We start from the raw sequence: 72089 nt of genomic DNA on the forward strand, positions 1-72089 counted from the left end.
AACAAGAAAAAATATTTTTCTCAACCATGGTTTAGTTTTAATAGTAAGATGAGGACCAAATAACTTCTCAATTGAACTTCTCTTATAATAAAACCTATTGACTCCACCATCAACGTTTTTTTGTCTCCAAAAACAAGCCTATTAGGCAACTTTGGTTTTTTTTACCTGTTTTCTAGCTACGTTTCTCTGTTTTATATCAAACCAGAGATCAAAAAATAAATATAATAATGTTATGAATCAAAAATAAAAATTTTAAAATAAAAGGGACTGAAAGGTAGTCAAAGTATGATAGAGGGATTGAAATGAACTCTTCAGTCTAAAGTTTTAAGTGACCATGCATGTTTATCATGTTCAACACTTTGCTCTTCTCTTTTAATTTTTATCTTAACAAAATAAATTATAAGAAATTGGTGATTGATTTGGCTAGGGATGGCAATGTGCATCCATGAACTCAGTTTTTTTTTTTATATCTGTATCTTATTTATTATTTATTGGGTATAAAATTCTGATATTTATATCTTACACATCGAGTTTCAGATATTTATATAAATATCTATCATCTGATTATTATTTTTTATTCAACATAAAGTTATATATATATATATATATATATATATATATATTAGGTTTGAGTCAAGTTTTGAGTTAAATTTGATAATACTCATACTTTATTTGTAATTAAAATATATTCACTCATTTGTATTGATATTAAATTGTCATTTCTAGACTTATCCATAAAATGATCTATGTAATTGACTGTAATTAAAAAAAAAGAAAAAAAAAAAGAAGAGGCAATGATCAAACAGGAAAGAAAAGAAAAAAAATGCACTATAGATTACCGTGAAAAAAAACTTGTCTTTAATTTAGTATATTTTGTACTTCTTCATATAATTTGAGCAGATATTTAGTTATTGATATGAAGCTAAGTGTACTGGGATCATTTCCACCAATCAGGCAACCACGGTCTCAAAAAAAAGAAAGAAAGAAAGAAAGAAAAACTCTGATTTTGATTGCCTATGCAGGTAATTCGGGCAAATTGATTGACAACAACCATTGCCAGGTGGAAATAGCACGTGGAATGGTTGATTGGAATTGAAATGCAATTTTGTTCCCAGACCTCCTCATGGACAGATCAAAACACCACTAACAAGCTGTAGTAATTGATGATTGTTTGGTAATCAATTTTCACTTTGTTCATATAATTCATGGATTAAGACTTACCTCCAAAAAGAGGTTAGATTAAGCATTAATCTAGAGGAAAAAAAATGTTTAAGACAGAGGTATCTTCCAATTGGTTTTTGTATTGAAATTAAATGTTTTTTCAATTAGATTTTCAGTGCTTCGTTAACAATTTATCTGTAAGAAAATATTTTTATCAAGATCTCCAAAAACATTCAAATGTTGGGAGCATACCCACTTACTTTATAAGATCTTAGTGTTTGTAAATCATATATGAATTTTAAGTTTTTTTTTTTTTTTTTCCCTCCCGAATTCATCTTGTAAAAAGCTTCAAACATTTAATTTATAAGACCCAGTCGAAAAATTAGCATGAGATTATTGAAAAACAAATCCCGAAAGAACATTGGTTAAAATTAGCATTACTCTCATCTCTAAATTGCAATACCGCTTGATTATACGGAGCATCCACCACACCAGATCCATCCACATGGGCGTGTAAACTGAAAGACAGTGAGTGCCCTTTATTTATTGCATCATCCCAGTTGCAACGATTATCCTTAGGGTTTGAAATTGAATTGTTTAAGCGAGGGTGATTGATGTAGAGAGAGTGATTTACGGAAGTCAAATTGATGCCGCAAGCAAACCAAGATTAAAAAGAACAACTCAAGCTAACACCTTTATTTATTCTAGGTTCAATGTTTCTAACTTACCCAGTTATATATATATATATTGTGCGCGCGCGTAATCTTTTGACTTTTGGGTTTAAGTGTATATAATAATTAAGCTCGGCGAGTCTTGTGTTTTGCTTGTTAGTTTATCTAATACGTATTAATGGACGTTATTGTTATCTTGTTGGTTTTTGTCTTCTGATCATTTGCAGCAGGTTAGCTTTCAGCATGGTGCTGATTGTGCTAAGATTCTTTACCTAATTCAATCAAAAACTTCTAGGAGATTGATATCTATTAAAGGGTGTTTGATTTCTATTTGCCACTTCTATGATCTTCAAGTAACACTCTATTTTCTGGCTTTTAGGTGATGCTTTTTGGTGTCTTTGATGAGAAAATATTATTTCTTACCAAAAATTAAGCTCCCGCCACTTGTTTGCATTGCTTGCATCCTGTAACTTCAAAAATTTCGAGTGCCTTGAGAGGTAATATATTGACTTATCTCCTTTATGGCTTTGATCCTTGTATCTCCATGCTTTACTCTCTGTTTTTCTTCTTTCCCCCCATCTTCCAATTAGAGATGTTAAAGCTGCGGCATGTTATTCCTCATGAGATTTAGATGTGTAGATCAATCCACATGGTCCAATGCTTGGTACTAGTTGTTGCTTTACTGCTGATGGGTTGCCGTTACACTGTCAATAGGGTCATGGGAAATTATGAATTTTTTTTTTATTCCTTCTTCTGAAACATTTCTATGACTGAATCTCTTTGCATCTGGTACGTATGTGTAATGAAGCCACTGACACAAAGGGAGAAAGTTCGTGCAAAGGATATCGCTGCGATTATGGATTTTTCCTTTATTAGATATTTTTGCAAGTGGGGATGATCGATGTTTGAAATGGAATTCAGTTACTGGATTCCTTTGATGCATAATTGTTGCCACAAATTCGAATGTCGTTGAAAAGATGCATTTGTTTGATTGTGTTAAATGATTTCTTTTTACTTAAATAGAGAGAGAGAGAGAGAGAGAGAAGAAGACGAGGGCTTACTTAGTGGACTGCCATTCAGCCACTTCTATTGTTCCACTCGTTGGCTTGACTCAGTTCTCCTTCCCTATATGTGCAAATACTAATATGCTGTCTATGCAATAGGTGCTTGTCGTGTGAACTTAAATTTGTAATGCGTGATTTCCCTCTTTCATGGATTCTGCGTGAGGGTTAAAAATTTGAAACTTTGTTTATGTTTTTAATTGTCATTGAGCAAGGTGTTGTGTGTTATGTGATCGGTGATCCATTGATTTGGATTAGTCTTTTGTATCAAACGGCTTATACTACTGGCAGGGAATGCTCTTCTGCTGGCGTGTTTTGCTAGTGATCATCACGTTATGAACTTCATTTTCTAAATCCTTTTGAAATTCTGAATTGTAGTTAAGGGCTAATGACAAACTAAATGTCTTAATCTCTACTGTTTGGGGGCTGGTATGTGAGTGACACTGCTCGGAATCAATATGTTTCTGGTTTTGTTTCTGCTAGGGAGTTTTTGTTGTAATTTCTAAGCACTGTCATTACAATCAAATTTATTCATATTTGCAATCTATCAAATTCATGTTTAAGCATGAATTGTCATTAAGAGTTTGGGGTCTAGTTCTAGTAAGGCTGCTGTCTTTGAAAGGGCAGGAGGAGGAGGAACTTTCCTAGTTCAGAATTACAATATTACTTCCAGCAAGTTCATGCAATCAAATAATCTTCGAGGGTTTTGGCTCTTAAACTCGTTGAATATTGAGGAACCCGGAATTTCTCCCTATAGTGCCTGAGTTTGGTGTAAAATACCATTATCAGCTATTCATCTTTTCAGTTCTTTCATTTTTTTCTCTTTTTGCATGTTAATTCATCATAACCTACTTTGATGGTGTATCTGTTGCCAAATTCTCTTTGATGTTGTAAGACAATGCATTTACTCTTCCGTGTATCATTACAGAACACATTGTGCACTATATATGCAGGCATGTTCTGTTAGATTTCACATGGTATTCATGGTGTAACTGTGAACTTTCAGATGGAAGAACAAAATACTCAGCATGCCCCCCCTGTTGAAACAAGCGTGGATATTCTTGATGGAGGGGATAGTGGAGCGAGTAAGGTGTGTGGGGAAGCACCTTGTGTATTTTCAGATACTGGAAATAACCTCAAGAATGCCAAAGAACGTTCAACTTCAATGCGTAAGCTCTGGATAGCCGTGGCACTTTGTGTAGTGTTCATGAGTGCTGAGGTAGCTGGTGGCATCAAAGCCAATAGTCTGGCAATCTTGACTGATGCTGCACATTTGCTTTCCGATGTTGCAGCCTTTGCTATCTCCTTGTTTTCATTTTGGGCAGCTGGCTGGGAAGCCACACCCCGTCAATCTTATGGATTTGTTAGGATTGAGGTTCTCGGTGCACTGGTTTCCATACAGCTCATCTGGTTGCTTGCAGGGATCTTGGTTTATGAAGCCATTGTTAGGCTCATCCATGATACAGGGGAGGTAGACGGGTTTCTTATGTTTCTTGTTGCTGCATTCGGCCTTCTAGTGAATATCTTCATGGCACTTGTGTTGGGACATGATCACGGGCATGACCATGATCACAATCATGGGACTGGCCACAGCCATGGAATGACAGTTACTGCTCATCATCGTCAAGATGACGAGCATCCAAAACATGCAGACAATCATCATAAGCACTCGAAAGATGAGCACCGTCATGCTCATGAAGAACATGTTGAGCCGCTGCTGGAAAAAAAGGAAGCCAGGCACGAAAAGAAGCAAAGGAACATAAATGTACAAGGAGCTTATATCCATGTACTTGGGGATTCCATCCAGAGTATCGGGGTCATGATAGGAGGTGCAATCATATGGTATAAGCCTGAGTGGAAGATAGTTGATCTGATCTGCACCCTATTCTTTTCAGTTATAGTCTTGGGGACAACAATCAAAATGCTTCGGAACATACTTGACGTCTTGATGGAGAGCACTCCAAGAGAGATAGATGCAACAAAGATTGAAAAGGGATTGTCTGAGATGGAGGACGTGGTGGCTATCCACGAACTGCATATATGGGCCATTACCGTGGGCAAGATTCTCCTGGCTTGTCATGTGAAAATCAGGCCTGAAGCAAATGCAGACATGGTGCTAGACAATTTGATAAACTATATCAGAAGTGAGTATAGTATCAGTCATGTAACCATCCAGATAGAACGTTAGCAGAGGCAAAGGAATTAGCTAGTTGAATCTGGGGCCTGATGTTTCCGAAAGTGATGATCTTTCATCACATGCACGCATATGCTGTTCATGGGATATCTTTCACTATGTCCTTTACAATTGTTTTTTACGCACAGATAGAAACTGTCATCTTTAATTTTGTCGCGAGTGTTGTTTGGATTCTGGTATTGTGAATTTACAATTGTAGAGTTGATAAATATGCTTTCTTCAATCTTCTCTTTTGCTCCATTCCACATAAATTACTACAAAAAAAATCCATATGCGTAGAGCATTCTTCTATAGGAAGAAGTTCCCGTCAGGCTTGGAAAGGGGATTGCTTTGTGTCCCGCTTTAGACATGCATCAGCTCACCCAGAGTTGGGGTCTACCATTGATAATAAGTGTCACAGGCACCAATTTGAGGCGGAGATGAAGCTTCTGTCCAGGTAACAGCTCGTTTGTTATATTACAGCTGGGAACATGATGCTGGGGTGTGGGGACGCTGGTGTCATCTTGTTGAGTGAAAAGATTCGTGACCTTCCTTCTTACGGTGAAATGTTGGCAGCTCTCTCGGTAACCTGACCTGGTGATGTACTTGATGCTACAACAGATGTTGAAACAGGAATTACTGCAGAGAAATTTCTTGACCTTGTAAGACGAGAACAAGGATGGCAGGTTTAACTTAACCAGAGTCAATGTCGACGGGTTAATGCTAGAAAACATTTTGTTAATTTATTTTATGGTCTCCGGATGGGTTAGAAATAATCAATCAGCTACAAGACAAGTTCAAATTGTTGCAGTTTCTTGAGAATGAAAATGACCCTTGTTGTGTGGCTAAAGTTGCACAATATATTTTATAGGAGTAAACGGAACCACGACTTGGTTCAAAAAGATAAGGTTCTTGGACTTTATCAAGTGAAACCTGGGGTTTTCAAGCAGAGGTTTTTTAAAGATGGTTTTTTTTTTTTTTTTTTTCCTAAAATGTAAGGTTGCTTTGCTTAGGATTCTCAATCTCTGAGAGTCAGAAGCATGGTGCCCCCCCTCCCCTTTATAAATTGTAGGCATTTTTTGTTAGGATTCTCAGAAATAATGTGAGACAGAGTGCCATAATCATCAGGTAATCTACTATATAGTACAATGAAGCTGGGGACGCAGGTTTCCGATTTTCCCATCTCTCTTGAAAATATCTGGAATTAGAACTCGGGTGGAGGCAGCCTCAAATAACATCAATTATATATATATTATCTACAATTATCAATAGCTCAATTCCTTAAACTAAATACTTCTTCATTTGAAAATAGCCAGGGGAGAAAAAACCCTTTAATCTTACCTCATCAGTCTCGAAGCAAAAATTACAGTGGGACCTTGATGAAGGGACTTCGGAGCATTTTGCGTTTCTGTTCGGAACATTATGCTACCGAGTTTGTACTCTTGGGATCAGTCAAGTAACAAGCTCATAGCTAGAGCTTGGGGCTCAGAATTATCAGAGGGACTCTGGAATGGATTTAAAGAGTAAGTTTCTGGGAACTTCACCTCTAAGCAAACATCCATCGTATGTGCTAGATCCCTTTCTAGAAAAAGAGTTGACTTTCAGACACAATTAATGCAGAAAATGCCCACAACTTCCCATCGAAAGAGGATTAATCCAAAAGACATTCAATTATTTAGGACGGAAGCAGCTTCAACGCCCGACATTTTTCTAGCATATCAAGGATGGCAGGAGGAAAGCTGCAAGAACAAGTGGCGTTAGCCAGGACAAAGCAGTGGGGGAGGGCTTTCGTTTAAGCAAATGTATTAGTGAACCGTTATCAGGATTTTTACCAAAACAGTGTGAGTATTGTAAGGAGATAGATGTATTGGTCAAATCATTGAGCATAAAAAAGTTGGAGTGGCTTGTTCAACCTAACGAGTCAAGATTGATCACCTCCACTCAAATCATGGGTTAAAAAAACAATATCATGTTGCCATCACTTTAAACTTTATAAAGATCTAGCTTAAATGTGAAAAGAACTGTTAAAGGGTTAAATTGTAAAAATAATAATTAAAAAATAAAATGAAAAGATGGCAAAAATTCATTGACCTAAGTTAGCACTTAAAATTTATGATCTAAGTATTGAATATGATCATAACGAGTTAACTTAGTTGACAATGTATATCTTTCCTTTTCTCCCTTTATTCCTCCCTGGTTTGGTGTTATTTGGGTTTTAATTGGCATTGAGTTGAATTAAATTTGGAACTAAATTAAAAAAGTTATAAAAAAATTAAAGATAAAAATTTTAAAAATAAAAAATATTAAAGAATAAATTTAAAAAAACATGAGTATAAAAAGGAGGGACTAAGCAAATCCAAATAAATGTTTTAATCTTTGTTTGATTTTTTAAATTCATAACTCATGAAATTCTAGAATCAGATTCAATTAAAAAGATCAATTTCCAACTAATTTAATTTTAAAGGGTAATAAAATAATAAAAAAAATCAATTTAATTTACACAATATATATATATATATCTTTGAAAACTCTATTGCTTCCAATGGCTAATAGTAAAAACAAAAACTTACTGCATTTCCAAATAAAAGCCCTTCACTTCGAGTAGTCGACACATTGATTCCTTTTAATTTACCAGTGCATGATATTCTATCTCAAAAATATTTAAAAATATTTAACTGTGAAAAAATAAATAAAATGATGATATTAATTATCTTCCTCATATTAATTAGTAACGGTGGGTTGATGAAGGATTTGATTCAAACTTAAACTACAAATGGAAGCTTTATTAGTAGATGTGGGAGAATATACAATCAGTTTTTTTAAACCTCAATTCAGTTTTAAGCGTCAATAAATTGAGTCACAAATCTTCTAATTTAATCAAATTTACTCCAAACACAGTATTATTTTGGTTTTAAAGACGTATATTAGGGTTTATTTTGAACATCTTTGCAATGAATCAAAGAACATGTGAAAATCACATGTAAATTATACGAAATTTGTTATCTATCCAAGAATGAGTGGATTGATATATAGGTGACATTTTCTAATAATGATGTTTTATGGACAAATTCATAAAATTAAGAGATTTGAAATTCAATTGTATGATAGGTCATGTGTTAATTTTGACACGTATAGCATGTATTAAAACTAGAAAAAAAAAAAAAAAAAAACTAGGATTCCTTAATATCTAAAGCTTTACCATCCTAAATTGCAGAAAAAAGAAATTAAAATTCTCGAAACTTACAACTAAATGAAAAATAATAATCCAAATAGGACAAGAAAAATAAAAACATCCTAGACAGTATCTTCTAAAACTTATTTGAAGGCCTTCTCGACTTCCAATGAGAAAGTAATTTGAACTTTATAGAAAATATGAACTTTAAAATCTTCTATCAAAATTTCAGCTAAATCTATCTATTCTAACTGCTAGATAAAAATTATGTTCGCTTTACTATATTGCACGATGGACTCCTTGAAACCTAAAAATTTTAACTAACTAACAAAATAATACAATAAAAATAATTATGCCAAAAATAATAAAAAAAATGTTTTATGCCCGTCCCTCTTGCAAATAATTCGTCATCAAGTTAATTGTCAAACATTGAACTCAACCGCTCGAAGAAACAAATATTTCTAATGTAATATTATAATTATAATATTCATAAAGTAATATGTCTTTGACTTCTGAACTTTAAAATTTAATTTATGGTATTCACATGCTAAAAAAAAGTCTATATCTAATATTATATTTTTTATTTCTATGAAGTCCACTTATAGTTATTTCATACATTTTTTTACTTTTAACTTTACCACCCTATCATTTGTGACTCTTGGAACTTTAACATTTGTATTAGGGGTAGAGATAAGTGGAGGCTAGTAGGGCCTAGGCCCTTGCAAAATAAATAATTTTTTTAGGGGTGTATACATAATTTATAAGTATTGTCTCTCTGCAAGAAAAAAAACAAGATAAAGTTATAAAGCCTCACATGTTTTTTAATCAATTAATAAAAGAAATTCTAAATATTGATACAAATTATTTTGTGTTGAAGATACATGTAAACGTGTTGATAAGTTCATTAATCTTCAATCCTTAAAAATAGCCTACCAAGCCCTTACAATATCTCAAATGGCCTCTACTATATTGTAAGATGGGTTGCTACTGTCTTTATACATCAAATAGTCCAAATGAATATTCTAATGTCAATTGAGGAGGCACATAACATGGATAAAAAACTAGAGTGCTTCAACTCTTAAAGTTTTACAGCCCTGAAACTATAGAAGAAAGAAATTAGGATTCTCAAACCTTTTAATATGTAATTATAGAAAATTATGAAAGATTTATTTCATTATTCTTCAATCCTTAAAAATAGCCTATCAAGTTGTTTAATATACGAAAAAACACTCTTATTAGTAAAATATCAATTGCATTAAAAGTCTCAAATGAAATAGAAAAAAGAGTCTAAATACAATAAAAAAAAATAAAATTCCGAACACAAACTTCTAGGCCTTATTTGATGACAAATAAATTTTAACCCTATTGAAAACATGGCCTTTAGACATGTCCGTCAAAATTTAAGCTTGGTTTAACAGTTATATATTAAATTTATCCTCATTTTACTAGATTGCTCACTAGATTCTTATATAACTTCTCAAAACCTAGAAAATCTTAATAATTAAGAAAATAATACAATAAAGATAATTATGTAAAAAATAATGAAGTACCCCATGTCAAATTTTGATTTTTTTTTTTTTAGAATTTTAGTTATAATATCACAAGAAGAACGTTTTTAATTCAACATATACAAAAAAGTTTCTTCAAGTAATACAAAAGAAAATAAATGCAAATTAAGTGTGAAATGGTTAAAAAAACATAAATGTAGCAATGTAAGACTAGCAAGCTCCTCTATGATAACAAAACGATCATAATCGTATGGTTGGATTCCCATGCGGATTGTGTTATGTAAATGAACAGAACTATAAATGGAAATAGGATAATACTATATTTACCTTTCTAGTAAAAAAAATGGAAGGATAAAAAATAATGGTTAAAAAAGGGAGTGAATGTGTTATTTGTGTAGGGGGAGATAATCATAAATTCACTCCCTCTATTTCATCGAGATTTTTATATGGGTTTTTATACTTTATATTTTACATTTAGTGTTTTTATACATCTATCACATAAATTCACTACTTCCATTTCACGTTTTGTCAACGGTCTTGTGTTGAAAATATTTTGTGTTTTGAGCCTAAAAAGTTCATAAAATCATTTTTTCAATTAATCTGAAATTTATTTTAATTTTAAGATTTTAGAGAGCTAAACATTTTATAATTTTAACAAGATTTGTACAAAGTTTACCCTATATACAAACTATACCGAAAAAAATTTTCACATAAAAAGATCTACAAAAAACCCAAATTAACAAATTCTAACTAAACTCAATAAATTCTCATATTTCATAACCATAAGTAGCCCCATGAGTAGAAAAAATATATATTTTAAATGAATAAAAAATAATTTATCTTATCTAATAATCAAGTAATCCCAAAAATATAAAAACACAAATCATCTATCTATTTACATCTACGTCGTCTATTAGATGATTCATGCTCATCAAAAGCACAATTAGATCTAGCTCCTCTACTTGCCTGAGTGGCCTCGTTATCTATTATGTCATCATCAAGAGTTAACCACTCTCTAAAGGTATCCAGTCCAGTACGACAAACATTTAACCACTAGGATGCAACAGTATAAACTTTTCCTTCTTCATCAATATTACAAAGATAAGATGTGGCTTCTCGACCCTCTTGTAACATGAAACCAACCTAATATTAATAAAACATTAAAGTTAAATTAAAAGATCAATACATAGAACCTTAAATTTAACATTTCATAATTATAAAAAGATTTGATTACTTACAAGAATTTGAATTCATTGGAAATGTTGCTCGTATTGTATGTATTAAGGTGGTAAAACATGCTCGGGATCTAGAGTAATGACTCGATGTGTGATATTTATGTACTAAATCATATACTTATAATTTGTAATCATAAGATTCATCTATGTAAATATCTCATTCCTTTGTGCATCCCACCGTAATATATAAGCCCCATGACAGCTTAATCAGTCGTAATCATTATTTTTACCCCAACAAGTTATGGTGAGCAATACATCATTTGTGTCAATATCAACTGGAATGTGTTATTTGTAGATAAATTGTCGCATTATTTGGTCTGGGCAATATAGCTCGACCATTTCAAAAAATATTAGCAGGACCATTGATGTCTATAAGTTCACCCCGTTAGTGCAAATTGCTAGAGCAACTGCTAATCTTTCATTCGACTAAGGTGTCCACATTACCTATGGAATATAATTTTTTAAATATTAAACATTAATAATTCGATGAAGTGTAATGACTTTTATTAAACAAATGATTAAAAAATACATGGTTATCAAGCTGCCTGTCTAGCTCGCTCTAATAAATTGTCAACTTATGTGTTGGATTATTTTTAAATACTTTACCAAACACCTAGTATTAAAATTATGTCAGTTTAAATGTATTTTTTAAAGTTACAATTACATAATATAATTGCAAAATAACATCGTAATACTTGCATCTGAGTGATAGATAAAGTGTAACCCTCATAGTTTAGACAATCATAGATGGTAATTGGGGTAACTAGAGTCTTCCTACATGAAAATGTTCCCATGATCATAAGTGTTATTCAATAAAACACCTTTTGAATCAGATGTATTAACAACAAACATTTAAAGTTTATATAGTATTTCTCGCTTCATACCTATAGAAGTAGCAAACATCTCCCAACCTGTTTGACCATGCAAGACATGGATGTCTGTATAAGCATGCCAAAATAGCAGATCCTCAGATACATGTAGGGATAATGTCAAAATTCTCCATGAACATCAGGTAAATTAAAGTCACATATCTCATTGTTAGGTCAATGAATAATACACTATCAAATAGATGAAGTATATATGCTTTGACATACCTATATAACACATTAAAATTATCATGATAATTCATGTAGACTTAACAAATAATCAACACATTATATTCATAATTTATTTTATACCTCTGTAGGACCTCCGTACTAGCATTGATTGATGGTGTCACAAATATCTTCTCAATCCACTAAAGATGTATGCTAAGTCCTTCTATTTAGAAGGAGGGGGCGCAAGTCCAAATGATCACTTGTATAACACAATTCTATTACGAACACCAAAAGATGTGACTACCCATTCATCAACAGGCAATCCAAGCAAAACTACCACATCTTGTAGTTTCGGTGTCATCTCTTCATGCCTAAGATGAAATGTATGTGTCTTACATCTCCATTGTTTAATTAGTGCATTGATCAAGCCGTGGTTAAGTTTGATGTGGTCTAGACAACTGACGTACAAAAACTCTGCACGAAACACATATGGCTAGACCCACTCATCTAGTCTTGTCCTTCTATGTGTACAACAATAAATAATGGTTTTATCCTATTTATAATATTGTCATAATAGTTTCATCCTGCATAACAATTTAAATTATAAGTAGATACATGTATAATACTGTCATAACATAATTTTGACACATTTACTTTCAATTTAATTTAATTTTTTAAGGGGGTAAAATTTGGAATTAAAAGATCGGGGAATAATTTTGATTAAGAGAGTGATTTGTCAACTTGTAAAAAAACTAGGGATTATAATGTATTTTTATCCTTCTTTCTTAATATTCATTTTGAAAAAAATGATCATGATATCTTAGTTATTTATTTTTAAATTTAACTTTAAATTCTAATCAAGTTTAAATTTAAAAAAGATGATGAGTTTGTTTTCTACTTAGAATTCCATATACTCTAGGACTCTTGTATTTTAAATACAGATACAAATATATAGAAAATTTAGGAGGGAACATATCAAAATTTCTACATTAAGGGGAGATCAAAAAATTCTATTTCGAGAGTAGACATATATATAAAAAAAAGGCAAAGCAAAAAGCCAAAACTCCCACATAAAACCCAAAAATCTTTAATTGATGATCTGGCAAAAAACACTTACCCATCCCTCTCCCATTTTCTTTCTCCTGTCGTTGTCTCTTTAAAAACAAAAAAAAAGGAAAAAATCACCAACTACCGACCACTCGGCATACCAACATCTTTACTGATTCTAGCACATTAATGCCAACATATCCACAATAAATCCAACTCTTCCCTTCAATTATTGGTTAGCCTCGTAACAACTATCTCTACCTCTCTCTCCAAAACTGAAGCTTTCATTGATAGTAAAATCATTTGCTCTCTCTCTCCCCCCCGTCACAAACCTGTATACCCAATACAACCATCAACAGCCCCTAAACACCACCACTTACGGCGGACCCATCATCATGTGAAACCTATAACCTTTTATAGCAACACCTTTTTACATTTAGTTGTTTCAGCTGAACTAGCCTTCAAAATAGTCAGCCTACACCAGCATCATGAGTCAAATCATATGCCACCATCTTTTCCTCCCAAAATGACAGCATATGTGTAAAGATATGAGGGGATTAAATTGATTTTGCTATGTGAATTCTTATTTTTATTTTTACAACCAATATTAATTCTCACCGCAAGCATAGATAAAAAAAAAAAAAAGGAAAATGGGAAGCTACCCAATCTTCTTTGCCATGTTCAGTCCAGGACTCTAGAGCATCATTCCATGCACCATCATCTATAGCAGTACGTGACAAACACGTGTTGTTAGAGACCCACTGTTATTACATCATCTGGTTTTATTTAGGTAGTCTCATCCTACTTAGCAACACTGTTGAAGGTTAATTTTGAAGTTGAGATTTGTGTTTTTGCAAATTAATTGTTTGTATTTATTGTGAGTATTTTTTCAGTATTGTAAAAGTGAGCATGTGAGTATATTAGTAAAAATAGGTGTGTGTGATGCATGATTTCATATTTTTTAGCATGTGTTAGAATAATAACATAAAAAAAAACAAAAAAAAAAAAATCATAAAGCATTTTTATTAACCATTTATAAAATTTGCATTATGGCCAAATCTTAAAAACAGACGTGAAAAATGCATTTGCATTAACTTGTGATTTCTTAGCATAAAAAATAGCTCAAAAACATTTTTGCAAGTTTTAGTATTTTTATAAAATTATTGTTTTATCACCTTTTTGATATAAAAAAATGTATTTTTGTTTGCATATGGACTTTAAAATAAGTTTATAAAGCCTATTAGAATTTGGCTCAAATGAAATGGCCCATTAGGTCTACATACAAAATACCAAAAACTTGACCCTTTGAAAGGGTCCAAAGCGCAATTCTATCATTCTTATGGGTCCAATGACTATTTTAAAACTCAATCCAAAAGTGTTCGAGGCAAGTGAATTCACGATGAGTATCAATCTCGGTATTTACAACTCTAGAGTAAAAAATATTAACTCTAATATTTATTGACCTTTGAGTAAAAAATATCAATCTCAATATTTATTGAGGCTAGAGTCAGAAATATTATAGATAAATTATTGATGACATATCATAACAACTTATATCAATTTAAGACAAAACTAGCAACACAACCTGCCTAAGGGAGGAGATTTTAAGGGTGATAATATATTTCCTCTAGCGTAACAAGTCCATTGCCATAGAATCTCTGAAAATCAATTGTGGTTTCTAATGACTATAATACCAGGTGGCGACTCCTTAAATAAAATATATCCCCTTTAATAACAAGATGTTATATATCTATTATTTTTTCTAGTTTTTAATCATTGCCGCGATGTTGGGAATAACCTATTATTTGCATAAAAAACAACTGTAATCAATAACTTTTTATCATATCGCCCATATAAATATATGTCATCAACACTGATAAGTGGTCTACAATACTTAAAACCTTTAAAAGAAGGTCCAAAGGACCAAAACACGTGTATAAAAATCATTGTACTATAATCAAGATTTCTTTTGTGTGTCCAATCAATGATTATTCTAGGATTTAATTCTTTTATTGTTAACAATAACCTAGATAATTTTTCAAAAGATTCTTCATGTGAACCAAAAAGATGTTTGATGACCTTCTGTTTTGCAACTCATGCTTTGTCATATGAAATTTATATTTGTAATGCAATTTTATTTCATCTTGTATACTTGCAACCATCATTGAGAGCTTATTCATTATAAGGGTTGACGTAGCATTAACATTAAAATTTTCATTAAACTGATGATGTTTTTTTTTTTGACAAAGGTCAAAACACATGTATATTACCTTTTTAACTTTGTTATATAAAATGAATCCGATATTTTATGATATCCCTCGCACAAATACTACTTTGATTCAAGTTCTTACAAACATTGTAATTGAACAAATGTAGAGTTCGACTGTTGGACTCGGGATTCAAGTGAATATGCAATATATCATCGTTTAACAACATTAACCAATTCATTTTTACTGTTAAATGTGTGTCCAACCTCCAACTCAAACCTTCCTGAAATATGTTTATGACTTTATGCACAATCATTAGAAATAGCAAAACTAGACCCAAAAGCATCTCCCAAATTCAAGGATCAAGGAGGTATGATTTCATTATCACATCATCATTAGTATCATTATCAACGTCGTCGTCATCATTTACCATCATATTTGGGTCTAACGTATCATCATCTTCATTATCACTAGGCTCAAAATAGTCAAATCTATGTTAATCATCAAATGGATTGTCAAACATAGTATCATCTATCCTTTGCAACAATTCAACCAATAATAAATTGTTTTTACCTCTACTAACTGAATTTGAATGACCAACAGAAGTTGAGACACACACTGATTTTGATTGACAACTCATATACAACATCATCATGTTCAAACCACTTTGGGTGAAAGAGTTAATCGTTGTTTTAAAACTACCATTACATACAATTGGCATAGGATAACACTGATGGTCACCAATTTGACACCTCTAAGTTATTTCAACATCAATATCATTATAATTCCCTAAAGTCCATGATAAATAGTTTCTTTTATTTTTGCATATGACATGTCTAAATTACTATTTAACAACAAACTGCTCTCACCATTGTTTGTTATACTACTGTTCATATCATGAATAATAGTGCCACCATAATGACATAACTTAGATATGTTACAAGATATTCTATTAAAAAAAATCAAATTTTGGTCAATTGGATGTAATTGTAATTAAATTGCATTATGCTAACACTGTTCACATCATTTATATCAAATACAATCAAATTTTCAAAATTTAATGTTAAAGCAAATTCACCACAAATTAAACATAATTCATGATATTTTAATGCTCAAATACATTAAATCAAACAGAAATTAATATAATTAAGAAAATAACAAATTCATCAACTTATCAACAACTTAACGAAACATTTAATTTGTCATAATTTTACTATGGTCAAGCTCTTGTCCATGAAATCATCAACATGGTTAATTATATTATTAGTTGATTCCAACAATACACATAAAATTTCTAATTCAAAAACTTAATATCAATTAAATGCAACACATAATTAATTTAACTTATTTTCATGTTCAACTATATCAAATCAACTCTAATTGATTATATTCTTAACTAATTTCATATTAATTCAACAAACCCTAAATTTACAATAAACTCTAAATTCAACCTAAACAATCATTTCATTTCAACAAAACAAAAAAAATAAATTTATAGCAATTTAGTATATTTATCTTGCTTATAGGACTAAAAAAAAAGCTAGGGTGGTGGGCCCAACGACAATGACAAATAGATCTATCAATTTTGCTCATAAAAACATCAAATGATGCTTAAAGATTTCTAATGGGTTTTATTTTTTATTGTTTTAAGGGTTAAATAAAGGTATTTAGTGGGTTTTGTAGAAAGAAAATGAGTGCATTGATTGGTTCGGGAGAGAGAATTGCAACCTTGCATTTATTATGTGTTCTTTGATATAGGTTTAGATTTTAATTGATAATGCGCTTCTCAAACATGATATTTATTTTTTTGCAATTATGAAGTGTGAGAATTTTTTGATATAGCATTTAAAAAAATATGAAAATATTTAAAAATATAATGTTTCATCTTGTTTTTTTTTTTAAAAAAAAAAACAGTACTATTCTCATAAAATTTTACATTTACTATCTTAATTTTAGAAAATAAAAAAATCAAAGTTGAAAGAGGAGAGTGTGGAGGAAGAGTCCCCACAACTGGCTGTCCCCGCTGCTGGATAAAACTGCCAAATAATGCTATTGGGACCTTTCAAACCAGACAGCTCCCTCTTCCCTTCTTCTTCTTCTTCTTCTTCCTCTCTCTCTCTCTCTCTCTCTCTCTGCTATACCCTCACCAACTCTCAACTCTTTTCACTTGTTACTCTAATTTACATCTTTCTAGCTGACTCGAGTGGTTTTAATTTTTCTACCCTTTGTTTGATTTTAAGTTTTACCCATCTTGATTAATTCTTCTTGGGCTCCATTTCTATAACTACTACTGCTACTGCTAGTAGCTAAGTTACTTTCTTTCTCTTTTCCTGTAGAGAATTTAATATCATTCTATATAAGAGTTTCACCAGCAGCAGAACACAAAGGAATATATTAATTTTTGAGGTTGTGTACATGGGGTCTCTCCTTCTGCTTCTCGGGGGTCACATTTATTACTATCTTTTTGTTAGCATCACAATGGAATGTTGGTGAGGAAGTGAGAGGTAGAGAGAGAGAGAGAGAGAGAGAAATTTAATTTAAAAGCTCTCGCTCTTGCAACAACTACTGCTCATCAATGGAGAGGCTCCAAGGACCCATTAATCCTTGTGTATGTTACTCTTGTTCATTTTCTTTTTTACGCTCTTTCTTTCCTAGAGTACCTTAACTAGAATCAAAGAAATGGACTTGCATTTACTTATCCAAATGCTTGCATTTAATGCATTGCATTATTTTTCTAGAAATGCTAACGTTTACTGCACTGTTTCCTCCACTTTAACATTCTATTTCCTTTCTTCGTTTGTTTCACTCTCTCTATTGAAACTGAACACCCATCAAATCCATGAAAGTTGGTTTTTCTCCACACCTCCTGAGAAGGTTAGGTGTAAGACCCCAACCAAGAGTTTCCCTCATTGCCTTTCTTTCTCTCAAGATTCTTTTTTTTTTTTCTTTTTCTTATTAAGTTATTTTTTTCTTCTTGCAGTTCTTAGGGGAGCATAACTTGGATTTGGAATGCTTAGACCAAGGATTTATCAATACAGAAAGCTTAAGATTTGGAGAAGAAAGACCATACTTTTCAAGCCCAATATTTGATGAAAAAATGCCTTTTCTTCAAATGCTTCAAACAGTAGAAACCCCACCCACTTTTCCCTTCAAAGAACCCAGCTTTCAGACACTACTCAAACTCCAACACCTCAAAAAACCATGGAATATGAACAATTATTACATGCCTGGAACAGAAAGCCAAGTTCAACCACCGGAGCTTGAAAGTTGTGTCACCCATGACATATTTGATTTACACTCACCAGTCAAATCTGAAACTAGAGAACTCCCAAACCCAAATTCAAAATCCTGCCTCGAAGGTGTAAGTCCTGAGCCCGCCGAACCCTACTCAGGTTCCTTAATTCCACGGGGTACTCAACCACAAACCGTACCTAATATCAAGACCCAGTTCTCCAAATCCACTACAATAATCACCAGAGAAAGAAGAAAGAGAAAGCGTACACGGCCAACCAAGAACAAAGAAGAAGTAGAAAGCCAACGCATGAACCACATTGCTGTTGAACGCAAACGCCGTCGCCTAATGAACGATCATCTTAATTCTCTCCGTTCTTTCATGCCACCATCTTATGTTCAAAGGGTAATCTTAAAATTACTGATATTAATTACTATCTACATTTCCAGTTTGCAATTATTGTTATTATTACTCTCAAGAATTCAATTTTAGACTCAAGAATTCAAAATCCATTGTTTCCTTTTCCACTCTTTGCATCCACGACTCATTTTTATGTCTTGTAGACTTGAAAGTGACGGTGTCTACCTTTCTTTTGCTGTTGAATAAAACAGGGTGATCAAGCATCTATAATAGGAGGTGCAATAGACTTTGTGAAGGAACTAGAGCTGCTTCTTCAATCTCTTGAAGCACAAAAAAGAATGAAAGAAATAGAAGCAGGCTTCACCAGCGGCATTTCATCCAACCAATACTTATTTACTTCGCCGCCACAAAGTGACAATCTGGCGGAGAAAGGAGGCAAATGTGAAGAGAAAATAACAGTGAAGAAGAAGTCGGAGGCGGCGGAGATAGAGGTGACTGCTGTACAAAACCATGTAAATTTGAAGATAAAGTGTCAAAGAAATCTTGGGCAGTTGGTGAGAGCTATTGTTGCATTGGAGGAACTTAGCCTTACAGTTTTGCACCTTAACATTAGTTCTTCCCAAGCAACAATTCTTTACTCTTTCAATCTTAAGGTAATACTACTTTGTTCCCTAAGTTAATTCATAGTTTCTTCTTTCAGGTCAAATGTTTTTTACCAGCCAGCTAGCTTGGTTCTTGCCTAATCCACAACCCTACTTTCATGTCAGTTTTTTTTTTTTTTTTTTTATGGGTTTTATTATGGTGTTGTAATGACAGTTAGAGGATGATTGTGAGCTGGGATCCACAGATGAGGTAGCAGCAGCAGTTCATCAAATATTCAGCAGTTTCAACGGCTAGCTGATTGGTCTGTATGGTAGGAGTGCTACTTGGCAAGAGAGACAGCAATTTTACAGCTGAATTTATAGGATTATTACAGTACTGCCTTCTTCTTTATGGAAAACAAGAAAATGTAATTTTGGCTTTATGAGGATGGTAGATGAGGAGCAGACTAGGCAGAAGGGCACGACCATTTGTCTCCATTCTAAGCTCTTACTTTTAGTACCACAGAGAGGACTGCTGCCAGTACACAGAAGTGCACAGGAGCAGATGATGTTTTTTGCTGAACTTGCTGAGAGAGTTTGCCTCGCTCTGTCTTTTTTTTTAATTTATTTTTTAGGATAAAAGAGTTGCTTGGATGAAGCGGAGCGTGGGTGGGCAACGCTGGGAGTTAGGGGCATATAGAACAGAAGTACCTAGTCCTCAAATCGGGATCAAATCCTTCCACAAAATAGCTAATTTAATAGTTCATTATCGTTTGCATTCTTGGTGTGGATGTAATTTTCACTTGGGTTCTTTCTTTTTTTAGCATCTCCCGGCCGGTTGTTGCGAGTCAAATTATTTTATTTTTAAGAAAGAAAAAAATACAAACATTAGTAATATGTTTTTTAGTTTAAAAAAATAATTGTAAATTGAAATCTTAATGTGTCTAATAAAATAAATTTATAGTTATATGCACCTATAAATATTTTTTAAAAATATTGATCTATTTAAAGATTAAGTTGGGAAGTTGGTGATAAACTCAAATTAAGATATTTGTTTATTAGACAACATTTTAATTATAAAGGCAAGTTTTAAATAAAAAATAATATTCTAATAATATTGAAGCTAATGTATTAGAAGAATATAAGAATATTACATTGCTCATGCATTGTCATGAGAAACTTTTTGATAGTGTTATTAAACTTGGTCTCACCAGACAAGTCAATTTAGGGACCCCTGAATTGTCAAATTAACTCGATATCACCAATCAAATTAAACCAATTAAAAAGAAATGGCTATTCAAGCCATCATTTTTTTTTTTTTTTTTGTTGAAATGGGTAGACAATGCTTCTCCTATTTCTTTTTTTAAAAAAAAACACAAATAACAAGTCGTCCATATGTTGTATTCAAACCACTTTAAGTGGCTGAAAAATCCAATCCCTGCTCTTTATATGAAGAAAATCCATTTTCAACATTTTTTTTTCTTTTAAAAAACACCTCATAAACCTCAATAAAACCAATTTCTAACCTTAAAATAACCTTTAATTAATCCAAAAGGCAAAAATAATCCCAAATTAAAATAATTTTCAAGCCCTAATCTATTTTTCTAGCAATATAAGGGGTCAAAAATACCTAAATAAAACCTTTTTTATAAAAATAAAATCTATTGACGTCAAAATCGATATTTTTTTTATTAATAGAATGAGAATAACCAATAACTTTTTATCCGCTCCCTTATTTTTCATCAACTCTCTCTCCTCACAAAATGAAAGGATTGAAACACAAAACAAATGAAGAGGGTGTTTGGAAGTGTGGTTGCTGTTGCTTTTCACTTAGAAAAGCATGCCAATAATGTTTTTTTATTTTTTAAAAAATTATTTTTGAGATTAACACATCAAAATAATTTGAAAACATCAAAATAATTTGAAAACATCAAAAACATATTAATTTAAAGCAAAAAAAAATATAATTTTTCAAATTTTTTTCAAAAATACTTTTGAAAAGCACTCCCAAACAGGCCTGAAGTGTGGGACTAAACATCAAAATCTCAATAAACAGGGATTGAAAATAAAAAATAAAAAATAAGAAAATTTGTCTCATTAACAAATTTGGATCCAAATAATTTCAATTTGTTCTGAACAATGAAATTGAATTTTATTATATCAAATTGAGTGTTAATTAAATGTTAGGATAATTTTTTGACACTGTGAATCCCATAACAAGCCAAATAAAATAAATTATCAAACTTAATTCTTAGTCACTGTAACAGAGAAGAATGAAATAAGTATTGGTGATCATTTTCGGTTCGGTTCGTTTTTTACGAATAAAAATAACCAAAATCAAAATTTAGAAAGAAAAAACAAAACGAAAACCGATTCTGACCGACCGATTTTAATTCGATTTGGTTTTTTATGTCAAAAAACTAAAAAAACCTATATTGTTTTTTTTTATTATTATTTTTGCCTTTTAAATTGAAGAAGAGTGCTTAGATGGACTGCTCTATTATCCTTTCTCTACGCAACACAAGGGTTTCACCCACCCGAACGGAGTCGAACCTTCACTACCTTTCCTCAGCTCTGACCAAGACTCCACTTTTTGCTTCCTAGAATGTAGATAGACCAAAAGAGATGGCTGCTACTAAGGCTTTTGGGTGTTGCTGGGAAGCCTAAGATGCTAGATCTAGAGTGGAAATTGAAGAATGAAGATTGAAAGATCTAAGGTGTTGCTGTGAAGCCTGGGATGTTAGATCTAGAGTGGAAATTGAAGAATGAAAATTGGAAGATGAAGATTGAAAGATGGGGGTGTCTGATTGTCTGTGTGATTGTGTCCCAAAGGGCAAGGGGAGGGTGCGGCCATGCGGGTGTGCGACTCCTAGGGTTATTGCTTTGTAAGAGTTTTTTTTTTTTTTTTTTCAATTTATAGTACTTATTTTTTTCTAAATCCAACCAGTTCGGTTTGGTTGTGATTTAATCGGTTTCAGCATTACAAAACCGAACGGGACCAAATAGGAAGTGTTTCTAGATATTCTAATTGGTTTTATTATTTTTTTTTTTTAGTTTTGTTTTTTTAGTTAATGTTTTTTTATTTAATCAATTTATTAGTTTTTTTGCTCGCTTTTAAAAATAAAAAAAAATTGTGATGACTCGATTAAAAAATGCTTTTAAGGACACGAAATAAATGGGGAAGCATTTTTCCAATTCGTAATGCTTTGTGTATCGATATCAATGTTTTTGCCACTTCTTTCATTTTTGTTTTTTTAATTGTAATTGTAACATTAATCGTAATAATCTAATATCTCATTATGAGAATTACAAATGATGTTTTTCTTTTTATATTGACTTTCAAATGTCCGTACGTATAGAAATGGATTATAAAGTTGCTATGGCACTTGCTTTTTCGTACCCTCTTTTTTTACTATGTTGGCTTTAGGATTTATTAGAATTGATGTAATGAATCAGATCAAATTTATTTTATATAAAAAATAATATTCAAATAATAATAGTACTTTTTAAAAAACAAGAAAAATATAGATTGGATTAGTGACTTAACAAAATTAGATAATTTAATAACATAATTATAAAAAAAAAATATCGCTAGTAAATAAAGTTCATTTGACTAGTATTGATGACAATCACTTGTATACTAAATATAAAGTAAAGTTGTTGATTGGAGTTGCTTATGACATAAATAATGGAGTTTATCGATTATGTTTTTTTTATTATCAAAGAAGAGATTAACAATAATTAGAGATGCTTTTAGATTTGCTTTGTCATTATATAATTAGCAATCACTCCTAGTTATGTATTATATCAAATAGATATGCGATGATTGAGAATTCAATGACACAAATATTTCTCTAGCATGTTAGGTATCATTGGTTTGTTAATAACACTTTATCAGTAACTTTAGCATTAGATTAAAAAAAAATATTACCTTGAAAAATATATTGCATATGATGCGTATAAATCCTTCAAAACAAGGATTTGAATGAGATGGGTGACACGATCAAAAAATGGTTAGAAGTTGAACCTGAAGAGAAAGTGACACTCTCATATGATTTTAATGGTTTATGGAAATATGATGATTATTTTGCTAAAGTTTTTTAATAATATATTGAAAAGTGTTTGTGGCTTACCTTTAATGGCTATAATGCAAATGATCTTTTTTTTTTATTGTAATAAATATTTTGTTTAACGAATAGAAGTTGTTGAAGAATTTATAAGACTTGATGTATTGTAGCCTCCAGCTATCTTAACTAAATTACTTGTATGTGGTAATAACTAGAGCATATATGGATGGTGTTTTAATCTTACAAAGGTGTTATTTCAGCTATCTTAATAATATCTTGAACACGTGCAATTTAATGATCATTTCTTCTCCAATGAGTCATATAAACATAAATATATTCTTTACTTTTAACCTTTACACGACACACCATTACAGCCTAAATATATTGATCTAAATATATATGGATGTCCAACTAGATGGAGAATGAAAAATGATTGAAGGAGATCCACTCGCTTGAATAACGAGATGAATGATAGAGAGGCAAACTCATATAAAACTATGGAATTTATTGTTAAAGATCTCATAAGAAGAAAACATGTTAAAATAGACAATATATGCTAATAACTGCATTTGTTTTAAATTATTAACATAACTTATTGTTGTATGGTCACCTAATTTAAAATTTAATTGTATTACAATACTAACAACTCTTTTTAACAGGATCTCAAGCCAAACATTGTTCGAACTAGAGGAGGTTCATCTACTTTTAGTAGTGTCAACTAACATGACCACTTAATTATGCAAATAGGTCTAGATGACATGTCAGTTTTGTACGTGTAAGACCAATATTGCTATAAAGATATTTGGAATGGAAAGGTCAGTTGACTTGACATTTTTTTTTTAAAAAAAAAAAAAACCTAAAATTTAACTAACAATATTGTTTAAATAATTATGTATAAATTGCTTGATTTTAGGGGCGGTGATCTTATGACACCTTGTCATCATGCCATTATAGATTTGCATGAGCGTGTTTGCCTATATGTTATCAATACTATTTTTATAAGATAAGTTAACTACGTGGCTACATCTTAACCCCAGATTAATTACAGTGCTGGTTGAGCAATGAAATGTGAGACCCAGACGTTCCACTTGTATAATGGTGAGATGGTACACATTGCAGGGCATTGTCATGTTAATTGGACTTTTGATAAATAGAGCACCAATAACAGGATGAGAAAGGTTGGTTGATAGAGATGATTTATGTGGTTATCTACTAGGATGCGTGTCTTTGGCTAGAGTTTATAGAGGTGAAAACACCAAAATGATGTGGCTGGATACTAATTTTAAGACCCCCCTAGTTGATGTGATAAAGGATTGGTTTTGTATACTTGAGCATACATAATGCATATGTTTTGGGAGCTTATTTTCACGAGTACTACAAGTAATCTAATGCCAATGTTTATCCTAACACTATTAAAGGACTTTAGGGTCATTCTTAACTACAGCTAGAGGACCATGATTGTGTGTGTGTGTGTGTGTGTGTGTACTAGGAGCTATGTAAAGCATGTCTGAAGGAGATGGGATAAATACTCGAGTTTCTAATATTTCTTAAGATATAATTTTTCAGCGAAGGGTTTACTTTGTTTGAATTCATTCCATTTTAAATACTAACTTAGAATTGTAAATATAAATTAATATAGCTTTTATTGTGGGAGCATATTCATATTAATCGTGCATAGAATTGGAGGAATAATATATTTGATGCGATAACCAGAAGCAACTCTCTATAATATATAAGTAATATTGAATTTTAATAAAATTTGAATAACATGTTATTTGTATAAACTAAATGCAAAAAGTATACTAACTTTATGGCTTGTCATGTTAAATAGTATAGGACTAGATATTTCACTTTAAATCTCACTTATATCCATAAGTTTTACCGGGATTAGTTAGGTGTATAGCAACTTCACCAGGTATGAGTTACAAATTTATTTATTTTTTATTTGGAAGTTAATTTGTATAGCTGGAATCGCAGGATTAGTTGGGTTGCATTTGATGAAAAAACCTAATAAAAAAATTTAATTAAAAAGTCTAAAAAAACAAAACTCAATAATAAATTGTTAAACATCAATTAATATATAGGCCCATTTAAAAATTTTTAAAAACAAGTTCATTTAATTCTTGTTTTAATAAAAAACCGACCTTGACTAAACCCAACCAGATCGGTTTGAAGTGGTTTTCGGTTCGGTCCGAATCATTTTCTTAAGAAAAACAAAGCCCAAACCCACAGTAAACACCCCTACAACTTCCTGCGATTCCAGCTCCTGACACGTCATTAAACAAAAAAAAAAAACAACATTATTTCTAGCTACGTATGAAGGGTATCTTATTTCTCTTAGCTTATAGCGTGTTTGAGAGTGTAGTTGCAGTTGTTTTTCAAAATGTTTTTCACTTGGACATGTATCAAAATAATAATTTTTTTATTTTTTAAAAAAATTATTTTTGATATCAGCACATGACAATGATCTTAAAATACCAAAAAATATTAATTCAAAGTAAATAAAAAAAATTAATTTTTTAAAAAATATTTTTAAAATACAAATATATACATATGTTTAGACTTAACCTTAACCGATGGATTCATTCATCTTCAGATAAAGAATAAAGGTCCAAGCAGGAAGGATTGCGAAGGTGACGTGGTGGAAAGATTGCGAAGGGCAAAAGGGTTTTGAATTTTTGATGGATGGAAATAGGGAAAAAGTCAGAGGGTGAGGAAAGCAGAGCCCATGTTTCAAGTCTCTGAAAATTGTCATATGGCTCAGATTGAGAGATGCGGACTGTACAGCAGCTATGGCCGCACATATCCCCATGTGCAGAAGCATCGCCAACGTCCGGTCAGAGACATGTCATCCTTTCTCTAGACCAGTCCTTGTCATTTTGGTTTTTCGAGTCTCTTCTTCTGACAGCTTTTTGCTCCCCTCTTCCTTCTCCGGGGCCAGCCTCAATCTCTCCTCTTATAATTTCTTTGTTTTTTTTTATATCATGAATACATTTCTCTACGTGATTTATGGTTGAGTATATGCTTTCAAGAACAAGAACTAACAGCAGATTGATTTATCCCGATTTGTGTTCTATATTGGAATCGGAGACTGCTTTATTTGGAAACGCGAGCCAGCAAATTCAAAAATTAATCTCGTTTTCAGATCATCGGTGGCATTAGATTATGTGTTAATCTCGCGTTTCCATATCATCATCAGCATTATCTTATCGTTACTTCGTCGAGCACATTAGCGTATGGTATTTAGCAGAGACAGCTCTGTTTGTTTATTATCTACTGGAAAGGTTTCTCGTTGCTGGATGAGAAGTAGGAAGTCTCAGAATGGTGGATTACCAAAGTCATCGCCGTCAGCTGTGAAAACTCCAATCACGAAAAGTTTAAGGGAAAAAGACGAAAAGAAATAAAAAGAGGAGTCAATAGAAATCACTTTATTTTCCCCTTTTCATTTGTTTTATCTCTTGATTCTTCTACGGCATCTACCATGGCTTTCCCATGCCTAGTAACATGGTAACACACGCACACACTTCTTAAAATTCTAAAATTAATAATACATAGTTTTCAAACTCGTCCTCCCCTGAAATGTCAATACATAATCTGACTTATTCAGAGTTGTAACCAAATATGATTAAAAAAAAAACCAGTTATAACTTTGCTGATCCAATAATTCGGTTAACTCTGCAAAACCTAGTTGTAACTTATTTATTTTTAATTTTTATTAAAATAATATTATTTTTTAAAAAAATTAACTCATCAATTCAATCAAAACCTAATTATCAGATAAAAACTTGAAATCCAAACCTTGTAATAATTCAGATTTCTGTCATTGGAACTAGTGAAACATGGTAATATCTTGCATATGTTCCTTGTGGTTGATGCATGCTGGTTCTCGTCAAATCCCTGATGTACTCGTTGCCCCCAGTACTCATTCAAATTCAGGGAGTCTTTCTGCAGTGCATTATTGGTTGAAAACTAAAGGCAACATGTCCTTCAGACGGACCTGATGTTTTGACGCTCAGTACGAGCTTTCACATGAATATTGAAATATAATTTTTTTTTTTGGTTTTAAAAACAATTTTAAAAAAATTATTTATTTTATTTTAAATGAATTTATTTTTACTTCTTTCATGTGAAAAATATTTTTTAAAAATAAAAATAATATTATTTATTGTATTTCTGAATGAAAAATACTTTAAAAAACAACAGTTACTACTTTCTCAAACATCCTCAGAATAATATCTAATATTTTTTAAAAAAATTATTTGATAATATATCATATTCTTAATAATTAAATAATTTTGAATTTAAATATTACCATTCTCATTAAATTAAAAATTAAGTATTCATTTCAAAACACAACTAATGTCCAATAACATGAGAAATTTTATATTAATAGTTAGTTTATAAGTCAAACTAAAAAGATGAAAAAGAAATTTACATTTGTCTAGCAAGAATATTTCGCCTAACATAAATAATAACTTCTTTAATCCTTTATCTTTCTTTTCTCTCTCTCTTTTTTTTGTTTTTTTTTTTTCTATAGAGCAATTAACAATAATTAAACTTGAAGTTTTTTTTAAAAAGACCATCACACCTATGAACATAAGTATGTTCCTCTGGTGTATACTCAACCCAATAATATTTTATTTATTCTATTAATAAAACATATTATGTGCAATAATAATAAATACACATATATTTATATATCACCCTTTATAAGAAATAGAGCAATAATTTTCCCTCTTTTTTTTCCTGCTCCTCGTATCAATCTCTTTCCTTTAGAGTAATTAGCAATAATTACTCTTAAAGTATTATAAAATTTTTATGATATATGAATATAAGTAAGTTCCTCAGTTTAATTACATCAAGGGATCTCGTGGTATTAATTTTTGGGATAAGATACCTTTATGGTTTCAATTTGGACAATTGGGTCCCTATAATTCCATCCATTAAGCATCACAGGTCCCTCTTCATGTAAGCGTGCATATTTTTTTATTTAGTTCCTTTTTTTTTCTTTTTTCTGATTTTCATTTTTTTTAAAATTATTTTCAGTGAAAATGATTTGATTTGGTATGAAAATGACATGGTACGACATTAGCCATCAAACACTTAATTTCAAATTTTAATGCATATGAAAATTGCATGATTTTTGTAAAGTTATATTTTGATGTCTTCGTTATAAGAATAAATAACAATAACTTTCTAAGTAACAAAATATTTATTTTAAACAATATTACAGCTTTTTATTTATAACAAAAAAAGATAAACTAGATGGCAAATTCACTATGGCCATAGACAAATTTTATTATCCACCGCTATAATATAATTATTGTTTTGCATTTTTTTAAAAAACCAATGGCCTCAGAATTAGGGTTATGTTTATCTTTTTCATGTGACTCATTGATTATTATCATATTAATTAGAGTAAATTATCTTTTTCATTCTTTTAATTATAGTGAAATTACTAATTTGCACATAAAAGCAAAATTCTTGAAACTGGCATCTAGAGGCTTTTACTTCATTTTAAAAAAAAAAATAGTACAATGAATTAATTATACTTAAAATAAAAAATTTTAAAGCTTGTATTAAAGGGTTTTTTTTTTTTTTTTTAATCTTTTCACCCTAGTGTTTTTTATTATTATCAAGGTGGTTGAGGGTAATTTAATCTTAAAAAATATAAAATATTATTAAAACAGAAAAGTAGCTGACATGTGCAACACACGAGCCAGCATACGGGAGATGTCCACAGTCTGACGCATTCATTTAGTTATTGATACTTTAAACTTCATCTTTCAATCCCAAATTATGGTGGAGATCGAGTGATGGTGTTTGTGGGATGGGTTGTTGCTTAGAAATCTTCACTCTCTCTTTCTCTCTCTCCCCTCCCTTCCCCTTGAATACCATGCTTGTCATTAAAAATTTCATTGTTGGCCTCTTAATTATTGATATTTCAACTTTGAACCTTATTTTTTTTATTTTTAATATTTATTCTTAACCTTTTCATAAAAAATATATATATATTTAATTTTATTCTTCAATTTCAATTGATGATATATTATTTTTTTTTCAATTTGGTTCTTATTTTTTTTTAATTTTTTTTCTTGACCCTTTTGTATAATTTTTATTTAAATTTCATTATTCAATCCAAATTTATGATATATTATGTTTTTCAATTTGATCCTCATTCTTTTGATTTTTTTTATCCTTTTGTTAAAGTATTTTATTTTCAATTTTATCCTTTAATTTATTTTTGGGTTTAATTTTGATCATCATTCTTTTAATTAATATTTTTTATTATTTTGGATCCTTTGATACAATTGATTTTTTTTTTGTCTGAATTCAGTATTTAACATTTGATTAGTGGGGATTGGGCTTCATAGTTTTTCTTTGCATGGTACTTCTAGTCTAATGATTTAGATCACAAATTTGAGAAGTTAACCCCAATTAACATCCTCTCTTTTTATTTTATTTTTTTATTTCATTATTCTGACATTAGTTTTTTTTTTTTTAAATATAGACTTTGTAGTTTTCTTTGATTTATTTTCTACTAGATTATTTTAATCTCATGATATGGATCGCGAGTTTGAAAATTTAACCCAAGTTGGCTCGCCTTTTATTACCAAGGTTACATGTTTGTCATGCTAACTTAAGTTGACTCTGACTAATTTTTTAGATCTTTTTTCACTCAATTTTGTCCTTCCATATATAATTGTATGGAAATTAAACTATAATGTTTTTCCTTTTTTGGAAAAAAAGGTTATTTTTTTCAAGTTATAATGACCTCTTTTTTAAAAGAAATTTGGTTTGTCTACTATCATTACTGATTTTTTTATCATCTGTTAAAATAAAATCAACTTGTTTCACTCAGTTGGGTCTATAACCTGAGTTGTAAAATTTTCAACTTACTTTAAAAAGCACTAACAGCACATAAACATTATTTTTAATGAAAAAAATAAAATAAAGACTCACGGGGTAGCGCAAGCCCATGCATATAGTCTCCCACACTACATGGACATAAAACTATATATATAAAGAATTCATTAATAGTAGCTTCTACCTGTTGAATATGACTTGTGTATTCTAATCCCAACGACAATGATATTATTTTTTTTTTTCCAATATGGATCCTTCGTGATAATCTGGCACAATACCTATTAATAGTGTGTGTTGTATTTTCTTTGTCTTACAAATAGAACGTTCATAACTCTTATTCATGAATTTCCTTTTCTAACATGCATAGGAGTAGACATGCATAATCAAACTGTGTAAAATAGTATGTTTTCATGTAAATGTCCTTTCTTTAATTTTTTTTTTTTGGGTTTGGTCTAAATTATTGTTTTCTCTGTAAGGTCTTATCATAATCAAGCTTTCTTCCTAATTATTGTTCATGACATCTTGGGCAGAGGAAAATAATATCTTTAAAATTCAACAATATTGTATAAGGATGTTTTCATACTAAAATATCTTGGAATTTATTATATATGTTATATAATTAATCAAGCTATATATAAACTAGTTTAGACATCAATGTTAATAAAAAAAAATTATTAAATCTCAGCTGGCTACGTGAATACATGAAACATGCCACAAAGTATCATCCAATCAATTGTTTGAAACTATTTTTAGGTTTTAGACTTGATTTTATATTAATTTTCGGGGTGATAAGGAATTTGGATCCCCAAATAAAAGACCTCCCATCTTCTTTTCCAGTGATAATTCACTCTCCTTTATTTTTTCCTTTTTTTTTTTTTTGTGGTACAATGTGATAATTCACCTTGAAATGATCTCCCATGTCCTTCACTACCAGACCTTTTTCTTTTCTTTGACCCCAATTCTGTGAAAGAGATCCTTGTCCTGGATTATCAATGCATTGTTCATTGGGATTGTAAATCAATAAGCATAACTTTTTCACCGTCGAGTACTCCTTTTTCTTTATTTTCTTTTTATGTTTTTAATTGTGAGCTTGGTTAATGGTCAACAAGGATGGCAATGAAAAGGATTTTCAGTGTAGTTTGTTTGTTTTTTATTTAAAAAAAATAATATTTTTTTAATTATTTCAAATAGTTTTTTTTAATTTTCCAATCATTTTAAAATGCTAATGTAAAAAAATATTATTTTAAAATAAAACACATTTTAAAAAAAATTACACTTACCACACCGTTATATTTTCAACATTCCTCGCTTTGTATTGATTGAGTTCAGAGGCAAGGAAAGATTTTTATTTTATCCATGGAATTAGGAGTGAACTTGAGGATACTCAACATATATAACTTATTAAAATACACGTTATAAAAATAAATATCACATTATTTAATAAAAGAAAATAGGAATTCTCTATTCATTTTATTGTTTATGCACATTTAGTTGCATTGTGTACTGCTATAGTACGCCTGATTCGTCCATTCTTTTTTTTTTTTCATGGTTATTTATTTATTTTGAAACCAAACCTTTTCTTTTAAATTTGATCCTATGTGTTATGTTTGCATTATTTAAATTCGGGTAATTCCTTTCAGTTCATCCGATTCATTGTATTTTCTATGTGGAAAAATGCTCTAACTTTGAATTGATATATACTTGATTTTTGTATAATAGAATTTAATAAATAATTTAAACAATATAGACCAGATTTAATATAGAAGCAAAAAGCCAGCCTTTTTTCTTTTTTTCTGTTCATGGTGCGCATAAAATTTATTTTCGTCCTTGATTTTTTACAATTTTTCATTTTTAATCCTTGAATTTTTTACAATTTCTTCTATTTAAAAAAAAAAAAATAATAAAAAGCCAGAAAAAAATATTTTCATAGCTCAACATAAGAGATAAGAGATATGGCTTGTATGGGCCTGCAAGGCCAAGCCGTGTACCCTTGGCTTTATATGATTTTTTTTTTTTTTAGATTTGCAATGAAATGCATTATAAATTAAATATTTAACATGATATTTAGATTATTACTAAGTTTGATCATATTTCTTAAGTAATATTGTACCTTTTATGAGATATTTAAGAATTTAGTTTTTGATTATTAAAAAATTTATTCATGAATATTCAATGATTTTTAATATAATTTTTTAATCTAAGAAACTCGCTGGCAGCACTGTAATCAAATCTAATCTAAGAAACTGGCTGGCAGCACTGAATATTCAATGAGATATTTAAGAATTTATTTTTTGATTATTAAAAAATCTAATCTTGGGCTTGGCTGCTGGCATAGTACTGATGGAGAATACCAAAAATATTTTGCAGAACCTCATCCGCATCATTCATTTGTCACCGTGAATCTGATTGATGCGAAATGTGATGGTTTGATGAATGTACAGAATTTGTTTGATGAAATGCCTCGAAGAAATTTGCGTTAATGGAATGTTTTGGCATTGTTGTAATTAAGAAGACAATTTTATTATTTTGAGATTCCATAGGCTTTCCAATTAATATAATGGTGTAAATATTCAGATATAATCAATTTTATAAGATTTTTTTTTTTTTTTTTTGTAATTATCACTAAAAAATACTACGAGGACAGTTCATTGTGTTTTCTAAAAGGAATCACCATGAATTTCAATAGTGATTCCTTTATTTTTCTGGTATTTAGGATTTTTATTTTATTTTTATCCCTCATTTCCTTTTTCTTTTTGTTTGGTCCGTTAACATGTTTTGATTTGGAATTATTCGTAGTGATTTATTTTTATGCTACATATGACAGAGATTTGTTTCGTTACTCAGTTGATACTTGGTTTTGATGAAATAAAATTTAATTTCATTAATTTTTTTTTTTAAAATAGAGCTTCAGGTTCCAAATTTAAAGCTTGAAAAAGGGTTTAATTTTTTTTTTTTTAATACAAAACGAAGGGTTGATTTGTATTGTCAGCGGAAGACTTCATGTCTTTTTTTTTTCTTCTTTTAAGTCAGTCAACTTTTTTTTAACGAATAAACACCGACATCTTTCTCAATTCCTCTAAATTCACGCTGGTTTATTAAAAAAATAAAAGGTGTTTAATTATTTTATTTTTATATTAAATTTTATTTTTGTTTTTTTTATTGTTATTTTTAATTTTGAGATCTTTTTTATTTTATTTTTAATATTCATCTTTTGATATGGAGTTAATTAAAAATTAAACTTTATAATTTTTTTTATAAAAAAATCTTGATTTCATAACTCGAGTTTGAAAAATTAATTCAAGTTGATACTGGTCTTTTTTTTAGATTTTTTTCTTAAATGATTTTATATTTTAATTTTATCCTTTAATATTAGATTTTTGAGAATTGAATTATGTGATTTTTTTTTTAATTTTATGTTCTATAAAGTCATCATAGTCTCATGAACTAGATTATAAATTTAACAAGTTAATCTAAATTAACTTAAAAATATTTTTGTAGATCTTCCTTGAAAATTAAATATTTTTTGATTTGATTTTTTTAATATTTAGTTTATTTAAAAATTAAAATTTATTTTATTTCCTTTTCTTAAATAAAAAAAAACCACTACCAACACCTGAACATTATTTTTATCATTATTTTTTTTTCCCTGTTGCGGAACATCGCTAGCCACCTATCTACTTTAATTTAGAGAACCTCAATGCATTGAAGAAAGTCGGCAGTAATTTGTTATCTGATGGGTTATTTTTACATAAAAAATTATATTTGGATAACAACATTTTCCACCTCTGCATGTTTTAAGCCATCGAGTACACCGTTATTGACCGAATGGAGAGGATATTTTTGGCCCTGTTTATGGGAAGGAAAAAAAAAAAAAAAAAAGCAAAAAAACAAAACAGAGAAGATAACATAATATAGTTGTAAGAACAACAGAGCTCCAGCCTGGAGTAACCTATCCAATCATAAACACCATAGATTGGCTATCCAACAGCCACGTCAGCATTCTATCTCCATGGAAGGAATGTGTGGTGCTCTTGCTTAGACTTGGAAGAAGATCCATCTACACAGTCTAATCAAGAATTTATCAAACAGTGACTTTCCCTGGTGACCTTTAGAATCCTCTCACAGGACAAACAGTGCAGTGACCTGTAGGGATACACTACAGTCATGGCTTCAACTTCCTCGACTCCCCTGTCAATCTCCTCCTCATCAGGCCTTATTGATGCCAAGGCTTCTCGCCAATCAGCAGTTGCATCGCCACAGTGTGTGAGCCTCCCAACGCTCCCCCCTCCTCCTGTCCAGCCTCAAAACCGCCCCTGGAAAGCCGCTACTTATTGTGAGTCTCAAACAATACACATACATGTAGACACTTCGCATTGCATATCAGACACACAGATGTTCTGTTTTATTCACAGTGATTTTCGATTTTTAATTTCAGGTCGAAAGATCGCTCGCAATGTTATGACTATGGCTACAGGAGAGGCCCCAGTAGAAGTCGCTTCAGCTGAGCTTCCAGAGATTGTCAAGACAGTTCAAGAAGCTGTAAGAAATCTTCCTCTCATGAAACGTGCTTTAATTAAGTTTGGTAAATTTTTTATTTGAATCTGTTATCGGTGGACAGTGGGATAAAGTTGAAGACAAATATGCAGTGAGTTCACTTGTAGTTGCTGGTGGAGTTGCACTTTGGGGCTCGGCTGGGTTGATCTCGGTGAGCTGCTTCGCCAATTGCACTTTTTTCCCAATGTTATTTCTTTAAGTCCCCTTACCTGCCTTTGGCATTGATCTTTCCCTTTAAATTAAATTGAAGAGGTTAAAGTGTTCATGTACCAGGCAATTGAGAGGCTTCCTTTGATTCCTGGAGCTCTTGAGCTTGTTGGAATTGGCTACACTGGAGTAAGTAGTATTTTCTCAATTTTTCTATTTTGATTTATATAAGAAGACAAATTATATTATGTAGATTTCATTTTCCTTCCTGCATCTGAGGGCTTTGATATCATCAACATCCAACAAATGCCTCCAACGTTGATGGAATAATGTAGGATATAGGAGCCTGTGTGAATATCAGCACATCATCTTAACAATCCTCAACTTAATTGCTCCTTTTTTTCGTCTATGATGTCTGAAAACTTAAAATTTGTTGTTTATACAGTGTGTGGCCTAACAATATAATATTTTTCTAATGTGTCATACATCACCTGTTTTTCTTTCCAGTGGTTTGCATACAAGAATCTGGTTTTCAAACCTGACAGGTAAGTGTATGCTTGCTACACAACCACCTAGAAATTGGTGCAAAAATGCATCATGTTTGTCTCACTAATTTTATGTTAATACACATGGGAAAATTGCAGGGAAGCTTTGATTGCAAAAATAAAAGACACATACAAGGAAGTAATTGGTAGCAGCTAAAGGAAGCCAGTTGAAACACTGCTACAATGAGATGAACTTTCGGTTTTCTCAAAAAGAAAAAAGGAATCATGCTGCTTTGTGCATGAACATGTTGCCTTGCTTCATTTTGTTTACATAAGCTTCTAACCAGAGTAAATCCATGTAATGAACCTTTATCTTGAAGATACATGTAATTAAATATTTTGCTTCCTCACCCTTGGAATTAGTTATGCCCATAATCACCTTCTAGGAGGAAGGTCTAGAGCAGCTATGTTTATCTAAGTACCTTGCGGCCATGTTTTGCTCTCTCCCTTTGTGTGCTAGCAAAGCAATTCAGCTTGTTTCTTTGGGTTTGCAATGTATGAAGACTCCACATCAAAATTTTGTATTACCTAAATTAGAGAAGAATCTGACCAAAAGCATCTGGGAAACATTTACTGAACACACACATATAAGGATTTGATTAACATCGACCTCGGCTAAATATATATGGTTCAGTTCACCATTCACAACAAAAACTATGCTTGGCTTGGCGATAAACAAGTTCACAAAACCATGGTTTTCATAAATCTGAGGCTCTAAATGTAGGCAAAGAAAAGAGTTACCCAAATTTTGTTTTACAAGAATCTGTTGCCAGAATTTGCTTATAAAGAAAAAACGCTCATCTTGTGGTTAATCTCAAAGCCTAAACAAAAATTAGATATGCGCCCTACATAAAAGCAATGACAAAAGCTAGTTAAAACTCCATGGACCCATGGTGATATCACTGGGTGAATTGCCCCGCGAGATGCCGCGGGGTGCAAAGTGAACAGTATAAGAAGTAAGTTGTCACGAAGATGATCAGACAGAGAATGGAATGAAATGAAAAAAACATTGAAAGCGTCGAGGCTGAGCAACCAAATGTAGAAGGCTATAACTGCGCTGTCTTAACAATCCAAGAAAGCTAGAGCATTAAACATTTTTAGTGTAAATTATGTCTGCAAAGCTAGTGCAGCACTGTTTGAAGTAGTGTAACAAGATAAGCCACCAGGGATAGAAGTGGGATGGCTGGTTCGGGATATCACGTGATCGTGAGATTCGTATTGATATATTTTCTCATTAATCTTAAAAATTTTAAAGCTTTACTATTCTTTTTAGTCAAAATATCATAAACTAAAGGTGCACCAGATACAAACTCTACAATATCCATATCTATTGTTTCTTGATAATAAATTTTAAAAATTGTAATCCTCTTTTCTACTTCTTTCAATATTTTTTTTGTCTAGAAATCCCTACTCCTAATTCATATATCTCTTTGAACTCCATTCATTAACTTGAATTTCTTTCTTAACTCTAATTCTAATCCTTGATGGGTAATCATAATAAATTCATTTCAAGAATTATAGCCTAACATTTTCCCTTGCTTCCATGAACTGATGCAAACTCTATGGATATAAAGATCCATCAACCTGCAAAAAAATTGTTATCCTTCCAAGAAAGATAAGCTTCAGCTTGATCCAACAAGAACTTTATCCTAAAAAATCAAGACTATACAGAAGACCACCCCCACCTTCCACCTTTATTAAGATGCGAATGAGAGGTATAGAAAACGCCATGAAGATTGATCAATCCTTTAATAAGTTTGAGTAATTCAATCAAGAATTAAAGTACAGGAATAACTTATAGAGCACACACAATATGCAGCAACTTTGTTATTATTGTCAAAACTGAATAAAATCTTTACATAAAAATATTTGAATATAAACCCTAAAACTAATGGGTTAGACATGCATCCAATTTAAATAAAGCCCAAACTAATTAAAATTAGGTTTAAAATAATAAAAATAAATAAAATAATGGTCTAAGATTATTTTTCACCATTTTCCATATATGATAGTGAAAAACACCTAAGAGAAATAATTGTTGAAGAATCCTTGCTGAACAAATGCCTAATGCCTTACAAAATATGAATTAATTTATGACCAATTAATTCTTATTGTTTGATGTGGAATACTTGTAATAAGTCAACCAAAGGTTGCCATATGATTTTCTAATAGCATTAAAGACTCCTGAATGGAATTCATAGCTTTTAAGGAAACAATATCTTTTCTATTTTTGCACAATTTAGACCTAACTTCAAACACGTTGTTCTCTTTTATATAAGTAAATTAACAAGTCTACCATATATGGATAGAAATGTACAAATGTTTATTTTCTAACCAAATTGGAATCACATCCAAAATCCTTTTGTAGCTCCAAATATAAACCAAAAGATAGACAAAGGCTTAGATTGGGAGATTTGAACATTTTTAACTCAAGTCTCTTAACTTAGCTCATCAAATTCTTCTTGGATACAATTTCTTTTAGGCCTTAAAAGAAACCCAATAGACACTTCTAATGATCCTTTGATGTTGCAGCCAGGATCGTATCATGAACCTATTTAGATATCGTTTAACAATTTGCTCAAAATATTGCTTCAATTTCACCAAATCAGCCAAAACAAATTCTGATTCTGTTCTAAAGAAGCGAGCTTGGATTATTGTCTACATATCATTCCAACCTTGGACTGAATTTGGCAGCAATTTTATGTACCAGGTAAAAGAATTTTCGATTAAAGAATTTGGAAATGATATTAATTTTAAAAAGTCAGAATCAAATGCTTTCTTACATTGGCAAAAATTCTTGTTATATGTTTTATAGCAAACACAATCCTTTAGCCATTAAACAAAGTAAAATCTAGAAGCTTGAAATTATTAGGATAAATATATATCCTATCAATGTAATCTGGTTTTCTAAATGTTATCCTATGTATTTGTTAAATTCTAGGTCTATAAGCTTATTCCACTATCTCTAGAATATACTCCGGATCAACTTTATTTTGAAATCCATTCATTTCTTAGTTATTTGGAATCATTATCTCATCTATATCTTTTAGTGATGAACTCTAATAGTTAATAAATTTATTTTTTGAACTGCTCTCAACTTCCTTTATCATTAAAGGCTTGCATTGGTTAATTCTTGGTTCAAATAGAGGATTATTCCTAACATTGAACTATTTTGGCCAACTGGGTTCTTTCCAATTTTGTTTGTGATCATGCCTCTAATGATTTGATTCTTTTTCCATTTTCTTATTTAAATGATTTTTAACATTAACTACCACTTATTTGGAAATCTTATTCATTGTCTCCAATATAGTATAATTAAAATAAAAAAATCACTTCATCATTTCCTTTTCTTGTTTTGGTGTTTAATTTTCCATTTACATCTTCAATATCCTTAATCATTCTTTTATAAAATTCTTTATTCATGTTTTGTAATTTTCCTACTCTATGCTCTAAGCTTATTTCGCCGTTCTACCTTTTTTTTAACATTTGACTCTAGATAGCATGAGTTAATCTCTCATTCATTGCTACAATTATATTTGAATGATATTCAATCATTTTTATATTGATTCTATATTTCATTTTAGTTTATTTAGAAAGACATTTATACCTCTTTTCATGTATCTTATGTGCATCCTCCACTCTCCGTTCAAAGAGTAAATATCTCTCTTAACTTGCTTCCCTTTTCATTTTATATTTCTTCCCCTTAAAGGATTGATTCTTTATTTCTTTCTTTAATAGGGAAATCGGCTAATTCTTTTATTTCTTCTAGATTTTCTGGTAATATTGATAGTTTTAGTGCGCTAGTTTCAAAGAATAAATATGACACTCCTAGTGTGGTTGCCAATTATTTTATAGGTTTTTTTGTGTCTATTTCAATTAAGAGAACTTTAATTTTATCTCAAGTTTGGATAGCAAGTCTAATTTTTGAAATTTATATTTTAGACCTTCACCACAATTCTAGATTTGTATTTCTAGACTCATAGTAATGCTAGAATATAATTTAATTCACAAGAAGTATTAAATGTTTTAATGTTTTGAATGTAAATAAAAACTTTAGTAATTCAAGATTAAAGAATTTATATTCATTGGATAAACTTTGCTTTGATTACAACCACGAACCGGAATGCTTGACAAAAAAGCTGATATTTTTGGTGTTTTTTTTTTTAATATTGGAAATTTGAAATTACTAGATTACAAGCTTACTAAAATAACAACATGAGGAGCTTTATATTTACATATGAGTACAACCGAAGTTAATGAAGGATAACCCTAATCGTTATTGTTTGATTCAGATATTAGCTTAGATCTATGATAATATCTTCCTTTAATAGTTAGTTGGTAGTTTCATAACATCCAGCCATCAAGTTTTTGTTCCAAGATCCACCCACATTCACAATGGAACTCTATTAAATACCTTTTTCCCGTTCTGCTAGGGATCTTGCATCAAACAACTTCATTTCTCATCTGGGCTTACACGAGTTATAGCTTTTAAACATGGAAAACAACAATCCTAAAAAGGGAAGGATATCATCTACTTCAAGAACGTCGTAACCCAACAGCGATAAAGATAAGATACAAAATTGACACTTTTAAATCCAGCACTGAATGCCGAGTTAAAAAGGTGATTTTACCTTCGTTCCTTCCCTCCTGTTGAGTTAGTGAAACCATGTCAAGTTGAGACTCGTCTATGCATGGAAACAGTAGTAGTAATCTCTGCAAGATTTGGAAGAATCTGCTCCACAAACAATTAATTTCCCATCAGTTATAACAAATATATGACAGCTCTTTAGCAATTCCAAGTAGCAGTATTCATCATCCCAGTCACTATGGGAAACTGTCAGCAAGGTTTTAACTCACCTTGAGGATGATAACATCTCCCTTTTGGAACGCTTTTGAACACATCTCCCTCCACATGTTTTACACAAAAGTTCTCTTTTAGTTGCTTCGTTTTCAACATTTCACAACAGGGCCACCCTGGCTCGTGTTCAATCTAGCTTCAGGAATCTATAAGAACATGTATGAGTTGAGTTGACAGATTCTTAACAACGTTGTACTGAGGAGAACTGATTCGATTGAAGATAAAAGGCACTGGATGGATAAAAAGCGGTGGCTTCCTGGCATGCTATTAATTGTCTTTTAATGGAGCACAAGACACAGAAACCCCAACTTTAACTACTAACATAAATACAATGAGTGTTGAGTATTTCAAACCAATTAATTTATTCTCAATTCCTGTCATAAATGCTTGATAACTATAGAAATACTTAAATAATGATTTATTAAACGAGAAAAAATAGAGATGGGACTAACAGCTTGATTGTTCTATGAGACTATTTTGGTGGTTAATTTTTCCCTGTAGTGATAATAGAGAGTGGTGCAATGAAGGAAAGTGGTGAAGCTGTTGGAAGATTAATTGGAAAGAATTAGGCAAACAAATGCAACATAGATTTTTGTTTCCTTTTTCTACATTAAATCAACATCTAAAAGCAATAATACAAATAATTAGAATTAAAAATAAATATTGAAAAATATAAGAGTTTTAGAAGAAACCTGTGTTTGTAGCATGCAATAGCATTATTCTTGGAGAGAAAATGCTTCCTTTGCACATAGATAATTTTACATATAATACGTTTTTTTTCCAAGATACAACAATTCATTCGAATTTTTGGATGCAGGAACAATTTTTCAAACCTTTTAATCATTAAAAAAAAAAAAAAAAGAGTTGTCGTAACCTAATTTTTAAACAAATAATAAAAATTAAAATGGAGTTAAGACAATAAATTTTAAAGTTTAAGGATAAAATTATTAGATTTAAGAATAATTTGATCAGAAATTGAAAAATTAATAAGTTTGGAAATTTATTTAAAATTTGGATTAGTTTAATTAATGAAATTATAATAATTAATAAGTTTGTGGACTTAATTAAACTTTAATTTAATTAATTAAATAAATTCAGGGATTTAATTGAAATTTATTCAAAAAGGGCAAAATTAAAAGAATTAATTAAGGATCAAATTGAATAATGCAGGAAATAAGGATTGTTTTGTAAACAATACACCAATTTAGGGATTTAATTGAAATTTATCCAAAAAAGGGAAAATTAAAAGAAATTTTTATTTGTTTAGGGGTCCAATTGCGAAATTTCCAATGTTCAGGGGTCAAATTGAAAATGTCCATGGCTGCTTGAAAACGGCGCCGTTGCTGGTGGAATTCGTTGCTGCCGAAACGCCGCCGTTGCTGGTGGAGCAACCATGGTCGTCTTCTCCATCCCGATTCCATAGGCTGAAAATCTGCAACAGTTTCGATCCAAATCGTGGACCACGTCTCTCGCCTGTAATCTCGTTCGTGGAAGATGGTTAGGGGGCAATCAGTTGAGTCTCTATAAAAGGAAGCAAAAAACACAAATCAAGGGAGGAGGGAGCAACGAACAGGGGAGGCAAGCACACCAGGAGGAGGAACCCAACATAAACAGGGGAAGGCAGGGGCAGTAGAATAAAACAGAGAAATAAACCCAGAAAAGGAGGGACGAAGATCCAGAGCAAATAACAACGAAAAAACCGAAGCAGAGGGAGAGACCCAGAACGCAGAAGACTGAAATAGAGAGGAGAACCGGTGCTGCCATTGCTTTCATCCCTGCAGGAAAATCAAACCAAAAACATAGCCAAGAACAAAAATAGCAAAAGCAGAGAAAACAGAGCATAAATCATAGTAAAAAAAAAAAAAAAAGCAAAAGGGAAAAGCAGAAGGAAAGGTATCAAGCAGGCGAAAGTCGCCACCAGCGTTGCAGCCATCTTCGCCACTCCAGAAGCAGGTACGCCATTCCCTTCCATTTTTTTGTTCTTCGTTCAATTGGCATTTGTGTAGCAAGAACACTGTGCGAAGGTAATTTAATTACCTTCGCACAGTTCAAGGCACGCGTGAATTCACTTCACACGTGCGCTTTGAAGCAGCCCAACCGGGCTGGCTGGGCCTCGCCCAGCCATGTGGGCTGAGCTGGGCCCAGCCCAAAAATACTATGCTGGGCCGGGCCCAGCCCAGCTCAACAAAAAATAAAAAATACAGAAAAAATAATAAATAAATAAAGAATGTGTATGCGAGAATAAAAATAATGTAAATTTATTGGTTTATTTACTGACGCCAGAGTCAGGAATAAAAATACCGGTTTAAATTTATATTATTTTTATTCGTTTATTCAATTTTATTTAGCTAGAAAAAATAAGAAATATGTGCATTCAAAAAAAATAAATGTATTATTATTTATTTATTCACTGGCGCCAGATTGGGGAATAAAAAAAATACTGATTTAAATTTAATTTTTTTTTAACTACGTAATATTTATCAATGCCAGAGTTGTAAATATTCGTAGTTAAATATTCATTGGCGTCAAAGTCAGGAATATTATAAGCAAATTTTCATAACATAAACTAATAAACATTTAACAATTTAAGACAAAACTAGTAATGCAGCCTGTCTCAGGCAGGACATTTAAGAGATGATAATATCTTTCCTTTTACGTAACCAATCCCGAACCATAGAATCTCTGTTGACCAGTTAGGGTTCCTAGTGACCATAATACTAGGTGGCGACTCCTTAAACAAGACCTTTTCCTCTATAATTCGAGAATTAATTTTTAAGGACGTCGCAATGTCGGGTGCGACAAGAGTCAAATTCGTAGAAAGTTATTTATCAATATTATTACACTCGAACATGTAAAGCCAATCTTGAAATCTATATAATAGGATATTTTTCTTTCTCAAGTTTAAAATTAACATGCATGAAAGCTATCTCGATATGATTCAATTAATTTGACTAGTCTAAAAACTACCCATAAAACAAGTAAGAAGCATGTTTTGGCTTTTAAAAAAATTTCAAGATGACATTTATTTTATTTTATTTTTCTAATATTGAGACGCCGACATATTATATCAACCCAAGCTTCATGTCTTAACCCACCAAACCCTCAACTCCTCTAGGTTTAATCGCTTTGTTTTTTAAAATTATCTCTTCCTTGAAAATATTATAACAAAAATCATCTCTTGCAAAGTTAGGCACCAATTAAATACCATAATATATATTTGAGATAGCAATAACCTCATATAAAGTGAACTAAAATAAATTATAATGACCAATTCAAAATCAACCAAATATTAAAAGATAAAATTAAAAAAAAAGGAAAAAAAAAGATTCAATCAAAGAAAAAAATAAGGCCCAACCTAATTTTGAAACCTCCCAACCTGACTCATTATTTAGCCTAGATTTAAAATTAATTGATGTGGTAGTTTTTCTGACATGACCTAGTCAACTTGGTGAGTCTAAAGGCAATATGAAAAACCAATAAAAAGGCTAGTTTGGCTTTAAAACAAATTTAAGATGACATCCTTTTTTCAATATTTAGATTGTAATATTGTTGATCGACTTTGACTTTGTTGTTTAACCTGTCAAACCAACAACCTGGATTATAGACTCTTTGGGTTTAAATATTTTTTTTTAACTATTTCTTACCTAATGATATAATAACAAAAATAGATGCTCATAAAATTGAGCACTAACCAAATATTGTAATATTTGTTTGAGATTACGATAACCTTATAGAAAGTAAACAAAAACAAATTATAAAACTAATTCAAAATCAACAAGATGTTTAAAGATGAAATTGAAAAAAAAAAAAGCCAAAAATACTTCGATAAAAAAATAAAAGATGAAATTTAAAAAGAAAATAAAAAAGGCAACTCATTCACTCTTCACATAAGCAGTGAAGAAGCTGGGTTTTTCAAGTTCTTATAGTTGTCGCACTTGTGCGACGTCGCGGCGATCGCCATCCACACTCAATTTGTATGTATCTGGAAAATATGGTGAGACAAGGAATTCTTTGTCTCTTAGCAGTGAAAAATGGACCGGGAGTCGCCACCTAGTATTCTAGTCACTAGGAACCCTAACTGGTCTTAGAGATCAGGTACGAAGACTGGTTGCGTAAAGGGAAGGTATTAGCACTCCAAGTACGCCTTACCTAAAGTAAGCTGCATTGTTTAATTGTCTGATAAATGCTAAGGTTTCATTGTATTTCTAATTGTTAGTTTGTCTACGGTTTAAGAAAAGTTCTCCTCGGTAAGGAGGCCCTTATCTTATCGGGTAAAGCCTAACCGTTCTAATATCTACGAAAGAACTACCTTTTGAATATCGAGAATACGTTTTACGTATAAATTCATAATCCCAGGCATTAAAACCAAACAAAATATATTTTTTTGATTTTTTTGAAATTTTGGCCAAGTTCTCGTGACTTTAATAAACTGGTTATTAAGGCCAAAATGCATATATATATTAGTTTTCTTTGTTGTATGAAAATACAATATGAGTTTTTATTTTTTTTTTTATTTTTAGAGACTTGGCCGTATGCATGAAAACAAAGACATTTCTTTTTAAATTTTTTTTTAATGAAAACCAGGTATTTTAATACCGGATTTGTATTTTTACGGTATAAAAATACAAACCAAATATTAAGCAAAATTTAGTATAAAAAATACGAAAAAAATCACAGATTTTGATGAAAAAAAATTTTTTGGAATTTTTTTTTTTACCAGGCCGGACCCGGCCCACTCATTTTGGACTGGGCCGGATGAACAGTGGAGCACTCTCCACTGTTCACATGCAACGTGAACAATGGAGAGCGACCGGAGAAGAAGCAAAAGAAGGAAACTGACCGGGCAGCGCTAGTAGCTCGTTGTGCTGGTCGCGGTGGCGTGGTTGTCGCGGTGGACGGTGGCGGCGGCAGACGGTGGTTCTTCGTCCTCTCTCCTCTGCTTCGCTGCTTCTTCTTCCTCTTTTTCTGTTTTTTTTTTCAGTGTTTCTTCTTCTCCCCGCTTCTGTCTGCTACTTCTCCTTTCTTCTTTTATTTCTAATGGTGGCTGCTGTTGTTGGCGGAGCGATGATGGTTCTTCTCTGCGGTGGCTGGCAATGTCTGCTGCTGTTTTTTTTGTCTGTGCAGAGGTGCCGGCTCCTTCTTCAAGGGTGTTGCAGCAGGGGGAGGAAGATGGTTAGAGGTTAACGGTGGCACTGCTAGCGGCTGCTGACCAGTGGAATTGTTGTGGCGGTGGAGAGGAAGGAACAACGGTGGTGCCCAAGGGATGAGGAACGATTCTTCTCCTTCTCTGTGTAGAGACCGCAGTCTCTGTTTCTCTGTATTTTTCTTCCTCTCACTTCCCTGTCTCTTTTTCTATTTTTGGACGATGATGGTGCTGTCGGGGGTGACTGGGAGGAACGGTGGAGGCGATGGTGGCAGCTATGCGAACCGCAACCAGTGGTTCTTCCTCTCCTCTCCTCTGTTCGGTTTTTCTGTTCTCTGTTTTCAAATGTTCTCCGTCTTTTCTCTTTTCAAAACCATCCCCCCCCCCAGTTTTGTTTTTCAACTACTCAAAACAACCAGCCCTCGTTTTCTTTTCTCCTCCTCTCATTTCCCCCTCCTCCACCCTTGTTGTTGGTTCCTCCTCTGGTATTTATAAGCAGAGGAGGAGAGGATCACCTTACCCCTGCCATGGCGTAGGGTAAGGTGGGTGATGGGAGCTGCTGGCAGGGCATGGTTTCCGTCTCATTTTTCTTCCATAATACTTGCAGGGTATGGTTGTGTGGGTATGGGTCATGCGGGTTTTTTGGACAAGTGGGGTGGAAAGAAGGAAAAAACGATATAAAATCTTCTTCCTCGCTGCCTCTGCATGTGCAGCGAAGAAGGAGAACGGTGCCGTTCAAAACGGCACTGTTTCAGTTTTTTTTTTTTTTTTTTTTTTTTTTTTTTTTTTTTTTTTTTTAAGAAAAGAAATGTAATTTGGGAAGAACCCAAAAATGGATTATGACAATAGTAAAGACTAGTTAGGTGGCCCGCGCTACACCGCGGATTAATTTTTTTGACATTAAAAAAATAAAAAAAAAAGCTAAGATTAAAGAGCATTTGGTCTATTTATAAAGCTAGACCAAGAGTCCTTAGCCTGGCTGCAACGTTTGACCCAAGAGTAATATTTATAATATTAATTATAATACCAATAGTAATATTTATTATACAAATAATAATATTTTAAATATTAATAATAATATTAAACTTGTCTGACCCAAGTTTTTATAGTTTTTTATCCCTTGAAATCAAATTTATGGTTTTTTTTTATAGTAATAATAATTTTAAAAACTTTATTAATGATAATGATAACAATAAGAATAATACTAATGATTATAAACTTGATTTTGAAGCCCCAACCAGAATTAAGTTTTTGGGGTCTGGCTCTCCTAATAATAATGATATTAAAATAATAATATTAGTAATAATATTAAACTTATCCGACCTAATTTCTTATAGTTTTTAATCATTTCAAATTAAAATTATGGTTTTTCTTCAATGATAATAATATATTTTTTAAATTTAATCATAATAAAAATAATAAACCATATTAAGAATAAGAATAACACTAATAATCATAATAATAATAATAAGAATAGAAACAACGACGACAACGACGACAACAACAACAAGAACAATAATTTTTTATTTTACCCTTCAAATCAAATGTATGCTCTCTTTTTTTCAATAGTAATAATATTTTTTTTTCAAATTTATTAATAATATAAATAATAATGACAATAATAATATTTGTAATAATAATATTAAACATGTTTGACCCAAGTTCTTATAGTTTTTAATTTTATCCTTCAAATCAAATCATGGTTATTTTTTAGTATTAATAATATTTTTTCAAATTTATTAATTATTATAATAGCAATATTCATTATAATAATATTCATTAATAATATATTTTAATATTAATAATAATATTAAACTTGCATGATCCAAGTTTAACATAAAATGGGCTAAAAAAAGGAGACCAAAATGCTTCACTTTGTATTGAAAAGCAAGAATTTAGTTGGGTTTAGCTGCGACGCTAGACCCATGAACTTTTAGAAGTGGATCTAGCTGCAAGGCCGTATTATGAAAGTGTGATAACTAAATAAAAAAATTTAATATTAAAGAATAAAATTAAACAAAAATAATAATTGAAAAGGGAAAAAAAAAAAAAACAAAAACAAAGCAAGGCTCTATTCCAATAAATAATGCTTTGCGAAGAGGGGTGAAGTAAAATCCCCTCATGAGCTTTTTATCACGAATAATCTAATGAAAAATAAACAAAACAAATCATGAATTTTAATTCTCAATCAAATCAATATTAAAAGATAAACCTGGAAGAAAAAAACTAATTAAGAAAAAGGAAAAAATCTAAATCAACTAGGTTAACCCACCAAACTTAGGATTCGTGTCATGAAAGTATGATAATTAAATAGAAAAAAAATTAATATTAACAAAATTAATTGAAAAATAATAATAATAATAAATAAAAAAAAAACAATCTATAACTAAAAGGCATTAGCTTTTCACTATGAATTATATAGTAGAATTCATAATGAAAGGCTGAATTCTTTTAGTTATAGATAATGTTGATACAAAAAATTTCTAACTAAATACAAAATATACTAAAATATCTGGAAAAGAAACAATGTGGTGTACCCTGTTACTTTTGATCCAGTTGCATTCCTCGGTGTACAGTTGCAGAGGATTTTTTTTCATTTTAGTTCTTGAAGTTTTTTTTTTTTTTTTAATTTTATCATTTTATCTTACATTAACATAGTTTTATATGTTGAGATTTCTGTCAATTTATATTCCTTCACATATACAAAGTGTTGATATTTACTTTGATAATAAATTAAAAATTGATTTTGCAAAATAGAACTTTATTGGTGGTTATAAAGAGAAATTAAAAGAAAGTGACCAACCTAAAAAACATTCCATTTGAATATAGACACAGAAAACTTTAATTTTCTTCCTAAAATTTTAGTTTATTTATTATTTGATCATTGTTATTTTAAAATTTTACATTTTAATCTCAAATTTTATTTTTTTTACGTTCCAACCCTTAGATGTTGATATATAAGAGAGAAAGGTTTGTTTTCACATTTCTACCATCAAAAAATTGATGTTAATAGAAGAAAAGCTCAATAGAGATGGTGTTGTTACTCTTTAACAATGAAAAAAAAGTAGGTCAAAATCTTTAAGGTTTTTTTTTTATTCATTTAATTTTTGGTTTTTTAGAGAGATTAAAGATTGTATTATAGTTAAAAATAAATTTATTAATATCTCTAAGATTTTTTTTAGAAGTATTAATACAAAAACAAGTTAAAAACATTTAACTCGAAACCTAATTTTCAATCATCAACTAACTTGAAAATAATTGAAAAGTCTGACATAACAAGCAACTCATCTTCTGTTTGGAAAAAACATTGGACCAATGAAATAATTTTATTTTTTTATTGTAAATAATTCTACAATCCTAGAAAAGCTTTGTCCACCTATCAGAATTTCTCTAGGTGATTTATTACCAGACACCATAAGTATTAGTTAAATATTCTATATTCATAACATGATGAGTTTTTTTAGGTTAATTAAAATTATTCTGAGTTAATATGATATGTTATTGGAATTCTAGCCCTGTTTATTTTTATATTTTAAAAATATTTTTTATAAAAAATTAAAAATTTTAATTTTTTCTTTAGTTTAAATTAATATTTGTTTTTTTAGTATTTTTAGATCATTTTAATGCATTGATTTTAAAAATAATTTTTAAAAGATAAAAAATTATATTTTGATATATTTCTAAATGAAAAGTACTTTGAAAAGTAACTGTAACCACACTTTCAAACAAACTAGAAGAAATTATGTTTTTTTAGATGTTTCATTCTTATTTTTCTAAAAAAAATAAAAAAAATACTTATAATGCTTTTGTTTCTCTTTTTGTATTTTTTTTTTAAATGATTCAATCCGCGTCACAACAAAGATCAAGAGTCTAGTTGTATTTTATAAGAAACATGTTTCACCAGACAAAAACGGGATCATAGCGTGTCAGTTTGTAAAGTGTAATCCACAAGGTAAAAATTACTCAATGAAAACTAAACTCCAATACTTTATATTTTTTTCATTCTTGGTGTCATAGCATGTCAATTTGCAAAGGGGTCATAACTCAATTGCTACAACAATCTATTAATATAGAAGAATATAAATATGTCATTACTAAAACAAAACCGCATATTTTGTGACATTTCATTTATTTTTTTTGAATGAATCATTTTTAATCTTATTTATTTTAATTGCCAAATTTATATTTTGTTTATTTAAAGGGGGTGTTTGAGAGTGCTTTTATTTTTGTTTTTTGGTGCTTTTTAAAAATGCTTTTGACTTTAAAAAATAGCTAATTGATATTTTTTTTAGTATGTTTTTCAATGATTTTTACATGCTAATGTCAAAAATTAAAAAAATAATAAAAACAAAAAGTTCATTATAAAAAAAATCATTCGCCTCAATCTCAAACTATTACATAGGTATTTATGTGTTCATGCTTGATAAAACCTAGCAGCAAAGTCGACACTAATAAAAAAAAAAAAAAAGATAAATTAGCTTCCACCAGATCATTCTTTTGTAATCTGTTCATCATCATGTGTTTTCTTTTAAGGAAAAGATTGATCACCATGCATGGCCGTACTTCAAATAAGTGAACAAATTATTAAATAAGTCAAACAACTATTCATTTCATCTCAAATCAATTTTTAATTGTAAATTTATATTTATTTATTTAAGGGCATGTTTGAAAGTGCTTTTATTTTTGTTTGTTGGTGCTTTTTAAAAATGCTTTTGACTTTAAAAAATAGCTAATTTATATTTTTTTAGTATGTTTTTCAATAATTTTTACATGCTAATGTTAAAAATTAAAAAAATAATAAAAACAAAAAGTTCATTATAAAAAAAAAATCATTCGCCTCAATCTCAAACTATTACATAGGTATTTATGTGTTCATGCTTAATAAAACCTAGCAGCAAAGTGGACACTAATAAAAAAAAAGAAAAAAAAAAGAGGAAGGCAAATTAGCTTCCTCCAGATCATTCTTTTTTAATCTGTTCATCATCATGTGTTTTCTTTTATGGAAAAGATTGATCACCATCCATGGCCGTACTTCAAATAAGTCAACAAAATTATTAAATAAGTCAAAAAACCATTCATTTCATCTCAAATCAATTGATCAGCCCATAAATCAATAAGTTATTTTCTGGAATTGTGTTAATAGTTGGTTTTTAAAATAATTTTTATTTTTAAATGTATTTAAATATTTTATTTAAAAAAATTATTTATAATATCATTACATTAAAATAATACAAAATTATTAAATAATTTTTTTTAAAATTAAAAATTAAGAAAAATTAACACAAAAACAAACACACTTTTATATGACGCAACATGCAACTCGTCCGCCGTCTGTTTAGAAAAAAAAGCTTAACAAATGAAATAATTTTGTAAGTTAGAATATTTAGTACAATCATAAAAAAATCTTTATCCACATATCAGACTTTTCTTGGCGCGATAAATTAGGAAATGATGCCAAATTTCGTAAACTAAGGTAATAACCCTAGTAGTAGTTTAATTAGCCTACTACAAATGACAATAATGCTTATTCGTTAGTGTGGTTGTAGTTGTTTTTCAAATATTTTTTTGTGTTAAAATACATGCTAATTATATATATTTTTTATTTTTTAAAAAATCATTTTTAACATTAGCACATCAAAATGATTTAAAAACACTAAAAACATATTAATTTAAAGTTAATAAAAAATAAAACAATTTCAAAATTTTTAAAAGTACTTTTGAAACGCAAAAACAAATAGACCAAGACGTGTATTGTTGTTAGATAATTAGAGTTGTGTGGTTGCTTTCGCGTTTAAAGCAATCACAGCCAAACAATTGTTAAGTAAAGTTAAAAACACAAATTATTTTTGATGGGGCCCAGTGTATTTCACATTTCAAACACAGGTTTTATCAAAGCAATTCTCGACTGCTTTCTACTTTGCACTATTTATTTTTTTAAGTAAACAGTTTTTTTTCCCGAGAAACCAGTGCAATGAATTATAAATTCACTTGCACTGTTCACGTTAATATGAACAATAAATTCATTCACACTGTTCACCTTTAAAAAATATTGTTCACGTTAATGTGAACAATATTTTTTTCTTCGACAAACCAATGCAGTAAATTATAAATTCACTTGCACTGTCATGTGAACATTATTCTTTTTTACCCGAAAAACTAGTGTAGAGCAAATTAAATTCAATCACACTGTAATCTCAATTTTATTCATGATAATATTTTATCTAATTTTATTGCACGCTCGAAAAATCATGAAAACTGTAGTTCTTGTCGAATGAATTTTGTACGTAATTGAATTGTATATAGTTTAATGAAACAATAAAAAATATTTTACATAAAGTATTATTTATTTCATGATGTGATAGGAGTAGTTAAATATATAATATTTAAATTTAAAACCATTAATATATATATATATATATATATATATATATAGTTATTTTATTGCCTCAATTTAAAAAAACATTCTTAACCAAACAGATTAAACTATTTTTTTGTTCAAATTTAATTTTAACCATAGTTTTAACCATACTTATATAAATACCAAATCAACCTCAACCAAAAGTACTTTTTATAAAACAACTTTTTTTCAAACCACACCCACAAAAGCTACTACAATACCAAACACAAGTATGCAGGAGCTAGGATGCGAGTGCGATACAATTAATTTTAATGTTAAAACAAATCTCAGATTTATTTTTTTTTCAATGTAAAAAAAATAATTAAACATTACTAACATGTTTTTTATTAGAAATTTTTTTAATCATAAAATCAAAATATAATAAATATTAGATAGTATTTTTTTTTAATTATAAAAATGATGATATATTGGATCAAATTCTTTTTAATATAAAAAATCAAGGTATTGCTAATGTGATTTCTAGCTAAAATAAAAATTATAATCATGAACTCAAAATATAATTCATATTAGATGATATCTTTTTAAATATTGAGACAACGAATAGTAGATGATATTTTTTAAAAAAACTATTTAAATGACTACAAATTAAACTGACTTGGATAAACACGTGTTAACCTGTCAAATCCGTGATTTGAGTCGTGAGATCGTAATAACCAATGAAAAACTAATTAAAATAAATTATGAAGCTTAATTAAGAGTTAATCCAATGTTGAAAGATGAAATTAAAAAAAAAATACAATTTAAAAAAAAACCACTCTAGTCGATGTGAGTTAACTTTCCAAACTCGTTGCTCATATCATGAGATTATGATAGCCCTATATAAAATAATTACAAAAAGACATGAAGCATAATTTCACCAATCACATGTTAAAGGATAAGATTGCAAGAAAAAATAATAAAAAAAGATTAGGTTATTGAAAAATAAAATTAAAAACTATATAAAAAAAGGGGCAAAAGCAAAGCTTTGTTCTAGTGAGGAAAAAATAAAATAAAAATTCCAAAGTGTGGGCATAGGCTTTTTTTTATTATTATTATTATTAAGATGAGATGCTTGTTTTTTTTAAAAAAAAATTCGCGACAAGTCGCCTATAGTGATAATTGACCTGCATTATTTGATCCGTCGGATGATTGAAATTCAGGATAAGTTTTTGGGCCCTAAAAACCTAATTTTCAACTCTTTCGGCTTAAAAACACCTTTAAATATAATATGATCCTTGAAAGAGCACTTAACAACCTCAAAACACCCCAAAATCACTCTAAAAATAAAACCAATCAAATAAAAAAACAAATGGATCTCAATCTACTCTAAAAAACAAGGAGATGCCATCTTCATTGAACTATTATAAAGAAGAAAAATTCATTAACACAAAGATCACTTTTATTTTTATGTATGGAATGTAACTAATTGATAACTTTCTCTTCGCTATTTTCTAGCAATTTTTTTTTCCTTTTCTTAAACCTAAGGACTAAAAAATAAATAAAATAAATTTTTGAATCACAATCAAAATTTTAGGACTTTGAGATCGGTCATGCATTTTTTTTTCATGCTTTACATTACAGTCCTCTCTTTAAATATTATCTTTCTACAATAATTTAAAATTTTATAAGATGAAATTAGTTCAGAGAAGAATTCAATAAAAAAAATATGGAAGTAAAATTAAAAAAAAAATGAAAAAATGAAAAGAAAAGAAAATGAAGAGATCGCGATTCATGAACAATGAAGCTCCTTTCAGCTATTAGTATAGAGTTAGTTCCAATGCCTAAACGTAACACTCATAATATACACCAATCATTTATAATTATTTGGGATCCACAATCACCACTTATTATTATTCAACATATTAATTTGTATGAAATTCTAGTATAATTCATTTGTTCATAAATCCTTTAACAGGGCTTAATTGAGAGGAGTTTTTTTTACGTTTATACATGGATAGGAATGCATTGTTGCAACAAAAATACAATATTAAATAATATTCTAAAACGCATGGGGAAAGTAATTCTAAAACGTAAGGGGAAAGCACTCTAGCTTTCCCCGTATCTTCTATGCATAAGTGATTGAAAGTTTTTTTTTTTTTTTTTAATGCCTTTCACTTTACTCATTATTAATATATTATTATTATTATTATTATTATTATTATTATTATTATTATTATTATTATTTAACTTTCTTCTTCTTCTTTTTGTTTTTAATTTTTTTTAATGAATTTTTTTGTTTGATTTAGTTTGTTAATGTTAATTTTTTTATTTAGTTATCAGACTTTCATGATATAGATCTCGGGTTTGATGAGTTAACCTGGTTTAACGAGTTAACCCGGATTTTTTTTTTTTCGTTTAGTTTAGTTTGTTAATGTTAAATTTCTTTCTATTTAATTATTAGATTTTCATGACACGTATCTTGGGTTTGACGAGTTAACTTGGTTTGATGGGTTAACCCAGTTAATTCTAATTAAACCTGTCAAAATTTTTTTTTTTCTATTTAGTTATCCAACTTTCATGACACAAATCTCAGGTTTGACAGATTAACCTGATTTGAAGGGTTAACTCAGTTAATTTAGATTTTTTTTCTTCATTAGTTTTTTTTTTTTTTTTTTTTTTCTGTTGGTCTTTTTTCTTTGTTTTTTTTTGTTTTAATTAATCTATTTCATTATCATTTTTTTTTTTACACGACCTTACAGTCAGACCTACATCCAAGGCTATTGAGTCTGGTATTGTAGCTAAATCCACTTAAACTTGGGTCATGCAAGTTTAATATTATTATTAATATTATAAATATTACTTTTAGGTCAGGCGTTGCAGCCAAACTCAAGACTTTTTGGTATAGTTTTACAGAAATGCCTAATATTTTTAAATTTTATTTTTTATATATATTTTTTATGCAAAAAAAAAATTATGATCCGCAGCCCGAGTCATGTACCTAGTCTATTTGCAATGTATGTAGCTCATCAAACTTCTACCTTGGGAACGCTAAAAGCTGAAGAACAGCTATTTTATTTATTCCATACATATCGTTTCACACGGGCAGTCATGAACGCTTCAATTCTGGTAGAAACTGGTAATGCATACTCCAATTTCTGCAAAACGCAATTTTAAGCAGTAATCTACTTGAAGAACTCCATGACCCAAAAATGACAAACAAAGGTTTCAAATTTGATGCCACGGAATCCAGCTGCAGTGGCCAGGGCCATGAATTCATCTTCAGTCCGTTCTTTCCCTCCTGGGTTTTGAGACATCATCATCATTACATCAAGTTGCGAGATCGCTTTCGCAGCGGGGCTTGTCTTGGCCGTGATCGGAAGAACTGATTCCATAACAATTACCTTCCCATCCTCTGGAATAGCTTTGTAGCAGTTCTTCAACAACTTCAAGCAGTGATCATCACTCCAATTATGGAGTATCCACTATAAGATTATATATCCATTAGTCGTTATTAGTGATTTTGGTGTCTAAAATTGAGCAAGTAGATTATATATATGCTGTCAGAATTTTGGTACCTTTAGGAAAATGGCATCTCCTTTGGGAACACTTTCAAACATATCTCCTCCCACGTGCTCCACACCTGCATGAGAAACCAGTTCCCACTTTCATTGTCTAGTCTTTAATTTCCTTGTCCTATAAAGCCTGTGATTCTCTGCAAACTTCTCTTCTTTTCTTTTGGGTTCACTGAGAACATTTTTATGGTAAAGTATATGTGTGGCCTGTCATGTTTTAGATTGTGGCACCTGAAATTTCAGATTTTGATCGTACGAGGTTTGAAGTTTCAGGCAGATTCATTAATGAATACGGAGCATGTTATCATGTTTTCCTAAATTCTCTCAATTTGTCAATTTAATTTCCCCACATTGTTTGATTAACCTTAATCAATGACGGAAACATAAGCACGTATCAGCGGAACCAGAGAGAATAAAATGTAACAATTACCATAAATTAAACGTAAGGAGAGGAGGAACAAAACATACCAGGATAGGCCGGCGCATGCTCTATAACATGTGGCAAGTCGAAATTGATACCCTTGATTTGGGGATATTTTGAGGTTACTGCCTTCAAAGTGTGTCCCAAGCCACCACCAATATCAACCAGCTGTTTCAGGTTCTTGAAACCATCGTATTTCTCAAGCATATGTCCATTTACAATAGTGGTTTGGTTGTACATTGCTGTGTTGAATACCTGATTGAACCTAGGGTCCAAGCCAGGGTACTCAAAGGCTTGTACTCCATGGACTCTGACAAACGCAACTCCTCCTTCAAGAACTGCATCTTTTAGTTGAGACCTAGCAGGAAACGGATAAACATTGAGATTAGCTAGCGGCCCTTGTCAACAAAATAGAGAGAGATATGGGAGAGAAATGATGATAAGAGGTACAATGTTTACTAATATTATTATAGTAAATTGAAGCAAGCAAAAATTAAATAGAAAAAATGTGACAATAGATAGGGAGTGACAAACCAGCCCTGTAAGATGACGTTTTCTTGAATCATGGCCATGAAGGGGGCCAAAGAAACACCATTTTGGTTGCGCACAAAGTACTTGGACACAGGAGCAAGACTGTAGAACCTCTCCGAGCCATCGACAAAACAACAAAGCACTTGGTGGCTAGCCAAGAGCCTTAGAATACGGTCCAGCATCTTTGGTGTATCGGGGTTATCTGTTGGCAACTTGGCTGCGATATTTGCAGCAGAGAGTTTGACATCTGGACCTGCTTTGGCTATGATCTCAAAGATGCCAAGCTGAATCGCCGTGTGTAGAGTCATGGGTAGCACTGAGCTCAAAGCTAGTTGCATGGCATATCCAAAGTTTTCATCTTTTGCTTCATCAACTTGACTCGCGTGATTTTCTATAGAAGATGCCATAATGCTTTTTGAGGATGTTGATCAATTTTAGATAGAAGAAACCGGATGGGTTTATGAATATTCGGCTTCAAAAGTATTTATAATGGAAGAGTGGATGAAATAGTTGACAATGGAGTAATCTTTTTACTCTAGGTGAAAAAAAACTGAAAAATGAATTTAATCCAGAATACCAAAAAAAAATTAACATAAAAACAAATATATTCTTGTAAACTACAACAAATAAATAAAAGAAGATGTCGTAAGAAAATAGTCAACAAATAAAAAACAATCGAGAGGGAAATTAAGAAGTGATGGTAAAAAAGGGCCCTTAGTCCTTACTTTTCTTGACCATGACAACTAAAGCACTGAGATTGTTATCTATTTTTGACAGTGTGGTAGTGGTTGCTTTTCAAATAACTTTTCATGCTGAAATGTATGCTAATGATATTTTTTTCATTTAAAAAAAATTATTTTTGACATCAGCACATCAAAACGATCCAAAACATATAAACCATATTAAATTTTAGAAAAAATTTAAAAAAATTGAATTTTTTGGGAATGCGGTTTCAACCGCATTCCCAAACGGTTTATCATGGTAGGCTTTGTATTTTCATAAACAGACAACATAGGTGATGCAGACGAGTTAAATCAGTGAGGAGAGCTTCTTTGAAAACAAAGATTCACTCTCGAGTTCTTCCGGTTTGATTCAGGTGGCCAGCAAGCTGGTTCACACTCCCATCAACTCAAGTCAAGCCTACCTTGCAGCAAAAATCACTACCAGAAATTCATTTAATAAAAACAGATGTACCAACAGAATATTTTTATCGGTAATTTGAGGTTGAAATTACCGACAATAATTTTTCTGTTCATAATTCAGTCGGTAACTACTGATGGACAGTGTACGTCAATAGTTACTGACTAAATTACGGACAGAAAGTTTAGAATTAAAAAAAAAAAGACGGTTTGCTGACGTGGAGGTTTTGGCGGGTGATTTTTACCGACAGAATCATTGGCGGATTCAAAACGGCAACCCCATATAATGACGTGACTGGTTCACCGTTTAAAATGCCGATGAAATCATCGAGGGATTCAGAATGACAAATTCGTACAGTGACATGTCGATTTTTCCTTTAGAATAGCTGACGAATTATTTCGTCGGTGAAACCGTCAGAAAAACTTAATATATGCCCTCTCTCCCGACCCTCTCCTCCCTTATTTCTCCTTCTTCTTCCTAATCCCAACTCTTCCCATTTGCAAACAACCAGCCACCCACCTCCCCCCCAAACAAAAATCTCCCTCATCTCGGCACAACAATTTATATTTCTTGAAGTTTTGTGGTCACAACATCCGTGTTTTGATTTACCGATGAATTTTATCAATTTTTGTAAGGAATTCTATCTTTTTAAATTTTAACATTTAAATATCATTTTTTTTTAGTATATGTATTTTGTTAGTAGATGTACATGTTTTATTGTTATTTCTCAAACAAACTTGTAGTATATGAATGTATAACTTTATACCTGTTATGGTTTGTTTTAGATTTTGTAAGATTGTATTTGTTTCTAAATTGTTAAAACTTTATGGAATTACCGAATTACATGTATTATTTTGAAATAATTAATAGCTTGCTTAATAGGTTCGTTTTAAGTTCTATCAATGGTATTCTGGAGTGGTAATTTTCATATATATATATAGACGATGATAATGAATATTTAATATTTATAAGAAGTTGTGATTGGTTTGTTGGATAATCTCGAGGTAAAGTAATATTTTTGCAAGTTTATTTACCTAACTTAGTTAATTAATACATGATGTCATCATAATTTTTTAGAGGTTCAGTATAAGTTATGAATGATCGTTGATGGATGTTCATCAATTTTAGATAGAAGAAACTGGATGGGTTTATGAATATTCGGCCTCAAAAGTATTTATAATGGAAGAGTGGATGAAATAGTTGACAATGGAGTAATCTTTGTATTAGAGGTGGAAAAAAAAAACTAAAAAATTGATTTAATCAAGAATACCGAAAAACAATTGACACAAAAACAAATATATTCTTGTAAACTACAACAAATAAATAAAAGAAGATGCCGTAAGAAAATAGTAAACAAATAAATAACAGTGGAGAGGGAAATTAAGAAGTGATGGTAAAGAAGGGCCCTTAGTCCTTACTTTTCTTGGCCATGACAACTAAAGCACTGAGATTGACATCCACTCTTCATGGTGGGCTCTGCTTTTTCATAAACAGACAACATAAGTACTGCAGACGAGTTAAATCAGTGAGGAGAGCTTCTTTGAAAACGAAGATTCACTCTCGAGTTCTTCCAAGTCTCACTCACGTGGCCAGCAAGCTGGTTCACCCTCCCATCAATTCCACTAAATTTATTTAATATAAAAATATATATACTGACAAAATATTTTAATCGGTAATTTAATATTAAAATTATCAACAGCAAAAAATATACTATAAACTTTTAGACAATGTCAATTTTTTTTTCTCACTTTCGCAACTCTGCTTTTAAAAAGTAACTCAGTAAGTTATACATTCCACCAAGCATTCTTTTTTTAATCTGCTCATCATCATTTCTTTTCTTTTATGAAAAAGATTGCTCACCATCCATGGCCGTACTCCAAATTAGTTAAACAAATCAAACCAACAACTGTTATAAAAAAAAAAAAAAATTAAAACCCATTTCAAAATATAAAAAACCCTCACAAAAAAATCCAACAACCATTCATTTGTCTCAAATCAATTGATCAGTGCATAAATCAATTAGTTATTTTTTTAGAATTGTGGTGAGAGTTGTTTTTTTAAAGTAATTTTTATTTTTAAATATATTTAAATATTTTATTTAAAAAACTTATTTCTAATATCATCACATTAAAATAATATAAAATTATTAAAAAAATTTATTTAAAAAAAAAAAAAAATTAACACAAAAACAAACACACTTTTATAAACTACAACAAAATAATAATAAAAAAAATCCTAATAACAATGTTTAACTGATACAGTCATTTGTAGTTGTAAATGACTATATTAACATTTCTAGAATATTTTTTAGATATTTTAGTATATAATCAAGTTAAAAACATTTAATTATATCATGAAAATAGTCAAAAGAATAATAGGTTATATGAGACAACACGCAACTCGTCCGCCGTCTTTTTAGAAAAAAAAGCTTGACAAATGAAATAATTTTATAAGTTAGAATATTTTATGCAATCATAGAAAAGCTATATCCACCTATCACTTTTCTCGTGATCACTTAGGTAATGATGCCAAATTTAGTAAACTAATGTAATAACCCTCGTAGGAGTTTAATTAACCTCGTACAAATGATGATATTGCTTATTTGTTAGTATGGTTGTGATTGTTATTTAAATATATTTTTATATTAAAATACATGCTAATGATATTTTTTATTTTTTAAAAATTATTATTGACATCGTCATATCAAAATAATTTGAAAATACTAAAAAAATATTAATTTAAAGTTAATAAAAAAATTTAAAATTTTTTCAAAATCGTCTTTTGAAACACAAAAACAAACAGACTAAGACATGTACTTTTGTTAGCTAATTAGAGTTGTGTGGTTGCTTCTGCGTTTGAAGCAATTACAGCCAAACAATCGTAAGGTAAAGTTAAAAACGCAAATTATTTTTGATGGGGCCCAATGTTTTTCGCTTTTCAAACGTAGGTTTTATCAAAGCAGTTCTCGACTGCTTTCTACTTTGCACTGTTTATTTTTTTAAGTGAACAATTTTTTTTTCCAAGAAACCAGTGCAGTGAATTATAAATTCACTCACACTGTTCACGTTAACTTGAACATTATTTTTTATCTCTCGAAAAACCAGTGCAATGAATTATAAATTCATTCACACAGTTCACATTGAAAAAATATTGTTCACATTAATGTGAACAGTGTTTTTTTCTTTGACAAACCAGTGTGGTAAATTATAAATTCACTCACACTTTCATATGAACAATATTCTTTTTACCCGAAAAATTAGTGTAGAGTGAATTAAATTCACTCCCACTATAATATCAGTTTTATTCCTGATAATATTTTATCCAATTTTATTGCATGCTCGAAAAATAATGGAAACTGATGAATTTTGTACGTAAAGAAATTGTAGATAATTTAATGAAACTGTCGCATGTGTACGGCGTCGCGGCGAAAACATTCACCCTGAAAATGTTATCTAATGCGGCAAATATGGGGAGACAAGGAATTCTTGTTTTTTATTAGTAGAAAAATAGAATAGAAGTCGTTACCTAGTATTTTTGTCACTAGGAACACTAATTGGTCTCAGAGATCGGGTACGGAGACTGGTTGTGTAAAGGAAAGGTATTAGCACTCCAAATACACCCTACCTAAGGTAAGTTGTATTCTTTTATTGTCTGATAAAATCTAAGATCTTGTCGTGTTTTCTAGTTGTTGGTTCCTCTATGGTTTAAGAAAAGTCCTCCTCGGTAAGGAGATCCTTATTTTATCGGGTAATTCTGACGTCAACAAAAGAAATTTAATATCTAGAATACGTCTTACGTATAAGATCGTAACCCCAGATATTAAAAGAAAACAAAATAATTTTTTTGAAATTTTTGAAATATTAGCCAAGTTCTCGTGACTTTAATAAACTGGTTATTAAAGCCAAAATGCATGCTAATACATATTTTTGAATTTTTCTTAGTTATATAAAAATACAATATGATTTTTTTTCTATTTATTTTTTAGAGACTTGGTTGTATGCATGAAAATAAATAATTTTTTTAATGTTTTAATGAAAACTAGGTATTTTAATATCGAATTTGTATCTTTACAATATAAAAATAAAAATCAATATTAATCAAAATGAAGTAAAAAAATTGCGGGAAATCACAAATTTTTTTAAAATAATTTTTGAAGAAATGTTTTTTTCAGGCTGGGCCCAGCCCGGCCCATGTGGCGGGGCTGGACCCAGCAGGTTTCTACCCGCAAGGTTCACGCACGCCTGCTAGAGTCACGATGTAATTAATCTTAAAGTGCACAGTGTTTGTGCATTATCCGCAAAGTTGGAGAAGTTTACCTGGAAGCAAGACGAAGGCAACAACAGCTTTGGACTTCTATCTTCACCTTTTCGTTTGTTTTTCTTCTGGTTCCTATGGTTCTTCCTGGTTTTTCTGTTTCTATTTTCCGTTCTTCTTGCGGTTCCTTCCCTTTCTTCTCTGTCTTCTCCTTCTTCCCGGTATTCTTTGCTTTTTTCATTCCCTTCTCTGTTTCTCTCCTCTCTATCCTCTGCTTCCTTACGCTCTCCCCCTGTCTATCTCTCTTTTCATTCTTTTCAAAAGATTTCCCACCCTCTTTTTCTTTCTCCATATGCTCCACAGTTCTCCTTCATGGCTCTTTTATTCTCCCTGTTCTCCTCCCTTCTCGTTCTTTTTTTTTTTCTGTGTTTCTGCCTCTCTTTTCCCTCTGTCGTCTCCTCCTTCTCCCTCCTGGTCGGTCCCTCCTCTGGCTTTTATAGCCAGAGGATGCATGCGTTATGGCAGGCAAATGGTAACGACCGGCGTGCATTATGGTGGCGAGGAAATCAGCCGTGAGACATGCCCTTGATTGCAGCTCCACCGCTCCCGTTTTTACCGCAAAAACCGTTGCTTGAAAACAGTGAGCAGTGTGCAGTAATTCTTAATGCAACGGCGCCGTTTCAATTTTAAAATGATATTTCTAATTTGGTCCTTAGATGTTTTTACTATTTTGTAATCAACCCCCCGGGAAAAGGTGTAATTGGATCTTTTGATTTTAGCGCCTTTTCTGGTTTTGTCCTTGGTTTCAGATTGTTTCAATTAAGTCCTTAATTGGCCATCAAACTTCAATAACTATACAATTAAGCCCTTGATTTGGTCAAATCAACTCTTTAAAATTATAATTGGATCCTAGAACTTTAATTTCATCCAATAAAAGCCTAAATTGACTTAAAAATCTATTTTTCTTGCAATCAAACCCTCCATAAATTCAATTAAACCTTAGATAAAATTTAATTGAATCTATAAACATCTGATTATAGACTTTTTTTTTTCTCAACTTGAATTTTCTTTGTCAACAGGGCTCTTATAATATCAAATTTTCAATTCTTGTATTTTTAAACCTTCTCAACCAATTCCTAGCCATTTTATGGGAGTTCCAGCATCCTTTTCTCACTCCTATTTTTTTTTTTTTCCTTTCGAATATATATTTTTTTGTATTTTTTATGGGGAACCCAAAAAAAAGTAACAATAGAAACAATAAAAAAATATTTTTTATATAGTATTATTTATTTCATGATGTGATAGGAGTAGTTAAATATATAATATATAGTTATTTTATTGTCTCAATTTAAAAAAGCATTCTTAACTAAACAGATTAAACTATTTTTTGTTCAATTCTAATTTTAACTACAGTTTTAACCAAACTTATATAAATACCAAATCAACCTTAACCAAAAGTACTTTTTATAAAACAATTTTTTTGAAACCATACCCATAAAAGCTATTACAATATCAAACACAAGTATGCATGAGCTAAGCTACGAGTGCGATACAATTAATTTTAATGTTAAAACAAATCTCATATTTATTTATTTTCAATGTAAAAAAAAAATTAAACATTACTAACATGTTTTTTAATAGAAATTTTTTTAATCATAAAATCAAAATATAATAAATATTAGATAGTATTTTTTTTAATTATAAAAATGATGATATATTGGATCAAATTCTTTTTAATATAAAAAAATCAAGGTATTGCTAATGTGATTTCTAGCTACAATAAAAATTGTAATCATGAACTCAAAATATAATTCATATTAGATTATATCTTTTTAAATATTGAGACAACAAATATTAGATGATATTTTTTTTAAAAAAATTATTTAAATGACTACAAATTAGATTGACTTGGGTTAACTCGTGTTAACTTGTCAAATCCGTGATTTAAGTCGTGAGATCGTAATAACCAACGAAAAAATAATTAAAATAAATTATGAAGCTTAATTCACAGTTAATCCAATATTGAAAGATGAAATTAAAAAAAAATACAATTAAAATAAAACCACTCTAGTCAATGTGAGTTAACCTTCCAAACTCGTTACTCATGTCATGAGATTATGATAGTACTATATAAAAGAATTAAAAAAAAAAACATGAAGCATAATTTCACTAATCACATGTTAAAGGATAAGATTGCAAGAAAAAATAATAATAAAAAAGATTAGTTTATTGAAAAATAAAATTAAAAATTATATAAAAAAAGGGGGGCAAAAGCAAAGCATTGTTCTAGTGAGGAAAAAATAAAATAAAAATTCCCAAGTGTGGGCATAGGCTTTTTTATTATTATTTTTAAGACGAGATGCTTGTTTTTTTAAAAAACAAATTGTGACAAGTCACCTATAGTGATAAGTGACCTGTATTATTTGATCCGTCGGATGATTGAAAATCAGGATAAGTTTGTGGGCTCTAAAAACCTAATTTTCAACTCTTTCTGCTTAAAAACACCTTTAAATATAATATGATCCTTAAAAGAGCACTTAACAACCTCAAAACATCCCAAAATCACTCTAAAATAAAAACCAATTGAATAAAAAAATGAATGGATCCCAATATACTCTAAAAAACAAGGAGATGCCATCTTCATTGAACTATTCTCAAGAAGAAAAATTTATTGACACAAAGATCACTTTTATTTTTGTGTATGGAATGTAACCAATTGACAACTTTCTTTCAATTTCACTATTTTCTAGCAACTTTTCTTTATTTTCTTAAATCAAAGGACTAAAAAATAAATAAAATAAAATTTTGAATCAAAATTAAAATTTTAAGACTTTTGAGATTGGTCATGCATTTTTTTTTTTCATGCTTTACATTACAGTCCTCTCTTTAAATATTATCTTTCTACAATAACTTAAAATTTTATAAGATGAAATTAGGTAAGAGAAGAATTCAATCAAAAAATATGGAAATAAAATTTAAAAAAAAATGAAAAGAAAAAAATGAAGAGATCACGATTCATGAACAATGAAGCTCCTTTCAGCTATTAGTATAGAGTTAGTTCCAATGCCTAAACGTAACACTCATAATATACACCAATCATTTATAATTATTTGGGATCCACAATCACCACTTATTATTATTCAACATATTAATTTGTATGAAATTCTAGTATAATTCATTTGTTCATAAATCCTTTTACAGTGCTTAATTGAGAGGAGTTTTTTTTACGTTAATACATGGATATAAATGCATTGTTGCAACAAAAATACAATATTAAGTAATACTCTAAAACGCGTGAGGAAAGCAATGTAGCTTATTTCACGTTATTTATGCATAAGTGATTGAAAGCTTTTTTTTTTTTTAGCGCCTTTCACTTATTATTAATATATTATATAATAATAATTTTTATTATTATTTAACTATCTTCTTCCTTTTTTTTGTTTTTTTTAATGATTTTTTTTGTTTGATTTAGTTTGTTAATGTTAATTTTATTTTTTAAATTTAGTTATCAGACTTTTATGATACGGATCCCGGGTTTGATGGGTTAACCTGGTTTGACGAGTTAACCCAAATTTTTTTTAATTAATTTTTTTCATTTAGTTTAGTTTGTTGATGTTAAATTTCTTTATATTTAATTATCAGACTTTCATAACACGTATCCTGGACTTGACGGGTTAACTTAATTTGATAGGTTAACCTAATTAATTCTAGATAAACTCGTTAATTTTTTTACATGAACTTACAGCAAGACCTACATCCAAGGCTATTGGGTCTGGTATTGTAGCTAAACCCACTTAAACTTGGGTCATGCAAGCTTAATGTTATTATTAATACTATAAATATTACTTTTAGATCAGACGTTGCAGTCAAACTCAAAACTCTTAGGTATATCTTTGCAGAAAAACCTAACACTTTTAAATATTAGTTTTTTTTATATATTTTTTATGGAAAAAAAAATGATCCGCAAAGTAGTCTATTTGCAAAGTATGTAGCTCATCAAACTTCTATCTTGGGAATGCTAAAAGCTGAAGAACAGCTATTTTATTTATTCCATAAATATCGTTCCACACGGGCAGTCATGAACGCTTCAATTCTGGTAGAAACTGGTAATGCATACTCCAATTTCTGCAAAACGCAATTTTAAGCAGTAATCTACTTGAAGAACTCCATGACCCAAAAATGACAAACAAAGGTTTCAAATTTGATGCCACGGAATCCAGCTGCAGTGGCCAGGGCCATGAATTCATCTTCAGTCCGTTCTTTCCCTCCTGGGTTTTGAGTCATCATCATCATTACATCAAGTTGCGAGATCGCTTTCGCAGCGGGGCTTGTCTTGGCCGTGATCGGAAGAACTGATTCCATAACAATTACCTTCCCATCCTCTGGAATAGCTTTGTAGCAGTTCTTCAACAACTTCAAGCAGTGATCATCACTCCAATTATGGAGTATCCACTATAAGATTATATATCCATTAGTCGTTATTAGTGATTTTGGTGTCTAAAATTGAGCAAGTAGATTATATATATGCTGTCAGAATTTTGGTACCTTTAGGAAAATGGCATCTCCTTTGGGAACACTTTCAAACATATCTCCTCCCACGTGCTCCACACCTGCATGAGAAACCAGTTCCCACTTTCATTGTCTAGTCTTTAATTTCCTTGTCCTATAAAGCCTGTGATTCTCTGCAAACTTCTCTTCTTTTCTTTTGGGTTCACTGAGAACATTTTTATGGTAAAGTATATGTGTGGCCTGTCATGTTTTAGATTGTGGCACTTGAAATTTCAGATTTTGATCGTACGAGGTTTGAAGTTTCAGGCAGATTCGTTAATGAATACGGAGCATGTTATCATGTTTTCCTAAATTCTCTCAATATGTCAATTTAATTTCCCCACATTGTTTGATTAACCTTAATCAATGACGGAAACATAAGCACGTATCAGCGGAACCAGAGAGAATAAAATGTAACAATTACCATAAATTAAACGTAAGGAGAGGAGGAACAAAACATACCAGGATAGGCCGGCGCATGCTCTATAACATGTGGCAAGTCGAAATTGATACCCTTGATTTGGGGATATTTAGAGGTTACTGCCTTCAAAGTGTGTCCCAAGCCACCACCAATATCAACCAGCTGTTTCAGGTTCTTGAAACCATCGTATTTCTCAAGCATATGTCCATTTACAATAGTGGTTTGGTTGCACATTGCTGTGTTGAATACCTGATTGAACCTAGGGTCCAAACCAGGGTACTCAAAGGCTTGTACTCCATGGACTCTGACAAACGCAACTCCTCCTTCAAGAACTGCATCTTTTAGTTGAGACCTAGCAGGAAACGGATAAACATTGAGATTAGCTAGCGGCCCTTGTCAACAAAATAGAGAGAGATAGGGGAGAGAAATGATGATAAGAGGTACAATGTTTACTAACATTATTATAGTAAATTGAAGCAAGCAAAAATTAAATAGAAAAAATGTGACAATAGATAGGGAGTGACAAACCAGCCCTGTAAGATGACGTTTTCTTGAATCATGGCCATGAAGGGGGCCAAAGAAACACCATTTTGGTTGCGCACAAAGTACTTGGACACAGGAGCAAGACTGTAGAACCTCTCCGAGCCATCGACAAAACAACAAAGCACTTGGTGGCTAGCCAAGAGCCTTAGAATACGGTCCAGCATCTTTGGTGTATCGGGGTTATCTGTTGGCAACTTGGCTGCGATATCTGCAGCAGAGAGTTTGACATCTGGACCTGCTTTGGTTATGATCTCAAAGATGCCAAGCTGAATCGCCGTGTGTAGAGTCATGGGTAGCACTGAGCTCAAAGCTAGTTGCATGGCATATCCAAAGTTTTCATCTTTTGCTTCATCAACTTGACTCACGTGATTTTCTATAGAAGATGCCATAATGCTTTTTGAGGATGTTGATCAATTTTAGATAGAAGAAACCGGATGGGTTTATGAATATTCGGCTTCAAAAGTATTTATAATGGAAGAGTGGATGAAATAGTTTACAATGGAGTAATTTTTTTATTAGAGGTGAAAAAAAAACAGAAAAATCGATTTAATCGAGAGTACCAAAAAAAAATTAACACTAAAACAAATATATTCTTGTAAACTACAACAAATAAATAAAAGAAGATGCCGTAAGAAAATAGTAAACAAATAAATAACAGTGGAGAGGGAAATTAAGAAGTGATGGTAAAGAAGGGCCCTTAGTCCTTACTTTTCTTGACCATGACAACTAAAGCACTGAGATTGTCATCCTGTCTTCATGGTGGGCTCTGCATTTTCATAAACAGACAACATAGGTGATGCAGACGAGTTAAATCAGTGAGGAGAGCTTCTTTGAAAACGAAGATTCACTCTCGAGTTCTTCCAAGTTTCACTCATGTGGCCAGCAAGCCGGTTCACACTCCCATCAACTCAAGCCAAGCCTACCTTGCAGCAAAAATCACTATCAGAAATTTATTTAATAGCAACGAATGTACTGATAAAATATTTCTGTCGATAATTTAATTTAAGGTCAAAATTACTAACGGCAAAATTATACTATAAACTTTTAGTTAATGTCATTTTTTTTTCTCACTTTCGCAACTCTGGTTTTAAAAAGTAACTCAGTAAGTTATACATTCCACCAAGCATTCTTTTTTAATCTGTTCATCATCATGTCTCTTCTTTCATGAAAAAGATTGCTCACCATCCATGGCCGTACTCCAAATTAGTTAAACAAATCAAACCAACAACTGTTATAAAAAAAAATAAAAATTAAAACCCATTTCAAAATATAAAAAACCCTCACAAAAAAATTCAACAACCATTCATTTCATCTCAAATCAATTGATCAGTGCATAAATCAATAAGTTATTTTTTAGAATTGTGGTGAGAGTTGCTTTTTAAAGTAATTTTTATTTTTAAATACATTTAAATATTTTATTTAAAAAAATTATTTCTAATATTATCACATTCAAATAATATAAAATTATTAAAAAAAATTATTTAAAATAAAAAATTTAAAAAAAATTAACACAAAAACAACCACTTTTATAAAACTACAACAAAATAATAATAAAAAAAATCGTAATAATAATGTTTAACTGATACAGTCATTTGTAGTTGTAAATGACTATATTAACATTTCTAGAATATTTTTTAGATATTTTAGTATATAATCAAGTTAAAAACATTTAATTTGAACTTTAATTTTGAGCTATCATGAAAAATAGTCAAAAGAATAATAGGTTATATGAATCAACACGCAACTCGTCCGCCGTCTGTTTAGAAAAAAAGCTTGACAAAGGGAATAATTTTACAAGTTAGAATATTTAGTACAATCATAGAAAAGCTTTATCCACCTACCAGACTTTTCTTGACGTGATTAGTTAGGAAATGATGCCAAATTTCGTAAACTAATGATTAATTAACCTACTACAGATGACAACATTGCTTGTTTAGCGGTATAATTATGGTTGTTTTTTAAATAAATTTTCATATTAAAATACATGTTAAAGATTTTTTTTTATTTTTTTAAAAATTATTTTTGACATCAGCACATCAAAATCATTTGAAAACACTAAAAATATATTAATTTAAAGTTAATAAAAATAAAAAAAATTCAAATTTTTTCAAAAGTGCTTTTGTAACGCAAAAACAAACAGGCTAAGATGTTTACTTTTCTTAGATAATTATAGTTGCATGGTTACTTATGTGTTTGAAGCAATCACAGCCAAACAATTGTCAAGTAAAGTTAAAAATGCAAATTATTTTTTATGGGGCCAATGTATTTCGTGTTTCAAATGTAGGTTTTATCAAAGCAATTCTCAACTGCTTTCTACTTCGCACTGTTTATTTTTTCAAGTGAATAGTTTGTTTTTTCTGTGAAACTAGTGCAGTGAATTATAAATTCACTCGTACTGTTCACATTAACGTGAACAATATTTTTTTTCCTCAAAAAACCAGTGCAGTGAATTATAAATTCATTGGCATTGTTCACGTTAATGTGAACAATATTGTTTTCTTCGACAAACCAGTGCAGTAAATTATAAATTCACTCGCACTTTCATGTGAACAATATTGTTTTTACCCGAAAAACTAGTGTAGAGTGAATTAAATTCACTCACACTGTAATCTCAATTTTATTCCTGATAATATTTTATCTAATTTTATTGCACGCTCAAAAAATCATGAAAACTGTAATTCTTGTTCGGATGAATTTTGTACGTAATAGAATTGTAAATAGTTTAATGAAACAATAAAAAATATTTTATATGAAGTATTATTTATTTTATGATGTGATAGGAGTAGTTAAATATATAATATTTAAATTTAAAACCATATATATATATATATATATATATATATATATTATTGCCTCAATTTAACAAGCATTCTTAAATAAACACATTAAACTATTTTTTGTTCAACCTAAATTTTAACTACAGTTTTAACCAAACTTATATAAATACCAAATCAACCTCAACCAAAAGTATTTTTTATAAAACAATTTTTTTCAAACTACAACTACTAAAGCTACCAAAATACCAAATACAAGTATGCATGAGCTAAGCTTTGAGTGTTATACAATTAATTTTAATATTAAAAAAATCTCAGATTTATATTTTTTTCAATGTAAAAAAATTAAACATTACTAAAATGTTTTTTAATAGAAATTTTTTTAATCATAAAATAAAAATATAATAAATATTAGATAGTATTTTTTTAATTATAAAAATGATGATATATTGGATCAAATTCTTTTTAATATAAAAAATCAAGTTATTGCTAATGTGATTTCTAGCTACAATAAAAAATTATAATCATGAACTCAAAATATAATTCATATTAGATGATATCTTTTTAAATATTGAGACAATGAATATTAGATGATATTTTTTAAAAAAGTATTTAAATGACTACAAATTAGATTGACTTGGGTTAACTCGTGTTAACCTCTCAAATCCGTGATTTGAGTTGTGAGATCGCAATAACCAACGAAAAACTAATTAAAATAAATTATGAAGTTTAATTCACAGTTAATCCAATGTTGAAAGATGAAATTGAAAAAAAAAATTAAAAAAAAAAAACAACTCTAGTCAATGTAAGTTAACCTTCTAAACTCGTTACTCATGTCATGAGATTATGATAGCCCTGTATAAAAGAATTACAAAAAAACATGAAGTATAATTTCACCAATCACATGTTGAAGGATGAGATTGCAAGAAAAAATAATAATAACAAAGATTAGGTTATTGAAAAATAAAATTAAAAACTATATAAAAAGGGGGGCAAAAGCAAAGCTTTGTTCTAGTGAGGAAAAAATAAAATAAAAATTCCAAGCATGGGCATAGGCTTTTTATTATTATTATTATTATTATTAAGATGAGATGCTTGTTTTTTTAAAAAAAATTGCAACAAGTCGCCTATAGTGATAATTGACCTGTATTATTTGATCTGTCGGATGATTGAAAATCAAGACAAGTCAAACTTTTTTGTCATACGCTCTTGCTATCCTGTTTTGATACAATTAGTGGTGACAAATTGCAGCTAATCTCTTCTTAATGATCATATTTAGCTGTTCATATCGCATCTTAGTCCATTTAGCCTCTTCTACCTCAGATTCCATGAGGACCATTAGAGAAGGAATCTCTACTTCCAACGACATCACTGCTTCCATTCCGTAAACTAGTGAATAAGGTGCAGCTCTAGTTGACGTCCTTACTGTTGTTCGATATGCATGTAGAGCATAAGGAAGCCATTCCTGCCAATCTTTATATATAACCACCATTTTCTTGACAATCTTCTTTATGTTCTTGTTAGCAGCTTCAACAACATCATTCATTCATCTTTGGTCGGTAAAGGGATAAATTAGAATGCTTGATTTTTCATTTGGCACATAATTCCACGATCATCTTCCCATTGAAGTTAGTCTTGGCGTTATCGGTTACTATCCTTTCTGGCAAACCATACCTACAAATTAGGTCTCTTTTAATGAATTGCTTGACTATCTTTTAAATTACATGAGCATATGAGCAGGCCTTTATTCACTTTGTAAAATAATCAATTGCGATCAAGATAAACCAATGATCATTGCTGGCTTTTGGATTAATAGGCTCAATAATATCTATTTCTCATATCACGAATGGCTAAAGTGACACCATATTGAATAAAGGCACCGGAGTGTAAGAGAAAAGATTTATCAAGAAAATGACAACACA

At 30.6% G+C, this 72089-nt stretch overlaps 6 protein-coding genes, 1 long non-coding RNA gene and 1 pseudogene across 13 annotated transcripts; 4 read left to right on the forward strand and 4 right to left on the reverse strand.

Moving 5' to 3' along the window:
* The first annotated feature begins 1541 nt into the window (after positions 1-1541).
* On the forward strand, positions 1542-5310 carry LOC118063465 (metal tolerance protein A1). Of its 6 annotated transcripts, none has more exons than XM_035077509.2 (3): positions 1542-1689; positions 2212-2329; positions 3900-5310. In XM_035077509.2, exon 3 carries the CDS (start codon positions 3900-3902, stop codon positions 5079-5081), a length of 1182 nt encoding a protein of 393 aa, XP_034933400.1. In that variant the 5' UTR covers positions 1542-1689; positions 2212-2329; the 3' UTR covers positions 5082-5310. The 6 variants fall into 6 exon arrangements, with proteins under 6 accessions (XP_034933400.1, XP_034933402.1, XP_034933401.1 ...); XM_035077510.2 differs by lacking the exon at positions 1542-1689 and adding an exon at positions 1747-1869; XM_035077507.2 differs by lacking the exon at positions 1542-1689 and adding an exon at positions 1911-2062.
* A 12013-nt stretch (positions 5311-17323) lies between these two features.
* On the forward strand, positions 17324-20271 carry LOC118063466 (transcription factor bHLH67). Of its 2 annotated transcripts, none has more exons than XM_035077513.2 (4): positions 17324-17880; positions 18253-18909; positions 19116-19517; positions 19681-20271. In XM_035077513.2, exons 1-4 carry the CDS (start codon positions 17848-17850, stop codon positions 19759-19761), a joined length of 1173 nt encoding a protein of 390 aa, XP_034933404.1. In that variant the 5' UTR covers positions 17324-17847; the 3' UTR covers positions 19762-20271. The 2 variants fall into 2 exon arrangements, with proteins under 2 accessions (XP_034933404.1, XP_073263578.1); XM_073407477.1 differs by lacking the exon at positions 17324-17880 and adding an exon at positions 17893-18146.
* A 14134-nt stretch (positions 20272-34405) lies between these two features.
* On the forward strand, positions 34406-35975 carry LOC118063467 (protein CURVATURE THYLAKOID 1B, chloroplastic). The gene is made up of 6 exons (XM_035077514.2): positions 34406-34712; positions 34815-34918; positions 34998-35084; positions 35207-35269; positions 35588-35625; positions 35725-35975. Exons 1-6 carry the CDS (start codon positions 34544-34546, stop codon positions 35780-35782), a joined length of 519 nt encoding a protein of 172 aa, XP_034933405.1. The 5' UTR covers positions 34406-34543; the 3' UTR covers positions 35783-35975.
* A 5633-nt stretch (positions 35976-41608) lies between these two features.
* LOC118063468 (uncharacterized) lies at positions 41609-42474 on the reverse strand. The gene is made up of 2 exons (XR_004689910.2): positions 42055-42474; positions 41609-41956 (listed from the first exon to the last, which is right to left on the reverse strand). It is a non-coding gene; the product is annotated as an uncharacterized lncRNA (long non-coding RNA).
* A 12528-nt stretch (positions 42475-55002) lies between these two features.
* Positions 55003-56938, reverse strand: LOC118063471 (cathecol O-methyltransferase 1-like). The gene is made up of 4 exons (XM_035077516.2): positions 56491-56938; positions 56004-56314; positions 55539-55603; positions 55003-55445 (listed from the first exon to the last, which is right to left on the reverse strand). The coding sequence occupies exons 1-4, from the start codon at positions 56892-56894 to the stop codon at positions 55146-55148; spliced, it is 1080 nt and encodes a 359-aa protein (XP_034933407.1). The 5' UTR covers positions 56895-56938; the 3' UTR covers positions 55003-55145.
* An 8959-nt stretch (positions 56939-65897) lies between these two features.
* On the reverse strand, positions 65898-67828 carry LOC118063469 (cathecol O-methyltransferase 1-like). Its single transcript, XM_035077515.2, has 4 exons — positions 67379-67828; positions 66892-67202; positions 66427-66491; positions 65898-66333 (listed from the first exon to the last, which is right to left on the reverse strand). Exons 1-4 carry the CDS (start codon positions 67780-67782, stop codon positions 66034-66036), a joined length of 1080 nt encoding a protein of 359 aa, XP_034933406.1. The 5' UTR covers positions 67783-67828; the 3' UTR covers positions 65898-66033.
* A 3570-nt stretch (positions 67829-71398) lies between these two features.
* Positions 71399-71713, reverse strand: LOC140955292 (uncharacterized). Its single transcript, XM_073407552.1, has one exon. The coding sequence runs from the start codon at positions 71711-71713 to the stop codon at positions 71399-71401; it is 315 nt and encodes a 104-aa protein (XP_073263653.1).
* A 328-nt stretch (positions 71714-72041) lies between these two features.
* LOC118063472 (serine/threonine-protein phosphatase PP1-like) overlaps positions 72042-72089 on the forward strand; it is a 1711-nt pseudogene continuing 1663 nt past the window's right edge.

The sequence above is a fragment of the Populus alba genome, chromosome 2, assembly GCF_005239225.2.
Source record: "Populus alba chromosome 2, ASM523922v2, whole genome shotgun sequence".
Taxonomy (NCBI): Eukaryota; Viridiplantae; Streptophyta; class Magnoliopsida; order Malpighiales; family Salicaceae; genus Populus; species Populus alba.

Coding starts and splice junctions, on each gene's coding strand:
- LOC118063465 (XM_035077509.2), top strand. CDS start 3,900: ATGGAAGAACAAAATACTCAGCATGCCCCCCCTGTTGAAACAAGCGTG.
- LOC118063469 (XM_035077515.2), bottom strand. CDS start 67,782: ATGGCATCTTCTATAGAAAATCACGTGAGTCAAGTTGATGAAGCAAAA. Junction 67,203..67,378: donor AACGTCATCTTACAGGGCTG/GTTTGTCACTCC, acceptor GTTTCCTGCTAG/GTCTCAACTAAAAGATGCAG. Junction 66,492..66,891: donor GCATGCGCCGGCCTATCCTG/GTATGTTTTGTT, acceptor TTTCTCATGCAG/GTGTGGAGCACGTGGGAGGA.
- LOC118063467 (XM_035077514.2), top strand. CDS start 34,544: ATGGCTTCAACTTCCTCGACTCCCCTGTCAATCTCCTCCTCATCAGGC. Junction 34,919..34,997: donor TCAAGACAGTTCAAGAAGCT/GTAAGAAATCTT, acceptor ATCGGTGGACAG/TGGGATAAAGTTGAAGACAA. Junction 35,626..35,724: donor CTGGTTTTCAAACCTGACAG/GTAAGTGTATGC, acceptor GGAAAATTGCAG/GGAAGCTTTGATTGCAAAAA.
- LOC118063471 (XM_035077516.2), bottom strand. CDS start 56,894: ATGGCATCTTCTATAGAAAATCACGCGAGTCAAGTTGATGAAGCAAAA. Junction 56,315..56,490: donor AACGTCATCTTACAGGGCTG/GTTTGTCACTCC, acceptor GTTTCCTGCTAG/GTCTCAACTAAAAGATGCAG. Junction 55,604..56,003: donor GCATGCGCCGGCCTATCCTG/GTATGTTTTGTT, acceptor TTTCTCATGCAG/GTGTGGAGCACGTGGGAGGA.
- LOC140955292 (XM_073407552.1), bottom strand. CDS start 71,713: ATGAATGATGTTGTTGAAGCTGCTAACAAGAACATAAAGAAGATTGTC.
- LOC118063466 (XM_073407477.1), top strand. CDS start 17,952: ATGGACTTGCATTTACTTATCCAAATGCTTGCATTTAATGCATTGCAT. Junction 18,147..18,252: donor TCTCCACACCTCCTGAGAAG/GTTAGGTGTAAG, acceptor TTCTTCTTGCAG/TTCTTAGGGGAGCATAACTT. Junction 19,518..19,680: donor TTTACTCTTTCAATCTTAAG/GTAATACTACTT, acceptor TTGTAATGACAG/TTAGAGGATGATTGTGAGCT.